The following is a 72089-nucleotide window of genomic DNA, read 5'->3' as shown; positions in this document are numbered from 1 at the left end:
AGGACTCCATCAGGATAGGTCCATGTGGCTTCTCCTCAGGAATGTCTCACAGGAAATGAGCCTTGCAAGCTGAAACAGGGAACTGGCTAAGGTAGCTGCACCCTGGTCTGACCATCAGAAAGCAAGAGACCTGAGTACTAGAAAGGCAAAGCTCACCAAGCCATTTATCTCTCCATCCTTCAAGTAATCCCACATGTATATATCAGCCAGGTGGGCACAGTGAAGCTTAACTATCTCAGCATCCTTCAATTGGTGAGTAGTATTCTGGATTTTAAAGCTTGAAAAGTAACTAATATACAACCATAGACCTCTTCATATCCAGAACAGTGAAAAATGTAAAAATAAAACAAAATACCGAAGATTTAGGGAAGCAATTAGTACAGAGGACTAAGTCCCTGACCTGAAGCACAGCCTGCACTAGCCTGAGAACAGAAGAACTACATCGTACCTAGCTACCAACTTTCCAGCCAGGAACACGATAAAAGATTCTGGTTACAATGGGAGAGGAAAATGCAAGTCAAAGATAAAATTTATTAACTGATGTCTTACTTAGTAGACTGGAAGAACCCCTGACAACCTTGAACCTGAAATCTCACCTTGAGTCCACCTTCCTGTCCAATAGTGGCCTGCACAATAAAATAAACAACAATACTTATGAGGCTTTTATTACTTACAACTATCAACTATACAAGATCAAAGGGCACCAGGTACCTGAAAGCACAGACAAGAAGGCAAAAGCAGATAATGAAGCTGGATGAATGGAATAAACCAGGGAGCCCAGGTGCATATGGTGGACATGATGACAAATGGCAAGGATTAAAATAAATTTCACAGAATAATTTGTGTATGAATTATTGAATGAGAAATATTTTCTGCATGAATTTTTAACCTTAAAGTATTTAAAAAGAATAAACATAAAATATAAAACTTTATATGATGATATTGCTGCAACAAAAACCATGAAATCATAAGTGCAGAGGAATATCTTCTAAAAATAAAAACTCAGCTAAAATGCATACAAGCATATTCATAGATATATACATATATATATATATATACACACTAGTGTCTCAGTGGTGGATTGAGCTTCTTGAGAGAGAGATGAGGCTTTCTACTCTCAAAATGGTTTACAGTATTACAAACCCAGAGAACACAGAATTGACTCGATGGTAATAAGTGAGGTCTACACCTATTAACTCTTTTAACATTAATCTATGAATAAACTCAATTCTAAGCAAAGTTCCAGCTAACTATTCTATAGAACTTGATTGGTGATCTAAAATTCTTATACCAGAGTAAAGAGCCAAGGAAAGCCTACGCAATTAGATAGTAAACCAAAGTATGTGGATACCTACTAGAAAATTCAAAGATATTTTAATGCTGTAATAATTTGAGCAGCAATATCATCATTAAAATTACTCTATGTTAGCAGCATGACGTACTATTAATGTCTCAAATAAATGTATAAAACTGGCCAAAAGAAAGTTGCAAATGTGTATTATTGCATGGTAGCTATTATAGACTGTTTTCAGCATGGACTATTTCAGAATAAGTTGTTTATGAGTAGGGAAGAAAAGCATTAAAAAATAATCTCAGATTGAGAAATGACTAGCTCAGGAGAACAGTTATTTCTAGAGAGAAAGGAAATTAAATAGAAGTGAGAAGGGCTTGAGGTTTTTGCTTCGTTTTTGCCATTATACATCTGAAAATGTCTCTTTTACCTTTTTGAGGAGAAAAAGTACATCTTCAAAAGGTGGTGAGTTTTCTCAAAGCCAGAGATCCTGTCTTATTAATCTTTGGATCCAAAGATCTGGCCCAAACTTGCAGTCTGAATGAATTAAAATGAGAAACTAGTAGGAAAGAGAGTCTCACTGCTGGGTTTGTCTGGGGAAAGGAGGGAAACCAGAAAGGAGAACTGAGTATCAATCAAAATCTTCTTGTAACAAAATCTTCTTATAACAAAAATCCAAAAATCTTCTTATAACAATGGCATCTAGTGGAAGAAGAAAATGAAGGGACATCTGGTGAGACGAAAGGTGACATAGTGGTACTTATGTGTCACTAGATTTCAATATAAAAAACAGGTCTTAAACATTATACAATAATTTGCTAAGACTTTAACAAAGCTCCAGTAATTGAAAATGGTAGGCCCATGCAAATGGCTGTTAATGGGAAGGTCTGTCTGATGTGGATGTGGACAGTCTGGTGAGATGGTCATTTATAAGAATTCAACGAGGACCACCTCTCAGGATGATGTCTTCAAAATCACTAGCACAGAATACTTAGTCGGAGTCCAAATATCGAGGTTGGTTCCAGAGAAGTAAAAGAGAGAGAGAATGATAAAAAGCAATTCTAAAGGAAACTGAATAAATAATTTTAATAGGACATGGATTCTGTTTGTGATTAGAAGTACACTCAACTAACACTTTCTTTTTTTTATTTTTTAATTAATTAATTAATTAATTTGTTTTTTAGATGTGTTTCCTTCATGGTTTGTCTCCTCAGTCATTGTCCACAGGACTCTGAGAAGCTGTAGGAATATGCAGGCGCAGGCGCAAGACCTGGCTTCATCTCCAACGTTGTGGGAAAGGACTGTACATCATGGGGCACTGGGCCCTGTGCTTCAACTAACACTTTCAGTGACAGATAGTTTTATGCTTTTTTAAGCTTTTCAAATGTTTGCTCTTTTTGCCCTAGGAATCAAATACAAATAGTATTACTTTGAAAATGAGTAAACTGAGATTTAGAAAATAAGCATACATTTACAAGTAAAGAGTAACACTAAACAATTAACCCAAGTTCTTTGACTTTAAATTCTTGGAGTGACTAGAGAATGACCAATAGAGGAAAGAGCTTGCCTAGAACTAACACATAAAATGATGCAGTGAATGAAGTTTCTGCTTTTAGGACTCCACAAATTGAAAACTTACCCTAGATAAAGAGAAAAAGCTACATTATAGTGATGGAGAGAAAAGTCCAAGTTGTTGTTAACTGGCATTGTGTTAGTATGGGATAATTAGAGAAACAAATCAAGAGAAACTCATATGTGTATAACAAAGAACTTTATATACAAGAGAAATTGAATATCGAGAAAACATCCCAGCTCAGTCCATATGTCTGATATTAGCCCATATGTCTGAAACCAATATATAAAGTCCTCTTCAGACTCACAAAATACATGCAATGAAGCTGAATGCAGTAAGATCACAGGCCCGTGGGTGGAAGTTTTGTGGATCCATTGGTGGTATAAGCATCTCAGTGCTGGCAGGGGTCTGTCTCCACATTGCTTCTCCAGCTCTAGAGTTCTGGCTGCATCAGTGTATCTGTATCAGGCTCGTTGTCAGTAATGTCTTGCAGGGAGTGATGTGTGTCCTTCCTCGTTGTCAGTAATGTCTTGCAGGGAGTGATGTGTGATTGTTTATCTCCTTAGCACCTCCAAATAAGGTCATCAAGCTGTGACCAGATGGAAAGGCTAAACTTCACCCCTTCACTCTTAAGTCTCAAATTGACAAAAGATTATGTAACTACCACAAGCATCTAGTCATTTCTGACACAAAATGACCCTTTCTATGTACAACAGAATAAATTATTGCCTGGTCTTACACCATCCTCACAATTGCTCCTATGCTTGAGTCCATTGATGCAGTCACTGTGTCAATCCATCTCATTGAGGGCCTCCCTCTTTTTCACTGCTCCCCCACTTTACCATATATGATGTCCTTCTCCAGGGACTGGTCTCTATAACATGCCCAAAGGATATAAGACAAAGCCTTGCTATCCTCCCCTCTGAGAAGAACTCTGGCCATACTTTTTCCAAGAAAAATCAGTTTGTCCTTTTAGCACTCCATGGGGTTTTCCATTTTCTTCCCCAGCACCATAATTCAAATGTATAATTTCTTCTCTGGTCTTCCTTACTCATTGTCAAACTTCCACATGCATGGGGAAATTTGAAATACCATGGGTTGGGCCTGGTGCACCTTAGACATGGCACAAGGGTTAGCATTCCTGATGTCAGATGGATCTTGGCTGAAACTTTGAATACCAGAAAGAGTTTTACTTGTCTTTTATTGACTATACCATGGCATTCCACTATGTAGATCATAACAAATTACAGATAACCTTGAGAAGAGTGGAAATTCCAGAACACTTCATTGTGTTTATGTGGAACTTGTACATTAATCAAGAGGTCATTGTGAGAACAGAATGAAGGAATAGTGCATGATTTAAGGGAAAGTGTGTCAGGGTTGTATCCTCTCTTCATACTTATTCTAGGTATAGACTGGGCAAATCATCAGAGAAGCTGGATTATATGAAGAAGAATTCAGCATCAGGATTGGGGGAAGGCTTATTAATAAGATGAAATATGCAGATGAGACCACTTTGCTTGCTGGAAGTGAAGAGGACTTGAAGAATCTGCTGATGAAGATCAAGGAAAGGATTGCAGCTTTCAGTGTGGATTAAAACTCAATGTCCAGAAGACTAAAATCCTCGCAGCTGAACCAGTAGTTAACATCAAGAAAATTAGAGAAAAGGTTGAACTTATTAAGGATTTCAGAAGGAACCTCCTAGTCCATTCCTTTCTCTTCCTCCCCCTCCCTCTCAACCCTGACAAACAGCAGTTTGTTTCTTTTGGCACAGAAACCTTTATCTTGATATCATTTTTCTTTTATAACAGTGATCTCATGCAATATTTACCCTTTTGTGATTGGCCAGCTTCACTAAGCATAATTCCCTCCAAATCCCTCCATGCCCTCAGGTGTTTCATGGTTCCATTACTATTCCTTAGCAATGTTTAGTATTCTGTGTGTGTATCTACCAAAGTTTGTCTATCTATTATATCACAGAGGGGACAATTAATTGTTTCTATCTCTTGCTTTTGTGAAATCCAACTCTGAGTAAAAGACTGAAAGTCAAAGGACCTTCATATTGTACTTTACCAGTTTCAACACAGTGCAGTTTCTGTTGGTGTCCATACCCATTTTGAACCATAGTGATCTTATAGAACAGGGTAAAACTGCCCCATAAGGTTTTCAAGGCTGTAAAACTTTACAGAAATACAGCCAAAGCTTTCTTCCTTGCAGCAGCTGCTGGGCTTGAACTGCCTATCTTGTAGTTACTGGATAAGCACTTAAACCACTTTACAATTATGACCTATATGGCATGAGAATGTCACTCACCAATAAGGGTTACAGTGAAAATTGCATAGGGAACAAGGATCAGAGGTTTTAGAATTATTTATAAATAAACATAATATTAACAGCTGCATACATGTACATCAATAGGTTATATGTGCAAGCACATATTGGCATAATACTTAGTAACTCAATCACTTCACATCTGTGTGGAAAGATATACACATCAATATATTCATGTAAGTTTGCAAACAATGTCCCAAATGAAGAACCACAGTTATGAATATAATTTGTATTTGAACTAAGATAATAAAATAAAAAAGGAAAAGAGAGTAGGAGAGAAGAAAAGAAAGAACATGAAAAAATAACAGAGCAGGAAGGAATAAACATGAATAATAGGAGTAGTTAAAATGTATCAAAATTTAGCTTTTATTCCTTTTAACACAGATTATATAAGGCTATATATAAAGAATAACAAAGATTCAATTTAAAAATTACTGGGACTAATTGTAAAATATGGTAGCATATCAGGCATACAGAATTGAGTTGGATTCTTGTGTAATAAAGATGACAATACTGAAAAATATATTCAAAGAACAATGCCATTGATAAAATTCCACAAACAGAAAATATTTACGAATAAATATTACCAGAGAAACAAAAGTCTTGTACAAAGAAAACAACAAAACACTTCTACCAAAAAAAAAAAAAGAAAAGAAAAGAAATGTACACAAATGGAAAAAGTTGCCATGTGCCCAGATGGGTAAGACTAAACACTGAGAAAATGTCAGTATATCAAAAATACTTTACAAAGTCAATGCAATTCCAGTCCAAATCACACCACTATGCTTCAAACTAACCACCAAATTTATATGAAAAATAGACCAGGAAAAATAAAGCACTATTAAAAATAAAAACAAAGTAGGAAGCCTTTCACTCCCATACTTCAAAACCTATTACATAACCACAGTAATCAAAACAATCTGTAAGTGATACAGTGATAAATATGATGACAAATGGATTTGAATTGAGAACCCAGAAATACAACCAAGTACCTAAAGACACCTAATTTTTAATAAAGGACTGAAGTACATGGAGTCGGGAAGGGGTGGTGCTGGAAAACGAATGGATCCTTACCAGCAAAAAAGTTGTAACGGGACCCAGACTACACACACACTATGTATAAATATGAACTCCAGATGGATCAAAGACTTAAATATAAACCAACAACCACAAACATTATCAATGGTAAGTTAGGGGCAAAGTTAAAGACAAGGCATAAATACACTTCGAACATAATGAAAATATCCATACTATAGAAGACAAAATAAAGGGCTGGGCCTTTTACCAATACAACATTGATGTACATCAAAAGACTTCATTAACACAGGACCCAAATAGTAGGAGCAAATATTTAGGAATGATAAACGAGATAAAGGGCTAATCTGCAAAATCCAAAGAAAACTACATTTCAAAAGGAAAATACAGATAATCCAATCAAAATGAGTAAAAGACATGAATAGACACTTTGCCAAAGATGACACCCAGGAGGCCAACAGCCATATGAGGAAATGTTCTCATTTATTAGCAATAAGAGAAATGCAAATTAAAACAACAAATGACATACCACCTCACAATGATAGGTTTATTCCAAAATTCAAGAAAACAAAATAAATGCTGGAGATATCCAGAGAGTTTTATACTTTCTTACATTGCAGTTAGGACTGTGGAATTGTTCAGCCACTGTGGAGATCAGTATGACACTTCCTTAAACACAATGCAGTACCTTTTGATCCAGCAATTTCTCTACTGGGTATGTACTCTAAAGAAATAAAGAATATAACGCACACAGACATATGTGCACATATGTTTATAGCAGCAATTTCCATAATAGCAAAAACATGGAAACAACCAAAATCTCTGACTATAGAGGAATGGATAAACAAACTGGCTCATCCTACAAGGGAATATTATGTACCAATGAAGAAGAACAATGGCAACTCTCTCAAACACCAAACTAGACATGGACAAAACTAGAGCTCATTATGTTTAGCAAACAGTCAATCTCATAAAGACAAATATTTAATAATGCCATTGTTAAAAGGAAAAACAAATAAAAAGAAACATGATTTTTACAACAAAAAATAAGACTTGAAAGACTATGAGGAGGCCAGGCATGAGGACAGGAACAGGGACAGAGGAAGGATAAAAATTTATATAGAGAGGAAGGAAAGGAGGGGTGGGGAGAGAGAGAACCATATGGGAGGTTTAATGAAATATTAGTATTGAGTTCATTTGCTGAAATGGGCTATGAAACTAGATACAATATGCAATATACATTTTTAAAAACCCAAATAAACAATTTTCTTTAAAAATGAGATTGAAGGCTCACAGCCATGAAACAAAAACAAATCAAATGAAAACCCTCCAGATTCCTTACCCCTCAGATCTAAATATTGATCTAGGTGGCTTTAATAACAGGAGGAAAAGTAAAACTGAAATGACCTGGGATCCTTTAGTTACATACAAGTTCATTTCAAATATTTGAAAAATATATGTCAAAATTTACACAGAAGTTAAGATAAAGAGCTAAATTTTCTCAGTGAAGTTTAGCAACCAATAGGAATTAAATAATTCAAAAAGAACAAATGTATTAGATACAAAAAATTCCTTTTGAATAGTTGCACAAGGCATAAAAATGACATTCTTCCTTATTAATTCTAATTAATGACTACTGCTCAGATGCCATTAACTATCTCCTCAACACATCCTCTGACTTCTAAGGATAAAATATATTTTACGATTAGTTTTTTTCCCCCACTATTCTCTTGATATCTCCAAATTTAGGTTATCAGCAGAGGACAATGGAGATCACAAACCAAAGCTTATGTTGGATCACAGACCACTTTTCCCTTTCTATAACCTCTATCATCAATAGGGAATTTCTCTCTCAAATTTTTTTCTGAGCCCTGGTGGCCTAGTGCTTGGGGGTTCAACTGTGATATGCAAGGTCAGGAGTTCAAAACCACTGGCAGCTTATCAGGAGAAATATGGGGTTTTCTACTCCTCTAAGTAGTCTCAGAAACTCACAGGGGTAATTCTACCCTGTCTCTATGCTTATGCAACTGGATGGCAGTGAGTTTGTATTTTGGGGGGTTTATGTACTACTTTGTGATGACACTCAAAATCTGGGTAATCTACACAATTATTTATTCCTCATGCAAATGACTTTTGGTTGTTAGTTTTAATGTCCAAAGTGTCAAAGAGAACAGATTTTTTTTAATTGGATGATATACAGTTCCCCTAGTGATTCAGTAAACAGGATCAATTTATTTCTTAGAAATACTCAAGGTCTTTAACATAACTCAGCATAATAATTTTAGGTTAAAGATCTAAAGTTGATATATTCAATCTAGGAAAATTATAAGTAATTGGGAGAGTAGTTAAAAAATTAAGAAATTACTTAATTGAAAAAGAATGGATATTTTCTAGGACTCTAAATGAAAATATGTATATAAAATATGTGTATAAAATTCAATGCCTGGTTTATCTTATTGATTATGATATCATTACTATTATTAATTCACCAAAAGTAATAGCTTTATTGAAAATGTATTATATGCTATCTACTTCCTATGCATAACTTGACATCCCCAGATATACATAATAAAATGGCAATGGAGATAAGATCGAATTGTGACTAATAATATTTCCCATCAGATTCCCTTATTTTACAGATAAAATGATTTGCAAGTTATGAGTGCACATATTCATAAAGTATAGAATGACAGATGGAACTGGACACATACTGTGAGAAGGGACGTAGATTAGTGGCTCATAGTCTGTAGAACAACTTTCAGGTCCTTATGTATCTCAAGGTCTCCAGATGCCAGGAAGAGAAAAAAATATCAATAGTAGTCAGTGCATCCCCAAATATTTTCTACTCACAGATCTTTCTGATCTAGAGGCTCAACGGAGCTAGAAATATTATCACACAGGCACAGCTTCTCATTCAGTCAGACATTTATTAAAAATGAAAGAACTTTCTGAAGAAGGAATGAGTCAATCTCTGTACAGTGGCGATGACCCAGTGTAGTCACTACAGAGATATTAATTCTACTTTTGCAAATGTGTGGTAACTTAGGAGGGTAATATTCAGGGTGGTTCAGGGTTCACAGGGAGAACATCTGTTAGGTTTCTTTGACCCATCTCTCACTTTCCCTTATTTGCTGAGGTCAGAAGTATCGTGGCAATTTCCTAAGTAACAGGAAACTGTCATAACCCTAGTGGGTGTGACTTTTATTATTATTATTTTATATTATATAAATAACATTTTATATATATTATAATTATTGTCGACAAGGTTTCTGTAGGTCATTCCATTCCCTACCACTCATGTTCAAAAGGGAAGCACATTCTCGAATCTCAGGGTCCTTGAATTAGTAAATTTTACTGCAGTCTATCAGGGGAGTTATTCTTGAACACTCCCTTATTAGTAGGGTATTTTCAGTGGACTTGCCCAGCTTCCCTGTTTTTCTCTAACATTCCTCCCTGAGGGGAAGGAGCCTCATCAAATTCTTCCGAAGTATCCAGTTAGGACTCCTCTAAAAGCTTCCTGCTCCAGTGGGCCCGAGGCAGGAGGTTTCTCTCCACCTCCTCTCTGGCCCTGGCCTTAGGAGGTAGGGGATCCCACCACCTACTAGACAAGCCATCGTCTGTAAAGGAAAGAGCTTGCTTGATTCAAAGGATTGGATTGAATGGGAATGAATGTATATCCATATTGAGCTTTACCATTTGGAGTTTGATTGCCTTTGTACAAGAGGAGACAAACTTTACTAGTAAATTGAATAAGCAAGGTCCAAGATTAGTGGAATAACTACAACTGTAAGGAATCCTGATAGGGGAGGAACCAGCTTATAAAACTAAAGTTTTTTTTAATAATACTCTAGGCATCATTTGGAGCAATAGCTTGATTATATTTATGCATCCATTTTGCTTGTTCATAGATGTTTGGATTCTTTGACTTCCTCTGAAATATTACTGTACATACAAAAGGAGACATTTGCAAAGGCACACGCATTTATTTGTTTTGCTCACAAAAAATTCAAAAGCCACATGATGGTCTAGAACAGTAGTTCTCAACCTGTGGGTTGTGACCCTGTTAGGGGTCGAATGGCCCTTTAAAATGGTTGCATGATTCATAACAGTAGCAAAATTACAGGTATGAAGTAGCAATGAAAACAATTTTATGTTGGAGGGGTTGCCACAACACCAGAAACTGTATTAAAGGGCCCCACATTAGGAAGGTTGAGAACCATTGGTCTAGAACTATTTGGGCTAAAGTACCTATACTCCATGCCCCTACCCGCGACCTTGCACCGAGGTGACTGTTTCTTCAAGAGACTTGGTTAAGTTGTGAAGAGTATTCTCACTACACACAAACCCTCCCATGGCACTGGTGTTCCAAGTACTGCTTTGACCCTGGGCATCATTAGGCTTGCTTGGAATGAGCATGGACCAGGTCTGAGGTGGTGCTCTTATGGAGTTGGATTTATGTAGCCCCAGTGGGAGTTCCAACTTAACCTGGGGTCCATTCTCCACAATGTACACAGCCAATGAGGCAGAAGATTGCCCATCCTTTAGTTCTTCCTCTTGGGTTACAGGGATGGAGGAGCTTGGGTAGCATTGCCCCCTCTAGCCATAGAAACCCAGTGGGAGCACATTGGCATATTTCTTTGGGGAATTTAATTTATCTGGTATGGGTGTGGCTGACAGTTACAGTGGAAATGCCATACCAAGGGCATTTTCCTTTCTCTTTGTGTTCTCAGAGGCAGCTTGCTTACTATGTGTAGCTAGAGCTGCAGCTAGGAGATATGTATTTGGGGGGGAGGGGTTCTTCTCCATTACCTCCATATCTTGATTATTGTAGATGGTAATAGTCACTTCCAAGAGCTGGGATGCAGAGGCCCTGGGTCTCAATGCCATTTTCTCTCATTGTGTATATCTGGAACTGACTGATTGATTAAATGAGGGTTCAGAACTAAGCTAAATCTTGAGTGGGGACGACTTGATTTCCTGCGAGTAAAGTGAGCTAGTGAAGGAGGAAGAGTTTCCATATGCTTGCCTGGCAGCAATAAGATTATTTCTTTCATCAGAGGTGTGACAATGAAAATATAAAAACCCAAAAGTCTATCCAGGTTATGTCAAAGGTCAAGGGAATATGTTCTAATTCTCTAATGAAGGTGGAAGGATCAACTATTTTTCCATTTTTTTTTCTTTGAAGGTCTTAAGGTCTGCCACAGAGAAAGCACATAGGCCTCCCTTCTGACACAGACATTTCTTATCATGGTAACAAGGCTGCCTGGGCATTGTACTATTGTGGATTTTAACAAGTGGGAGATATGCATTCCACCTCTGAGTAACAGGGAGCAAGGAGCACCTTTTCTGGGCTTATGAAATACCGTATATACTCGCATATAAGCAGAGTTTTTCAGCACAAAAAATGTGCTGAAAACTTGGGTTCAGCTTATACATGCGCAGTGGTACCCCAGCAAGGTGTGACATCTCGCTGCTCCCCCCCCCTCAAGGTAACGGGCGAGTGCCCATTATCTCGTGGAAGATTGCCATTTCTCTGCTGTTCATTCAAAGCCCCACTGACACTGCAGGGCTTTGAATGTTTGTTTACTCACATCTAACCAATCAGAGCCATCCTATGACGTGGACAGCTCCAATTTGCAGAAGCACCCGTAGTGATTCACTTACTGCGGCAGCTGAACTGGTAAGGATGTGACTGTGGCTGCGCTCCCCTCTGGTCTCTGTGTTACTTCACATCCTGCATCCCCCACCCACACAGACTTCCCTCCTCCTCTCAGCTAACACATCGTGGGGGGTGGGGGGACATTACCATGAAAGTTCTTTTTCAAAGTCTTGTTTTTTATCCTATTAGAAATGTATACTCTTGAACCAAAACACATCACCGGTCATATGAGGCTGGTTTCAAAATGAAGGTTGTGTCAAGAGCAGAAGAGAGAAATAACAGTATTGCAAGTAGGGAATTCTGTGTTTACAAAAAGCAAGTGAGAGAGTGGCGAAAAATGAAGGCTGACTTGGAACAAATTCCAAAAGCTAAAAAAGCTCGTTGTGGTTTAATGTCTTTTTATGGGATCCTAGAGAGTGAATTGCATAAATGGGTTATGGAGGGTCATCAAAATGGTTACTGCATAACACGCATGGGAATCCGCATACGTGCTCTACAAATGGCTAAGGATGATAAATATAAAGCACTAGGTATTGAAAAATTTGCTGCGTTAGCAGGATGGTGTACCTGCTTCATGAATAGGTTTGAGACAAAGAACAAAGATTTCCCAGAAATTGCCAGAAGACCTTGAAGAAAAAATTGTCATTTCAGTCATTTATTATAAAACAAAGAAGGATTTATAATTATGACCTGGCAGATATTGGGAATATGGATGAAACTGCCATGACTTTTGATCTTCCAAGCAACAGAACGGTGGCAAGTTTAGGAGAAAAAAAACATTTTTCTCAAAACCACAGGAAATGAAAAAAAAAAACACTTTACAGTTGTTCTATCATGTTTGGCTAATGGAACTAAGCTGCGTCCTGTCATTATTTTTAAAAGAAAGACCTTGCCTTAAAAGATCAATTTCCCACTACGAATTACTGTGCATGCGCACGTTAAAGGCTGGATGGATGAAGACAGAACAAAATAAAATGGCTGGAAGAAATTTGGAACTGATGACCAGGAGCAGCCTTAAAGAAAAAGCCATCGTTAGTTGTTTGGGATGTGTTCAGAGCCCACCTATTGGATGACATAAAAAAAATTTGCAAAATCTAGTAAAGTTACTTTAGCCGTTATTCCAGGTGGGCTTACATCTGTACTGCAGCCTCTGGATATATCTTTGAATAAACCTTTTATAGACCATGTGCGAAGGTTGTGGCATGAATGGATGTCATCTGGTCAAGCCCGACTAACAAAAGGAGAAAATCTCATGAAGCCTAAAAGAGTTAATAGCAAAGTGGATTCGAGATGCATGGGAAGACATTCCAGAAGACATGGTGGAACGTGCCTTCCAGACATGTAGTATTAGTAATGCTATGGATGGCAGTGAAGACTGTGCTTTGTATGAAAATGACATCAGTGATCTCAGTGAGGACAGCGTCTATGATGACCTCACACCAGCTGAAACTCTGCATTGGGATCCGGATGATGATGACGAATAAAGTTTTGAAGGATTTTAACTCTACATTTTAGCTTGGTTGCTGATTGAGCTCAGGGAATAGTACTCTTAAGGTATCATTGTTGATATCTTCTTTTTTTGTTGTTGAGCGTATTTTCCACTTACTGTGCTGGTTTACTAATGTTAAATGACTTGTTGTCCTTTTAGTTATGTTTTTATTTAAAATAAATATTTAAATACATTACCTCACTGATGTCTCAATTTTTAGTAATTTTATTTTCATTTGTTTTGATTATTGAAACTCACCAATAGCTTCTGCATTTTCCACACTAGGCTTACTCGAGTCAATCAGTTTTTCTGGTTTCCCAGATAATAATTAAGTACCCCGGCTTATCCTCAGGTTGGCTTATATTCGAGTATATTCGGTAGGTGTTGTTAAGTATCATCAAGAAAATTCCCTCTCAGAGGGGTCCTATGTACAACAGAACAAAACCAACCAGTCTTATGTACCCTTTCAATTGTTCTGTTGGAGCCCATTGTTGCGGTCACTGTGAATCCAAAAGTTTCCCTCTTTTACGCTGCCTCTCCACTTTACCAAGCATGATATCTTTTCCCAGCAGCTGATCTTGCCTAATCACATGCCCAAAGTACATAAGAATAAATATGGCTATCTTTGCCTCTAAGGAGCATTCTATTTGTTTTTCTCCCAGGATAGTTTTATTTCTTCTTTTGGCAGTCCATGATAATTTCAATATTCTTCACCGACAACATAATTCAAATGTATCAATACATTTATAAACATATGAGGTGATTGAAAATACCATGGTGTGCCCAATTGATGTCGTGGTTATTCATTAACTATGATCTTCCTGGTCGACAGTTTGAAACAACCAGCAGCTCCACAGAAGAGGGACTGGGCTTTCTACTCCCATAAACCGTTATAGTCACGGAAACCCATAGCCGTTAACTGTGAAGTCATAATTGACTCAGTGGTGGTGAACTTGAGTGACTCAGAGCACATAAGTCCTCAAAGTCACATCCTTGCTTTGGAACACTTTAAGGATGTCTTGTGCAGCAGATTTACCAAGTGCAATGTGTCTTATGATCTCGTGACTCCTGCTTCCATAAGCATTCATTGTGGATCCAAGCAAGACAAAACCCTTGCCATTTTCAGTCTTTTCTGTGTTTATGATGGCACCTATTTGTGCAGATGTGAGGATTTTGGTTTTCTTTACATTGAGTTGTAATCCATATCGAAGGCTTCAGTCCTTTGTCTTCATCAGCAAGTGCTTCAGTCCTACTCAAGCAAGGTTGTGTCATCTGCATATTAGAAGATTAATAAGCCTTCCTCCAATCCTGAGGCCACATACTTTATTATGTAATGCAGCTCTTTAATTAGGTCCTCAGTGTACAGTTTGAATAAGTATAGAGAGAAGATGTAACCCTGACAGACGTCTTTACTGATTGTAAACCATTCAGAATCCCCTTGTTCTAGTCACACAACTACCTCCTGGTCCATGTACAGGTTCCACTTGAGAACTAATAAGTAGTCTGAAATTCCCATTACTCCCAAGACTATCCTTAGTGTGTTATGACCCACACAGCAGAATTCACATGGACCTGTTCACTTAGAGTGACTCTCTTCGGATTTGAAAAGGCAATCGCATAGCCCCCAGCATCACAGCTACCAACAAGCCACCACAACGGAACCAATGACAGACAAGAGGTAGGTCTTTTGCATGGAATGGATCAAAACTTATTACTCCCTAATAAAGATGTGATAAGTGAATTACTTGAAAGGCTTTAAAGCCAACTTTGCCTGAATTCTTAGAGCGATAGGGACGAGAAAGGGACGTCTATGTGCTGAGAGGTCATGACCCCTCTGCTTGTTAAGAAGAGACTTCGGCCTGCTAGGGAATGACCACTCTGCCTACTAAGGGAGCAGGCATTTCTGCAGGCTAGGAAGTAACCCGGGGCCCAGAGATAACAAGACTGTGAAATGCCTCAACCTGGAGTCAGGCTGCCTGCATATCTGGAGATATCTTACCCAGAATTATAGCCTTAGAAAAATTTGACACTGCCACACCAGATTTATAGCCTGAGATAAGAATCAAGACATCCTTTTGCAGAATTTCAGTCTGAGAAAACGTAGTAAGAAGTATATGGAAGACTAAAAGATGAACTAATTAGAAATCAGCTTCTGCAGAGCTATGATTCCCCTCCCCTTTGAAAATGCCCTTTAAAAACAGGAAGCGTTTCCCTTGACAATGTCCCCTTCCTCCCTGCTCCCCTCACAGAGGGTAACCCACTTTGCTCTGGACTCTGGAGGAGAGGCGGATCTTGTCTATGCGTGAAGTGTCCTCCTCACTTCACTAAGCGGAGCTGGCTTCATCTCTTTTGAAGTTCTCCCATGCTTGAAGCAACCTTTGGCTTAAACTCTTTGCTGCAGTGTTCTTGTGGATGTATGAACTTGGCTTTATCTCTGGCTTCTCACAAATCACATGGATGTAGAACTGTCTAGTTTTCCCGTGGATGACTTCCAAACCTGGCTCTCCTCTGCAGGATTGAACGTCACACAGACCACTTAAAAGGTTTTGAAAAACAAAATAGTTTGCATAAAATGGATCTGACACCAAGATGAATCTTCACACACCCCTGAGATTCCAGTAAAAGATGTGTAAACTTCCTCCAGTGTTATTTATGATCCCACCTGGAGCTATAAAACAATCACTGGGAACCCCTATTCAGTTCAGAATTTTTTATTACTTTACATCTATACACCAAATTATCTAATAGAATCCCAATCCCCACAGCTACTCCATCCTCTTTGCAATCTCAATCAAAAATTAACCAAATGATTATTATGACTTCTTTGTTTTGTGAACTTTATCTATTTGCATGGAATATTTAGTTGAAATAATTAGTCCTGATTGGTGTCTTCCTGCATTCATATATAACATATTTATTATTTTCCTAAATAAGTTACCTTTTTATGGACTGAGTGAATTCTTCTCTACAGCATAATGCTCCACCTTAAGCCCTATAAAGACTAACCCCACAGATGTGAATGGTCATCCTGACTCCTCGCATGGTCGCTCTCCAAGAGAACTACTTTATTTCCTCCAAAGCCCTGTGTCCTGCTATCTCAGCTTTCAGCTGTTCTCTCAGGAGAAAGTTCACCGTTTCCGGTTATATAATTACCCTGTAACAGTTAAAATAGTAGCTAACTCTTAGAGTGTACTTTTGTGAGTCTGGCATTTTTCTAAGCAATATATATTAATTTTCTTAATTCTCAGAGTAGGCACATGCGATAGCAATCATTTCACAGTAGGATCACAGGATTCTGAAAAAGGTGAAATGATTAACTGAGTAATTGCCCCTCAGGGTACTTAGGTTCTTAACCACGCTTCCACCCCAAGGGCTTCTGATTAGCTTCCAGAGGGGATGCCGCAGTCTAGTCCCAGGGAGAAGAGCTGTTAATATGAGAGCAGCAAAGACGGTCAGAAACGAGCGGGCTGCAATCCTCCTTCATGAACAGAGATGAACTCTGCGCTTGGTGAGTGCGGAAGTACATGGTCTCCTACCTCTTAAACCATCCTTCCCCAGTTCCAACCCCATTTCAAATTTAAGACATCTCCATTTTCTCCAGTCAGAACCCTAGATTCTAGACCTGTGTGGTAGGGCAAGGGAAGCTGTTTTTTTTCCCCCCTAAACTTGATGACATTAAAAAACAAAAGAAAAACTTCAGAGAATGCTATGAATTCTAGAAATAGTTTTGAAATTGTATAATTTTGGGTAGTCATGTATTGCATATATTTTGTCTATATGCTTGTTTGTCATATAGGATGTCCTGGTCGCCTTTTCTTCCACACATATATTTTCTGGAGATCAGTGGGATAAAAAATGAGGTAGGAACACTATTAATAGGAAATTGATGATAAAAATCTAATAAAATGTTGCACTTTTGACTGTAATTGAGCCCTGTGAGTAGAAGGTAGAAAAAGGTAGGGAGAAAGGTGACATGAACTTGTTGCTGACATCAATTATCAAGAGCCACTCTCTGAGGTAGACACTGGTGTGTCTGGCTTCTAGACATTGGTTAAAGAGCCCTGGTGACATAGGTGTTACTAATTAAGCTTCTAACTTCAAGGCCAATAGCTCGAAACCACCAGCCACTCCTCATGAGAAAGATGGGATGTATTACTCCTGTAAAGGGTTACAGTATTGGATACTCACGTGAGCAGTTCTACCCTCTCTTTTAGAGTCACTGTGGTTAGTATCAGCTTGATGGTGGTGAGTTTGCTTCAAACAGTGGGCAATTTCTTTTGTCTCCTCCCATTCTGAAATGCTCTTGTTAAATAAATCTTATATTCAAAGAAATAAATTTTTCAGAATCTATTTCAAAGAAATCTGGATCCTGTCTACCTGGGGTCATTATAGAAGTTTTGGATAGAAAGGTGATAATAAAAAACAAAACAAAATACACAGCCAGACAGACAAACAGAAAACAAGAAAAACAGGGCAAATGAAGGTAAAAGAGATCATGGCAGGGGTAGAGAAGGTAGAGAAGAGCAGTGATAAAGGTGGAGGACAAGCCCAACTTCTCATTATCTTTCAATATTTGTCTTTTTTACATTGCATCTTTTGGGGGAAGGCAGAAAAGTTACCAGTGCAATGGGATCAAGACTACAGTCACCTAAGCTTCAGGAGGAACAGTAACTCAATCCAGAGACAGACCTGTTTAAAGAGCTTACTTCGAAGTAAGAACAGAGCACAGAGAGGACATAATAATTGGGGAACAGGAATGTCCCCAAGTTCCTCTGTCACAGGAAATTCTGGCATACGCGATCATACATTGAGATGAATGAGATCTATCCCTGAACTTTCCTAACCTAAGTTGTAGCACAAACCTTACCACAGAGTTTTTCTAAAGTAATGCCATCCTGATGCTGAACTAAATTTCATTTTGTTTTTCATGTTTCCCCTCCCACCTCCTTCTGACAAAATACAATCTTATATGTTCACTGGCATGGTAAGTTTTGTTTCTGCACACTATTCCCCATCTCTTCATTGTGCTGGCCGGATTTCAACTACTTCCTCAGACCTCAGCTTAAATAAATACCACTGCCTGAAGAAAACGTCCACAGACTCAAGAATCAATCGTTTATTTCCTTTTAGGTCCACTCATTGCATCTTGAACTTGTGCTTTGTAGCATTTAATGTAATTATAACCAGCTTAGAGAAGAAACGCTTTCAGCATACCTGATGGTTGATTTGAATATTTTTGGAAGAAAATATGTTCTCTGTGATTTGTTAGTGAAATTTCCAGAGAAGATTTTATGAGTGAGGCCAGGACTCTGGTTGCCAGGACCTACCAGGATGATTGGCACAGAGGTGGGTTGATGGTTTACAGATCCACAGGGAAAGGAAGAACTTATAATAACCCTGTGGAGCCGTGAGTTCCCTATTGCTGAGGAATTTCAAAAAAGGTTAAGTAGATGTTTCACATCAGGAGGCTGTCGAGGAAAACGTTCAGCAGTGAAGGAAGTCTGTGCGCATGTGTGAATAGATGCGTGTACCTGTGTGAGCTTTGATGGCAGGAAGTGGGTTGAAATGTACTTTTGAAAGTCCTTCCCACCTTGCACACCTGAGATTCTATTGTTATTCTTACTGTGGCCCACAAAGTGACCCCTAGACACATCCAATCTAGGGAGGTAGTTTTCCCATTGGCTTTCCTTACCAGAAAAGTTTTCTTTAAGAATCTGCTTATGATTTCAATTGTGTTGCTGCATTATTTTTAAGGGTGGCTGGGTCATTAAGAAGCCCCAATGTATAAAAGTGGTGTCTTTGAAAACCATGAGTGAAGATACTGTGGATATCATGAGATGAGAATATTTTGGAAAGTCTCTAAGTCATACACAAACCCACCCACATAGTTTCCTTCCTACTATTTCCTCATCCCAAATATTCCTGCAAATGTGGGTTTGTACCACGGAGCACCTCTGTCCATTCACAGACTCGAGGCTATATGAACAAAGAAAGGGTTTATTACACAGGAGGTCAACTCCATCGCAGACTATATTGATTGTGTCCTGCTTGAAATCAGAATATATAGAGAATATTCAATTTTTGCTTTGGAATTTACACTGGAGAGTCATAAAAAGATGTTTTATGCTAACTCGAGTTTTAAGATAATTAGGAGGAACAGTTCTTGAACAAGAAAAGACAGAACAATAAGTTTCTTTTAATCTTAGTTTCAGATGTCTCTGTTGACTAACCAGATAAGAAAAATTAGCTTTTTGATCACTAAAATGCAGGCAAATATACTTAGAAGCTGGTCCTTCCTGGAGCCATCCACAGCCAAGCACTTTACCTCTGAGTAATGTAGCAAGCTGTGAAAATATTCCAAGAGAATTTATGCGGGTGTCAAGGAAGAGATGGTGCAAATTACACTAATTACATTTAGTAAAGATGATTAGACAAACTACATTAGGCAAAGTAACTTGGGTTACAAAACTTTTGCATATAGTTTTGCCAATTGCTTCCCAGCTTTTTTTTTTCTCAAATCTCACAAGAGTGAAACTCAGTTTGGTCCAAGCTCAGTTTGTTTGTTTGTTTTTCCCTAATTCAATTCTGTTACCCAAAAAATTTCTGTTCACATCTTCTTGGTATTAGTCTGTATCATAGGCTGCTATTTCCTATATAGTTGTCTCCTCAACAACTTTCTAGGCACAATCACCTCTACATCTTTTGCATAGCTGATATACCAGTCTAGAGCTTCCCTACGAGGGAGACTATAATCTCCATCTGATTGCAAATTCCCGATAACAGTCACCTGTGAGGTTTTAGACACCACTCACCCCACATTGGACTTTTGGTCACCTCTGTGTGTGAGCTTAGTTGTCCTCCTCCTGCTCCTCTTCTGCTGCCTTTGCTTCCTCCTCCTCTTTCTCCTCTCGCTCCATTTTCTTCTTACTTTTCCTCAGTGTCCAATGGCCTTTTTCTGTAATCATATTGACCAGCTTGTCCCTAATTTTCAAGGTTCCACTAGTGCCATGTGATGAAATTTCAACATGAAGAACTGCAATAGCTCTGTGAGGCTTTTGCCTACAACATTCATTCTGGTTGGCATGCCAGGGCTAGAAGCAGAGCACATCTGGATCTCCATCCCCTTCTGCCTGATGTACATCATCATCTTACTGGGGAATGGCACCATTCTTCACGTCATCAGGACAGACAGTTCCCTACACCAACCCATGTACCTCTTTCTTGCCCTATTGGCACTGGCTGAACTTGGTGTCTCTGCATGCACCCTGCCTACCGTGCTAGGCATCTTCCTGTTTGGCAGCACTGAAATTGGTTTTGATGCATGCCTTCTTCAGATGTTCTCCATTCATTCCTTCTCCATCATGGAATCAGCTGTGTTACTAGCCATGTCGGTAGACCGCTTTGTTGCCATCTACAGCCCACTGCGCTATACCGCCATCCTGACTTTGCCCCGCATTATTGGCACAGGAGTTATCATTGGGCTGAAAAGTGTTATACTCATGGCCCCACTGCCATTGCTCTTACGGCGCCTGCCTTTCTGTGGCCATAATGCCCTCTCTCATTCTTATTGCCTCCACCCCAATCTTATTCACCTCCCCTGTGGGGACATTTCTGTCAACAATATATATGGACTGTTTGTAGTTACCTCCACTTTTGGGCTGGATTCGCTGCTCATTGTGATTTCCTATGGGCTCATACTCCACACTGTACTGGGCATTGCTACCGGCGAAGGGCGGAGGAAGGCACTTCACACATGTGGCTCCCACGTCTGTGCTGTGCTTGCTTATTACGTACCTATGATTGGCTTATCCATGGTGCACCGCTTCGGGCACCATGTATCCCCTCTGCTGCAAGCCATGATGGCCAATGCCTATCTTTTCTTCCCACCTGTTGTTAACCCCATTGTCTACAGCGTTAAAACCAAAGAGATCCGCCGTGGCATTTTCCGATTGCTTTCCGGGAAGAGGGTCAGAATGTAGCCAGAGACCCAAGTTCAAAGACATTTTTAATTTTTCTAAAATTAAAAGTGGCACAAGGAAGCGAACCAAGAAGGAAAAGGAGAAAGGGATGGTCTAGACCATCCATACTGTGACACCAAGCCTGGAGGACAACCCTGCGTGGAGCTGCGAAGGCACAGAGAAGACTGTAGGGCTGACAACAGCTCAAGACATGATGTCCCCTTACTGGAGTATACCGTGGCAGAAGACAATACTGGGAGCACACGGCGGGGGAGTTTGTCCAGTCTGAACCGCTCTCCCAACCCCTCCACACCACTGTCCGGGGGAAAACCAAGAACAGAACAGAGCAGAACAGCAATGGACACAAAGTAAAGACACCAGGCCCCTGAAGAGTCCCACAAATAGACCCCAGGTTAGGAGGGGGAGCTCCCAGAATTCCCCCAGGACCAGTAGGGAGACAGTCCTAAAGATCAGCAGACAGACCCACAGACAGACCTGGAACTATGTATTTTTTTTTCTTTTTTTAAACTGTTTTGTTTGTTTGTTTGATCTCTGTTATTGTTGGGCTGACTATTGTATAAGATAGGCATGAGAAGCAAGCTCGAACACAAAGCAAAGGGACCAATGGTCCTGGAGGGACTGAAGGGAGAAGGAGCTGGGGGAAGGGAGCAATGAGCAAACAACTCCATAGACAGGGAACAACTAGGGAATTAAAGTCAACAGAACTTAAAGAGCACAGAGATCCTGGGGGTGTTGGAGCAATAGTAATCTACCTGAGAGGAATTTCCAAGAGGCGGAAATAGGGCAAACATGATAGTGGAGCAGGAGGAAGGTGAAAGGAAACAGGAACAATCTAGGAAACAGAGATACCGATAGGGGTATAAGCATAGGTGTGCACATATGTTAATACATTAATTCATAAAAATAGAGGTATTGGCCCATGGACATATATTTATACAGCAATACACTGAGGTTGTGGACGGACTTTTGGACTCTGCTCATGTTCTCCCCTGACTCAAGAACACTTTATTTTAACAAACTGACATTCTATGATGTTCACCCTCCCATCACAATTGCTGAAGACAAAATGGACGCATAAGCAAACGTGGTGAAGAAAGAAAATGGTACAGGGCTATCAAAAGATACAGCATCTGGTGTCTTAAAGGCTTGAAGTGAAATAAGCAGCCATCTAACAGAGAAGCAACAAGCCCACATGGAAGAAGTACAGCAGCCTGTGTGATCATGAGATGTCACCAGGAGCAGGTAACAAACATCAGAAGACACCAAACTAACAAACAAACAGACAAATAAGAAAAACATATTGTTATAATGAGGGGGGGTTGGAGCAGAGACCCAAAGCCCATCTGTAGACAATGGGACATCGCCTCACAGAGGGGTCACAGGGAAGGGATGAGTCAAGCAGGTTGCAGTAAAGCACCGATGAAACAACCCTCCTCTGGTTCTTGAGACTTCCTCACCCCCCCATTATCATGACCCTAGTACTGCTTTCCACTGTGGGCTAGGCTGGAGCATGTGCACAGGTACAGATAAGACATAAGAGCTCATGACACATGGAATCCAGGAACAGGAATGGGAGTAGCAATACCAGCAGGGCAGGGGGAAAGTGGGGAGAGGAGAGGGAGGGGGAACTGATTGCAATTATTGACACATAACCACACACACACCTCCACCCCTGGGGAACGAAAAACAGAAACTATGGGGGAAGGGAGATTGTGGTCGGGTAAGATATGAAAATAATAATTTATCTAGTGGCTGCAAAGGTGGTAGTGGGGGAGGAAGGGAGGGAAAAAAGAGAAGCTGACACCAAAGGCTCAATAGAAAATAAATGTCTAGAAAATGATAATGGCAACAATGTACAAATGTGCTTGATACAATTGATGTATGGATTGTTACAGGAGATATATGAGCCCTCAATAAAACGTTTAAAAATTAAAAAATAAAATAAACAGTGTTGGAAAAACTGGCTACCAACCTGAAAAAAAAGAATCATCATCCATATCTCAAATCATATGCAAATCGAACTCAAAATGGACCAAAAGACGAAATATTAAACCTAAAAACTTTAAATTCCTGGAAGAAAACATACAGAGAAAACTATAGGTCCATAACTGAGAAAAAAATCAAGAATATATCATTTTACTAATATCTAGGGACTTAAGGACCAGAACAGAAAAAGATGCCGTATTGCTTCTAACAGAGACTGGCTGAACAAGAAAGTTTCCACAAGGGAGGTTGTTCTAGGAGATTTTTTTATAGTTTAAATAAGGTGAACTACCAAAACCATTCACATGTAGTGAATACCCAAAACCCCAAAACTTATCCATATTCCAAAACTGTAGTCTGTGTCATACTAGTAGTATGAGTACTCAGTGCTGTTTAGATGAAGGGAGCATTCCCACTTTCTTCTGGCTGTGCTGGGGAGCCCTGACTATCTGCAGGGGGAAGGTACGATCAACGTGGGCTCAAGAATATACAGAAAATGTTTGCAAAGCTCAAGTGCAGCCATTTTGGAGGGCTAACAAGTGCCCCTATACTGCATGAGGACGCCCTAGGACTAGCCCTTAGGGTCCTACTTTGTCTTCCACATTCTCATTCAGACCTAGGCACTGGGGAGTTGCAACCGGAGACTGCAACAGTAGTGGATTCTATGACAAGTGACTACTCCAAGGAGAAGAAATCTCAAGATAGAGAAGAGCACAGTATGTCGTCTGAGGAGTAAATAATTAAACCAGTTGGAAAACTAGAACATTGGTTGGTGGAGTGAACCATGAGCTTGAAAGGGAGATAAAGGGCCAACCCCTGAGTCCAGACCGGTTCCAGCAATTCAGTAGGCATGATCAGGTGCTGGTATTGCCTGGGGAAATTTTTCATGGTAGGCTGATGGCTGAAGCTGTTGGCAATTCTCAATTCTGGTTGATAATTTACATCAGCAATCATTGTAGCCCAGCTGGTAATAAAGACCATTACTTAAAACACTAGGGGCAAAAAGATAGAGAAGTAAGATACACTAAACCCAGGTAAATCATGACACACAGCGGTAGGAGACATGCTTCCAATGACCCTAGGCTAGGGCTGCCCCTCACACTTGGAAAACAACATGCATTATCCCAGTGGGTACTCTGGAGAAGGAAGGCCCATGTAATTCAAATTCCAGACCACAATACATGCCAAGCTTAAAACCGGGGTCCCTTTAGGGGTTGTCTTCTCACAGGGATGAGTCATGTAACCACAGTGATGCCTGTTACCCTAACTCTCCCCCTCTCCACAAGGGGTCAAAATATCAAACCACTGAGGACTGGTTTGTCATGTGCAGAGGAAAGAGACATCAGTCCTCCCAGGGGACTCTGTCCTGAAGCAACTGCAGCAGGAAACTGTTGGAGGCTTTAGTCAGAGGCAGGGAATATTCCTCACCTTTGATAAATAAATATGTGGATTTCATGATCTTTTGTAGCCATTGGAGTAATAATTTAAAAGCATTGGGTTGTGTTTGACCTTGAAATGAGTTGCTGTAATCAATGCAGGGCCTCTGACAGCCGCTCCTGTCTGATGAAGTAGGGTCCTTAGTCACTGTGAACATCTTTTAGGATGCCGTAGGTGGAACACATGGATGCTGGATCCTTGGGTCACACACTCTAGTGTTCGCACATACTGGGGCATAACAGCAGCTGTCAAACATAGGGAAGGTCCCTGTGTAACCCACTTGCCACTGTTTGATGGGCGTCTCTGTGTGGAGAATTTTGCCTAGCTGCCAGCGGATAGGCCTGCACCTTTATACTGAGTAGCTAGAGTAATCACTAGAAAATTTTGGTGACTGACTTTCTATAGAGTACCATTTATTTTATGATAGCCCCAAAGATCTGGTGTCCTTTAAACACTATTTTCAAGAGCTACTCTGCCCACTCTTTGATGAGGACATTTCTAGTGAAGGAGTGGCCTACGGGCCACTTCTTGAAACATGACAACTTCCATGCCTTGTACCCAAGCTCAGATGTCTTTTTATAAATGCACTCCCAGCAGGATCTGCTGGCCCACAAGCTACTCTTGTTTTTACCATTATACTAACCGCAATGTGAGCCCTGTGCAGTGGACAGGGTTATGGGGCAGCGTTCACGCATGAGCACCATCCCATTGGCCCTGTCCTCCCATCCATTGAGCCCATATTGGCTGTCCTGTGGTCCCCTCCATGGAGCCATATGTCATCTGCAGCTGGCTGGATAGCTACTGCTGCCCACTGCACAGGGCTGCTTTGGCCTGAGCCATCTGCATACAGTTCTCCTTGGCAACACTGCATTTTGTGGACTGTCTGCCTCCTTGATGACATCTGTTGCTGGCTAAAGGACCTAGTACAGCTAGGTCACTGCTCAGGACTAGCTGACGGGGTGCTTCTCCGTGTCAGCGGGACTCCTTTGGGGATGTCTTCAACCAACTCCAAACGATTGTACAGAGCACAGAACTGGTTTTCTGTCGGGCTGGGCCTGTCTCTGTGCCCTTGCACAGTTGAGAACAACAACCCAGGCAGAATATGCCATCTTTGGGCCAGTTGCCAAAGTCTCAGAATGATCCCTCAGGGTAGTGGACACCATCTGAATTACACTCCGGCTGCTGCTACAATCTGTCCGAAGAGGAGCCCCGGTGGCAGTGGTGAAGTGTTGGCCTGCTACCTGCAAGGTCAGCAGTTTGAAGCAGCAGCCACTCTTCATGAGAAAGGCGGGATTTTCTACTGCAGTAGAGTTTCTGTCATAGACACCCACAGTGGAGTTCTACTCTGCCCTGGAGAGTCCCTGTGAGTCAGAATCAGCTTGCTGGCAAGGAATCGAGTTTACAGTCCTGAGAGTCTTACACGCGGTACTGTCACTCACAAAGCAGTGGTATGGAGGCCTTTTCTGTCTTTCGAGCTGAATTCCATATCGCTCCTTTCCGTACCAGCCAGTATACAGGGTGTCTTGTCTGTACTAGGTGGGGAATGAAGGGTTGCCCATATTCCAGTAATCCAAGGAATGTCTACATGTCCTTTACCTTAGTGGGGTGGGGGAGTCTTTGACCTTAGTAATCTAGCCTCAGGAACCACTTTTTCTTTCTCAACCACACAACACTCGAGATATTCACCCGTCTATGGGGCGAGAGCGTGTGGGAAAGGGGCAACTTGAGCAGGCTGTGCTCATGTCCAGACCAGTGACCTTTCAGCTCCCTGGCTCTTCAGCAGCGTCAGACATCCTGCCCCTTGGCAGGTCCTGGGGAGCCACACCTGGTAGTCAGGGTCAGCCCATTCCACCCCTAGTCACCATGACAAACTGGACCTGTACTGGAGGATCCTCTGTTTCCTCTCCCCACTGTTCTCCTGTGGCTGCAGAGCACCCCAGGGGAACCCTGTCCTCGGAGTGCCACACCCTCCTCATGAGGACTTCCACACCAATTGCCACCCTTACACCTCCTCTAGGTGGCCTGGACGGGGCGCAGTTAGCACTTCTTGGAAAGCTACCTTCATTTCCAGTTCTGCTTTCAACTCCTCCAGCCCCTGGGCCTTCTTGTGTGCAGCCACCTCAATGTCGGAGGAGGCCTGGGCAACTTGTAAAAAAAGACTAGGTTACCTTGGCAACTAGCACCGCATTATTTTTCTTAGTCTCACTATTTCTACTCCTCTCAGAAAAATCGTAACAGTTCTTGTGCTGCTTCCCTGTCCCGTGTCCGTCACCAGGTTTCTAACAGCTTCCCTAAGAGACCAAACATTGCTGCCAAAAGCTATTGGACACTTTTTGAGTTCAATCTCCCATCCAGTTTTTGAGGCCTCTGAGTTTCTGACCTCCTGGCTGGTTCACCAATTGCTTGGACTCAACCCCACGATGGAGGGACTCTATATGTAGGTGCTGAGAGATTGAAAACTTGACCAAGAAACAATCTGAGAGACAATTTTACTTACAATGGGGAGCTTATTGGTCTAGGACATAGTATTACTTCCAGTGGCAACCAGAGGGACAAGAAACTTTCCATTAAGAATTGTTCTGGGAAATCCTTTTATAATTCAAATGAGGTTGGCTATTATAATCTTTCACATCATGATGCTAACCCACTTGAAACTTGAGTCTCAGGGTTAGGTACAAGGGGATGAAGCAGGAAGCATTCACATTCCTTCTGGCTGAGCTATGGCTCTCTAGCTACCTGTTGGGGGAGGGTTTCATCCAGAGGAGCTCAAGAACACATGAAAAGGGCCTGCTTAATTCAAGAGAGGCCTTTTTTGAAGCATTAACACATGTCCCTACCAAAAGCCAAACCTGAAACAGACGGACGTCTAGAGAAGTGAGCCTGATAATTGTTGCCTTTTGGGGTGTCTATAAGGCTTTTTCAATACAAAAACAAAAGCTGATAAAGTTAAAATAGCTTATAGTAGTTTACCAGTGCTATAAAACTGGAGTCTAACAACTGAAATCCAGCAAGAAACTGCCTGGAATCCACCAGTAGTTAAGATGACCTCAAAATTTGGCTGAATTTCAGAGAGTTTATAACTTGAAGTAAAGAAATCAGAAGTAGACCAGTATCAAAATTTTTATTTTCGATCTCGCTTTCTTTTTGTAGGCAAATTTACTCCCCAGTTTCAGAACATTCTGAGAATTAAAGTGATCAGCCATCTCAATTTTTGTATGAATTTTGCAGTTTTAACTAAAAAAGTTGCATAGCCTGGTAAAACCAAATTGATGGTGGTCCTTTTAATCAGAAGTTAATACTTCTAGTAGGAAGATATCAACCAACAGATCTAATTATCATAATAATTTACATTCATTAAAAATATAACATAGCATGCAACATAAAGAACAGAACAAAATCAAGAGAAAAATTAGCAAAGGAAAATAGTTAGAGCCTCAGAACTTCCATATATTGGTCTCATTAAATACAGGCATTAAAATAATTATTTAAATAAAATTGAAGAAAATAAAGAATAATATGTGAACATATATAAATCAGTATTGATTGTAAGATAAATAAGATATATATGCTGAAAAGAAAGATTGGAAGAAGTAAATAGAATTAGATAAGTTGTTAGCATCTACATTGTACAGGAAGCAGTAAAAAGCTAATGATATTTACATTTGATAAGTTAAAGAAATATATTCTAATTTCTATGACCACTAAAAATTTGGTAAATTAGTTTTAATCTATAATTTAAAACATGTTTTAAAAACCCTGGTGCCATTGTTGATAAAATATTAAAATAAAGCATAATAAGTAATATAAATTTAAGCAGGAACTTTGCAAAAAGGATAAGATAGAAATTTAAATATGGTAAATAAATTTAAATAAATGTATATGATTAAATGTATTAAAAGTCAAATAATATATTTTAAATATCATTCACAACTACCTAACTAATACATTTGGGATTTAATAAATAATCTTGTTGACAGATAGCCTTCCTGGCTTACCTACCAGTGGGAATCAAGGTCTCAAGATGGCTTTTCATGGAATCCTGATGAGACCTGTATGAACTCCCCACCCTCCAGTTTAGAGATCTGCAAAGGCTTATAACACACATGCTCCTGAGCCCAGAAGAGAAAAGAAAGACCATAAATATTCACGATCACAACAGACAAGAGAAACCATCGGTAAGATTTCTGTGTGAATGATCCGTGACGAGGGTGAAAGGATGAAAACTAGCAAACGTAGACAGGTCACTACACACAGGATGCCCTCCAGACCCAGAGTTGTCCGTGTGTGCACTGTTTGTAGTGCCTTCCACCTGGTGCCTCTCTTCTACTTTCACTCAATCTCTGGGTAATTTTTAATATTGTAAACATACAATCCACGGTCTCAGATGACATTGAGCAATGATAATAAAAGGAACGACTAGAAAGAAGGGACTGACCTTGAGGTATAATGGTAAAAGAGGAGCAATAGTGCAAGAGATGACCATGAATTAGAGAATTCTTTTTAACAAGGGGAAATGTTTTCAGACAAAGGAGAATTAAGAAGGAGAAGTTGACTAGAAAGAGTCCCCCAAAAGATGACTTAAAATTTGGTAAATTACGTTTTAACCTAGAGTGACAAAATAAAAAGCCATCATACTTCTGGTTTAGACTTCAAGTCTTTGTGATTTGTTGAAAGGCAGGTTTAGACAGCTAAGAACTGAAGAGGAAAAACATGAAAGCAAAAAAATATTTAGAAGGTTAACCCTTACTGAGTCTTGTACAGGAGCTGAGTTCGGTGTGAGCAATCTTGCCTGTGACAGACTCATGAAGAGCAACACTGGGGTTCTGGACGTATCCATAGTTATCCTCCACCCGCTCCAGCTCGGGAAGTTTATGTCCATAGACTTTAGTTTAAATGTGTGACAGGTAGACATTTGGAGCAACAGCAGCATGTCTAATGGTTTGGTTCTCTTTCAGCAAAGACTCTGAATTTGGAGCCTCAATCTTTTGTCATGCCCCAGATAAGAAATGCTACCCAAGAGCCCTTCTTCTTCATCCTCACAGGTATCCCCGGCTTTGAGTCCTATCATAGATGGATCTCCATTCCCTTTTGCTGCTTCTACACCATCTCTATCATAGGCAACAGTATCATCCTTACTGTCATTCGTACAGAACCATCTCTCCACCAGCCCATGTACCTATTTCTCTCCATGCTGGCTCTGACTGACTTGGGTCTCACCCTCACCACCCTACCCACTGTCATGCAGATTTTATGGTTCAATGCCAGGGAAATCAGCTTTGAAGCATGCTTTGCACAAGTATTTTTCATTCATACATTCTCATTCATGGAATCAACTGTCCTGCTGGCCATGTCCTTTGACCGCTACGTGGCCATCTGTCGGCCCCTGCATTATGCCTCCATCCTCACCAATGAGGTCATTGGCAAGATTGGAGTAGCCATCATTTGTCGCTGTGTCCTGGCTGTTCTTCCCTCCCTTTTCCTGCTCAAGCGCCTGCCCTTCTGCCGCTCACACCTTCTCTCTCACTCCTACTGCCTCCACCAGGATATGATTCGTCTGGTCTGTGCTGATATCCGAGTCAACAGCTGGTATGGATTTGCTCTGGTGTTGCTCATTATAGTGATGGACCCATTACTCATTGTGTTATCGTACGCAATTATCCTAAGAAGTGTCCTAGGTATTGCCTCTATGATTGAGAGACTCCGTGCTTTCAATAACTGCCTGTCCCACATTCTGGCTGTTTTGGTCCTCTATGTCCCTATGATTGGAGTATCTATGACTCATCGCTTTGCTAAGCATACTTCTCCACTGGTCCACGTGATCATGGCTAATATCTACCTGCTGGCACCTCCTGTGATGAATCCAATCATTTACAGTGTTAAAACAAAGCAGATCCGCCAGGGAATTATCCACCTCATTTCCCAAAGAAACATGCACTTGAGATGAAAGAATATATTTTGTAATTAATCAGGAGTAAGTGTCATAGGCTTAAGTAAAAAATATCATATAAATTGGATAATGGAGAGTATAAAATAAACAAATTATTTTATTTCATGAAATGTTCAGATAATTTCAAGTACTAAATCTTAGCTTGAGTTTTTCAACACATTCTCCTTCCCAAATAGTTTAACATGTACATTCATTTAAACTCATTTATTTATGAAAAATTTAACATGTAAAAATGAAACAAGAAATTTAAAAGTTCCAAATTACTATGTTTTAGTGATAAGGTAAAACCAAGTGAGTTTGGATCAGTTAATATGACACTTTTAGCCATAATTCCTTATGTAATATACTGTAATTCTGGATTTTATGTGTCTGTAACTTTTATATACCGATTTTGGAGGGCATCCTCTCCTATTTTAATTGACAGGAATAGGATGGAATTAAGATATCACTTTACTATAGGGGATGAACCAAGCCATATCCTCTGTTTTCTTGTGGGCATCTTAAAAAAAAAACCCATCTTAGTAGAGGGTGTGACTTAAGACATCATACTCTGTTTTCCTTTGATGGGACATACTTACTGGTATCACAGTACAGTTCTACCATATATTACCTCACCTGGACAGCCATACCTCTATTTCCCGACTGTGCTGTGGTAGAAGCAAGAAAATCTGCTGTAAGACTTTTGGACATCTTTAAATTCTGGCTCAAGAACCAAAATTTGGCTAACATTCAGCCTGACATTCAGATTTGGGGCTGAAGAGCATCCACCACCATGTGAGACATTTCCTTAAAGTTCTGCAAGTTTCTGTGGAATGTTGGAGGGAATTACAGAATCTAGGAACATGAAGGAGTTAGGGGTGCGATTGAAGCAGAATGTCATCTCAAAAGAGTTGTCTTTTGGGACATTTTTAACCTCCAATTTCTTGGAGATAGTTTGGAATTAATTCTTCTAAAAGTTAATACTATTATCACACCAAAGCTTTCCTAAAATAATGTGGTATTCTATCTTTAAATGCTATACTGAGATAATAGCAGAAATAAAAGATAGATTAAAAAAATTAAACTATTGCAATTTATCTAAATATTCAACTCTACTAGGAATTAAAGTGTCCATGAAAAACAGGAAACCTCTCAAAGGGAAGACTTGACCCAGCGGCTACCACAATGGGGTCAAGCACAACAACAACTGTGGGGTGGCCCAACCCTGAGCAGTGTTTCTGTCTGTTCTCTATAAGAAAATTTACACTGGCACCAAAAATGACAGGTATATGAACAAAACTCGGTTTTGTTTTGTACTGTTTCTGATATGTGAAAAACAGGCAGTATCATTCTAAAATTTTAACATAAGAAAAAATGGAATTCTAGATGTGGACTGGGAGAAAGATGAGGTTTTCTACTCCTATAAAGAGTTTCCAGTTCAGAAACCCACCACGGGCAGTTCTACCCTGTCCTGTAGGGTCACTCTGAGCTGGAAGCAACTTGGTAGCAGTGAGAGAGATGGATAAATACGAGTGACTTCTGCAGAAAAAAAAAACCAAACTATTCTAAAGCTAAGTAGATGTCTGAGACTGAATAATTCTATGTAGGCAAAAGTGAGATAACCCTTAATGTGAATCATTGTCATAATAGCAGAGACAAAATATTCAAACATATCAATAATCATAAAGACAGCAGAAATTTGGCAATGACTCATTCTGCTGTGTGTAAACTTATCATAGCTCAGATTTCACACTTGACAGTAGCAATCAAAAATTTATATATTTATATAAATTTTGTGTTCATTTGTGTAAGTTTTTGAATATGTGCATATGTACACACACCATGTTCTTCACAAATATGCAATAAGCATGCTGTTTTCTCTTTCATTTATATTGGGCACTTTACAATTTCAAATCCATGAAAAAATTTTAAGAGAACTATTAACAAATAATTGTCACTTCTCATTATTCTATTTCACCACCATTTCTTATTAGTTTGCATTATTGCACCAACAATCTAGCATCAATTAATAGAAATGAGCTGCATACATGGGTTATAATTTTCTAAAAGCTACATTAAAAAGTAAAGTTAAATAGTGAAAATAAGATTTATAATATATTTAATTAACCTATTACATCTGAAATGACATCATTTTAATATATGTCTAGATATAGCATATCATAATCAATTACCTATATTAATTCAACCCAAAATAAGAACAGTTGCAAACATCAATTAATAATTGAAACTTGACATGCACAAAGGATGAATCTGGGAAAATTAGAAGTTATCAAAAGTGAAACGGAACACATAAAGGTCAATATACTGGGCATTAGGGAGCTGAAATGGACTGGGACTATTTTCAATTGGAAAAACCTAGGAATCACGATGCCAGGAGTGACACAGTCACGAGGAATGGTGTTGCATTCATCATCAAAAAGGACATTCTAAGATGTATCTTTAAGTACAATGTTGTCTCGTTTCGATTATCTCTATATCCCATTTAAGGAAATTCAATAAATAGAGCTATTATTTAAATTTTTGCATCAACTACAAAAATCTTGTATTGAAGAAATTAAGAAATTCTACCAGTTTCCTCGGTCTGAAATTGATCAAACATGCAATAAAGATACATGGATAATTATTGGAAATTGGAATGTAAAGGTTGGAAACAAAGAGGAAGGAACATATAATCTTGGTGATAGAAACAAAGCTGGAGATAGTGTGATAGAATTTTGCAAAACCAAGAACTTGTTGATAGCAAATAGTTTTTTTCCCCCAACAACACTATACACATGGACTTTTTTAGATGGAGTACACCGAAATAAAATTGAGTACATTTGTGGGGAAAGACAATGGTGAAGTCCAATATCAACAGGACTGATTGCAGAACAGACAAGCAATTGTTCATATAAATTCAGGTTGAAACTGAAGAAATGGAAAACAAGGCTACTAGAGCCAAAATACAACCCTGAGTCTCTCCCACCTGAATTTCAAGAACATCTGAAGAACAGATTTGATGCATTGAGCACTAATGACACAAGGACTGAGGAGATGTGGGAGGATATCAAGGACATCATTCATGAAGTAAGTAAAGACAAGAAAGAAAGAAAATACCAAAGAGGATGTCAGAAGAGACTGAAACGTGTTCTTAATCATAGAGTAGCTAAGGTAAATGAAAGAAATGATAGCATTAAAAAGCTGAATAGAAAATGTTCATTTATTTTGTATGGAAGTGTAACATTGGTTTTTGAGAATCAAATAAAATATTTGGAAGTAGTCAATGAGAGACCCGAATTCTTTATGCTTCAAACCAAAACGAAACTCTGCTGTGTTAGTCTGGGTAGACTAGAGAAACAAATCCATGGACACACATAAGTGTATAAGAAAGAGATTTACATACAAGAGCAATTGAACATTGAGAAAATATCCCAGCCCAGTCCAGATTAAGTCCATAAGTCTGATATTAGCCCATATGTGCGATGCAATCTACAAAGTCCTCTTCAGACTCATGAAACACATGCAATGAAGCCACATGCAGGACCATCACAAACCAGTGGGTAAAAAGTCTTTGGATCCAGTGGCTTAAGCAACTCAGTGCTGGCAGGGGTCTCTATGATGGCTTCTCCGGCTTCAGAGGTCTGGTTGCATCAGGGTAGGTCTATGTAGCTTCTACAACTTAGAGCACAATGGTAGTTCTATGTGTCTTGTCAGCTGCAATGTCTCCCAGAGAGTGGCAGAGAGAAGTGTCTCCAGCCTCCAAGGAGGAAGTACCAGATTTCCCAGAATTCTCAGGAGAAGGACATGCCTACAAAGAGGCCTCATTGGCTATGATCTGATTGACAAGCTAGACTCCACCCCTACACTCTTAATCCTCAAACTGACAAATGATTATGCAGCTACCACATCTGCTATCCAGTCGATATTGACTCATACTGACCCTATAGGACAGGGTAGAACTTCCCCTGTGGGTTTCTGTTACCGTGTCTGTTTACTTAAGTAGCAAGCCCCATCTTTCTCCCTTGGAGCAGCTAGTAGTTTTGAACTGCCAACCTTGCATCAGGACTCCCTCCATTATATTTCGAACTCTGAAAATGGTGATTGATTTTCCCAGATTGTTTTCAATGAGTAAAATAAAACACTTTCTATTTTTTTTTTTTACTTTTTAAAAGATCATTTTATTGGCGGCTCTTTTAACAATCCATACATCAACTGTATCAAGCGTATTTGTACATATTGCCATTATTATTTTCTAAATATTTCCTTTCTATTTGAACCCTTGGTATCAGCCCCTCTTTTTACCCTCCCTATCCCTTCCCACCCTCCTGATCATTAAATAAATTATTATTATTTTCCTATCTTACACCAACAGCTTCCCCTACGGTTTCTTTCCCGGTCTTCTCCCTACGTTCCCCCTACCCTCCTGGTATTGTTACTCCCATTTCTGTTCCTGGGGCGGTTATCTGACCTGGATGCCATGTGTCCTGATCTCTTATTTGTACCTATGTACATGCTCTGTCCCAGCCCACAGTGAAAGACAGTACTGGGGTCACGATAGTTGGGGGTGAGGAAGCCTCCAGGACCAAAGGGGTTTCGTGTGTTTCATCAGTGCTATACTTCACCCTGGTTGACTCATCCCTTCCTTGTGACCCTTCTCTAAGGGAATGTTGCATTGTCTACAGATGACTTTGGGGTCTCAGTTCCAATGCCTCTCATTTTCAGCAATGTTTTTTGTTTTGTTTTGTGTTTGTTTGTTTGGGGTCTTCTTATATCTTTTGCCTGATCCTGTCCACACTTCATGATTGCACAGGCTAGTGTGCTTCCTCCATGTAGGCTTGCTGCTTCTCTGCTAGATGACTTCTTGTTTAACTTCAAGCCTGTAAGACCCCAGATGTTTTATCTTTTGATGGCCAGGCACCATCAGCTTCCTTCACTACATTGTCGGAGACAGCTGACGAGTTGAACAGTCCTGAAAGGAGGAGTTAGGATTAAGGAAAAAAAGAGAGACAGAAAGTATTGGGAGGGCAACAGTCTGATGGACTAAAGCACCCGAGTTTATTTTACACACTCCTTATGTCCATGCAGAAACAACCCGGGGTTAATGATCTCATTGTTAAGCAAGCACATTTGATACTCATAACAACTCTATCTTCTGCCAAGCCAGACATCCTTGAGAAAATTAAACCACCTGTTTTTCCCAGACCTTGCATCCTTTCTTGTCCTTGACAGTCTGTTCAAAACGTAAAGTCACAGAAGAAATCAGCAAACACTGACACATAGGTCATGAGACTTCTCAGCCATTTCAAGGCTGAGTCTTAATGGCCGTCAACACTACATTTGCTTGTGTACCCATTTTATCTTCAGTGATCATGCAGGGAGGGTGAGTATCACAGACTGCCAGGTTGTCAGAACAAAGTGTTCTTGCATTGAGGGAGGGCTTGAGCAGAGGCTCAAAGTCCATTCATTTCTTCAATGTATTGCCATATAACTTTATGTACATACCCCAATATCTCTAATTTTATGAATTAATATATTTACATAAGTGCACACCTATGTTTATGACTCTATCCATAGCTTTACTTCCTAGATCTTTCCTATTTTCTTTAACGTTTTCCTTTCCCACCATCACACTCACCCTTTTTCTACTTTTTAGTAATTTCTCTCAGCTAGACTGTGTTTGCTCCAACACCCCCAAGATCTCTATATCCTCCTCGGTGTTGATTTTAATTCCCTAGTTGTTCCCCAATCTATGGCGTTGTTTGCTCACCACTCGTTTCCCTGGCTTCCTCCTACCCTCAAGTCCTTCCAGAACCATCAGTTCTGTTTTTTCTTCTTGGGTTTGCTTCCCATGCCTATCTTACATAAGTAGGCAAACCAACAATAAAATAGACAATTTTAAAGTAAACAAAATATTGAATAAGAAAGAAATAGAAAAATATATGTATATATACATAAAGAAAAATAATAATAACTAGCAAAAAATCCCAAAAAAGCATAGATAATTCCAGAACTGTCCACTGTCCTTTATGATTATATCCCCACTGGTCCTGGAGGTCCCTCCTGGCCTGAAGTCTGTTTTGGAGGCTCCTCAAGGGCATTGTGGCTTTGCTTTAATCCCATTGCTGATTTGTTTTGTTCACTTCTTGGTTTGTCCCACTGTGGGGGCTTCAGACTGTGCTTACTCCCCTCTATGTGTCCTCAGTATTGTCCTCTGTCTCCAGTGAGAGTCATCATGTCTAGAACTGTTGTTGGCCCTCTGGTCCTCTCTGTCCCTTAGCAGCTCTGTGCAGAGACATCGTCCTTAGGGCTTGGTGTGATGATATGGGGTCCAGAACTTCAATTTTTCTTTTTCCTTCTTGGTTTGCTTCCATGTGGGAGTGGCAGACAAAGCTCTCTCCCCAACCTGTAGCTTTAGTGCTACCTTCTGTAGCACATACTTCTAAGGAGGGGGTGAGCTTGCTCTGATTGGGGTTTCCCTGTAGCCTACTCTGTTTATGTATTGCTCCATAAACTCTCACTCCCAATTCTGTGGAGATATAACCAATACTCTTCCCTTGGGTAGGTTAGTGCCCTCTTTCCCAGTGCCATCTCCCATACCCTTTTTTTTCTCTTTCCTCCCTCTCCCTTCCCCCCTTTCCCCTTCTTTATGTTGGAATGACTTGTACATCCTCAGGTGTGGCCTGCCTCACAGTCCACTGCCTATGCCTCAACCTGTATAGTGTGAGATAAGTGGATTTTCTTCTATACCTACTGTGCTGATTATATTTACCTCAGTGCACTCATGTTGTACTTGTCCTTTTGTGCTTGACTATCTTCGTAAAACACTTCTTAAACCTGAGCTCAGCATGTGTAGTTTATAACTATGCAGATATAACAAAATACCTGTACACTGTCTAAAACACAATTTGATACTTATACAGTAACTACATCTTAGAATCAATCTTCACTTTCTTACAGGTTTGACTGCTATGATACCATTCCCTCCTTTGGATTTGGATTATATTATTTGCAATTTTTGAATCTCACTGGCTTCTTCCATGTGAACTTTCTTGACTCCTCACTTAGTCAGCTGCTTGTCTGAAGACAAACCTTTGTGACTCTAGACACTATTATTTCTGATAGCTAGCTACATCTAATTTCTTGGACACATTTTTCTACAGCACCCATGTCTTCAGTGATCTCTTCATGAGGGTGAGCATCAAACATGGCCATGTAATAAAAACTAATTGTTATTAGATGAGGGCTAGGATTAAAAGGGAGCCCCAAATCCACATATATTATGTATGTCTCTGATTCACCTTTTGACATCATTTTCATGTATGCTAGAGAACATTATCAATCATCTCCTTGGGTCACAGGGAATTCTACTGATAGTGGTATAGAATTTAGCCAGTGTTCTAGAATTTGAAGCACAATTGAGAAAAGGAAATTATACAAGTATATGCTGGCTATGACCACAATACACAAATTGTTGATATGTACCAATTAAATTCTTAAGTGGCTGGACATTAGTTACAAAAACAAAACTTCAATAAAATTCATTGACAGTAGCAGAACCATGCCGACCAGATTAATATGTCATAAGAGAACCACAAAAGAAAACAATATTCACTGCCATTGACTCTCGGCTGACCATAGCGACCCCTGTTGGTTTCTAAGTCCGTAACTGTATACTGGAGTGGAAAGTCCCATCTTTCTCTCCAGGAGTGGCTGGTGGTTTTGAACTGCTGACCATAACCAAACTCATAACCACTACACTACAAAGAGGGTATTAAAATAGTAAGTCCATGGCATTCACAGCTCACCACTCCTTCATTATTCTCCAGGCAAGAGAACTGAACTGAAGTTCAATGTCTGTGAGTTCTATATGCTTAAGATAAAAGTCATCTGCTTCTTCTCACACTAGCTGTTTCAGCCTTAAGTCCAAGTAAGTACGTGATTCCTAAAATCTGCTACAGATGAGTTTGAGGTGAAGCCTAGTTCACCAAGTGGGGTTTCCACATAGAATCCTTCCATACTTACTTAATTTGGGGATACAGCATGAAAAATAGATCTCAAGACTTAAAATATATATGTATATTTTGAAGGATTCAATGAAAGGGATATATTTAGGGAGTTAATAAGCTACCACAAGTCAGAATCAGTAAAAAAGTAAGTGTAGAGTCATTGGTCCACAGCAGCACCTCTCCTAGGCCAGCAACCAAGAATCTTTCTGGTCCTCAGTCTTGGCCTCTGCCTCTGTGAACCAAGAAGCCCAGAAACCACAAGACAAGAAGCCCTGGTCTCCAAGTCCCATAATCTGCCGCCAAGTGAGAAAAAAGATGCCCCATAGTCTCGATACTGCTCCTTTGAGTCTGTGTGCTACAGACTTGGGGATTCTGACCTGAAAGATGCTCTTTTGATGGCCCCGGGATTTCTTTCTCTGTTCTCATCCAAGACGTCTCATCTTTACAGCCAGGGGGGTGGTATCAAAAACTGACCAATTCCCTCTATTAACATTACACCCACCCTATTTTCAGAGTTCCACCCAGTCTTATGGTGGAAATTCAAAGAAGTGGTTAGAAGAATCATATTAAATGTTACTCAACCACAACTGGAAAGTGTTTTGCTCTGTTGTGCTGTCACTATGTGTTAGAACACACTCCACAGCACCCAAGATGGCAATATTATTAAGATCAAAAAACATTAATTCAATTAACTCATTTTGACAAATAGTTTTGTGTTTATAGCAATCTTGAAAACAAACTCTTTCGAGGTAACTTAAGTTGGGTATTATACTGTATATTTTCATTTAAGAAGAAGTGATTTTTGTCTTGAAGTGAAACTAGTAGTTCCAGGTACATAGAACAATCCTAGAATGGAGGCAGAAAATCACTACAGACCAATTTTGGGGTGGTTTTTGTTGTTGTTGGCTTTGTATTTTTTGCTTAAAACAGATTTTTAGGTGTATTAAGTGGGAATTTGTTTCAGATAATCAATTTTGTATTCAACAACTTAAACTAGTTGTCAAACCTCCCAATAGCTTATTCTGCCTCCATTTTTTCTCTCCTCTCTCTTCTAGCATGCTTCCTTCTCTTCCCCCGCTAACCCTCTCAGTTATTGCTTCCCTTTCCCTCACACTCTGGCAGCCATCACGGTCTGTCCCTTTGGGTGTGAAAACTTTGTCTTTATTGTTTTCTAAGTGGTCTCATATAATATTTGTCCCTTTGTGATTGATTAATTTCTGTAAGGATCATTTTCTCTACACTCATGTATGTCGTAAGGTGCTTCACAGTTTCTTAATTATTCTTTAGTTATGAACAGTATTCCGCTGTGTGCAAGTACTAAAGTTAATTTATCTATTCTTCCCCTGGTGGACATTTAGGTCATTTCCATCTTCTTGCTATTGTGAACAGTGCTGTGATGAACATGGGTGTGTCTATCTGTTTGTACTGTGGTTCTGATGTTTTTAGGGTATATGCTAAGCAATTGATTTCTGAGCCGTGTGGTACTACTATTACCCATGGTTTGAGAAAATGCTATGTCACTTTCTGCAATGGTTGCAGTTTGACAATCCGCAAGCAATATATGAAGGTGTCAATCTAGCCATAACCTCTCCAGAATTTGTTATGTTCTATATTTTTGAACTTTGCTATCGATGCTGGTGGAAGGTGCTATCTCCTTGCTGTTTTGATTTGCATACTCTTTTAAGTATTTAGACGTACCCAGTGTCTTATTTTTAGAAGATCCTAGTTATCTATTTTGTGTTCTGCTGTGTGTGTGTGTGTGTGTGTGTGTGTGTTGTTTGGTAGTAAGTTAATACCATTTTAGGGCCTCTGAGTTTGTCCCTATTTTCTCATTGATAACCTTATAATTCCATGATTTACATTTAGGCCTTTAATCCATCTTTAGTAGTACTATTTTGCATATGGTATAAGGTATGGGTCCTGTTTCATTCTTCGGCAGTGGAACTCCAATTTTGCCAGCATCTTTGTTGATTTTCCTAGCATTTACACTTAATTGAATGTATTTTTTCTTTGTTGAGGATCAATTGTCCGTAGGTGACTAGATTTTTGTCTGGGTTCTCTATTCTATTCCATTGGTATATTTATCCATAAATTGTACTAGTATGCAGGTATTTTCACAGTACTATGTAATAGGCTTTAAAGTTGTGAAGTGAGAGACATTCTCCTTTGTTTTTCTTGAATAGTGTTTTGCTTTTTCCTGGGTTTCTTTCCTCTACATATAAAGTTGATTATGTTCCCAAGAGCATCCTCAATCTCTCCGCCCAATACCTGGAGGCTAGCCTTCCCTCCCCTCACCTCTACAGACAAGTACCTATGTTTCCCTAAAACTTGACCAATCCCTCTCCCCATTTTTTGAGCTGCCCTTACTATCAGTAAACCTCATCCCTCTTACAGGGCTGCCTCTCTCCCTGGGAGATCTCACCCCAGATCCACCTGACTACCATTCAGCAGACAATGAGATTGAAGATTCTTTGGGGAACATTAAGTGTGGAAGGTCCTTACTTATGTGCAGCGTTGGGGTAGGTAAAATTGATCTAGATTATCTAGGGGTGTCCTGGCGACCCAGACCGGGTATTGTAGAGCACTGGGACATTGAACCTTGAATAATCGGGGCACACAGCTTGATCCAGAAGCTGCATCAGTGAGACCACCTTACAGGAACTCCACTGGATGAACTAGGAGCCACCTTAGACACATTTGTAGCCTGAGGACTTAAGTCTGAGGAAACAGAAGACGGCTGAACCAACAGCAATATACTGTTGGTTGGCAGAAAAACAACACTGTGCTACATCAATGCCCTACAGGCTGTATTAAGAGATGTATTATTCCGGAAATCCTGAGATGGCTATTCTTTCATATTTTGTTTATGCTTATCTATTAGGGTATATCTCAGAGGTGTGACACAGTTGTGGTCACCCTCTCAAAGCTGTCATTTGTTCTTTATTTCAGTAAACGAAGCTAAGGGATGTTGAGCCTATAAGGTAAGAAAACATAACAAGGGGGAAGGGTGATAGAGAGAGGTGGGGAGTATAAGAAAGAGATGATGTCAAGAAGCCCAGGCAGGAAAAGTATGTTTGGAGACTGATTATAGAAGAAATTATACAAATGGGTTTGACATGATTGAACTATGGGATAAGATGACATATGTATTCGTTCCCAAGTTTCAGCAAATTATATACATATAAAAGCATATTCAGAAGTGAATTCTGGTCTCACACTGAATTCTGGCTCCAATTTAAGAACAATTAGTTCTTACATCATAGTGGTCCAGCTCAATACTCACCTTTATGAAATGATCACTGAAGATAAGGGTGCTACAGCAAAATGTGGCAAAGAAAGAAAGTAGGTGGTGTCGTCTATCAATAGGAAAAGTGTCTGGGGTTTTAAAGGCTTGTATTCAAACAAGAAGCCATCAAGTGAGGAGTCAATTAAGTCCACACAGAAGAAGCACACCAGCTTGTGTGATACAACGATGTTAAGTACAAAATACGAATATGGTGAAGAGAAAAGTATCAGAACTAAATTTATGAGCACACAATTTGTAGAAGGCTATAAAGGATAGTGAAATCCAAATCTTACCTACACAGTAGCTAGACAGATAAAGTGGCTGGCAGATTGTCTCTAGCCAAAGGCAAAAGTCCCGAACAGCCTTGCTTCTCAGACAAAAACCATTGTAATCTTCATTATATTGGATTGAACTCGATACTTGTTCAGTTGACCTCGCCATAGACATGACCTGAATTTGTTCTGTGTGCAAGCATCCCTTAGATGCTCCATGACAGAAATTTCTTCCCTGGGTACTTGAATTTTTATGGGGGTTTTCTCCCTCTCATACATAATTTTTATTTTTGTCCTCATACTATTATGGTCTTACCCTTATCACCAGAGGTAGTTAGTTTATTGTGCCAAGCAGGAGAGATGAATGGCTCGGTGAGCCATGCCTTTCTAGTTCTTGGGTCTCTTGCTTTCTGATGGTCGGACCAGGGTGCAGCTGCATTAGCTAGTTCCCTGCTTCAGCTTGCAAGGCTCACTTCTTGCAAGACATCCCCAAGGAGAAGCCACATGGACCTACCCAGATGCAGCTGTGGGTGCTGGATCTGGGTGTGTGGAGGTGTTACATGTTCACTGACTCGGCTTTCCTCCTGCAGTCAACATCATTGCATGCGTTTTGTGAGATTGAGGAGGTCTTTGTGGATTGGTGTTGACATATGGGTTAATATTGGACTTGTGGGCTTGGGAAGCACTAGGTTGGGGTGATTTTTGATGTGCACTTAACCTTTATATAAAATTCTCTCTTATACATGAGTTTCTGTGGATTTGTTTCTCTAAAGTACCCAGACTATCACACCACCTTAGTATGATTTAGTTTCCATTGTCATCTGTTGAGTTTCCCAGATGTGAAGCACTGGAGTGGAGGTACAATAATAATGGTGTATAAATGGATACAAGGTATTATAGGGAATGCAAGGGTGGGGAATGGGCGACAGGAAAGGAGAAGGGATTTGGGGAGTAAATAATGAAGGTGGGAGGGAGCACTAGAACTAATTGATCGTGATTGCACAACTAATTTTAAAGGCAATTTAATCGTGGGGGGGGGAGGTGCTGTAAGATAGATGTGGTGCTGATAGTACAATTCCCCTTGATATGATTCAATGATTGAAATATTTAATTGTAATGCTATGTAAATTGTGTGCCAAAAAGTGTTGGAAAAAATAAAGTTGGTTATTAGTTTTTTCATTTCTTTAATGAATAATCTGGATTGGAATTGTATTTATCTATTACTTTAGACAGTATTAGCATTTCTAACAATTTTGTCTTTCTATCTGTAAACATGGAACATTCTTCCATTTATGTAGGTCTCATTTGGTTTCTTGTAGTAATATTCTGTAGTTTTCTTTCTACAGTCTTTGGTTTCTCGGTTTAGGTTTATTCCTAAGAGTTTCATGTTTTGTGTGACTATAGTAAAAGGTATTGTTTTGTTAATATCAAAACAACAGAAATCAGAGCTGCCTTCCTCAGTATACAGAAATGTGACTGACCTTGTACCCTAACATATTTCTGAAACTTTCAATTATTCCCAACGTTTTCTTCTTGGGTGTTTAGTATTTTTTACATATACAATAATATCATCATCAAAGTCATAGATCCAACCCTATAGACCTTTAAATCTCTCTATCTATCTACCATCTATAATTAGCCATGTTTTTCCCAAACTTCTGAAGTTCTGTCTGCAACAATGAAGATTTGACCTGCCACCTATCATGATTTTGTGATTATATCCTTTATAATTTATCACACATAATTAACTCAGTGGCCATAAATCAGTAGATTCTCTTCAATTTCTACACTGTGTTCATGTTGTTTCCCTCATCCTTGATGATTATGCTTGTGTTGTCTTTATGCTGTTTACAAATAATAAAGGGTCTCCATAAAATATGCTTGAATCTGGGTTTTTTTTTCTCCCAGCACATTTCATAAGTAAATTTAATATATAATGTGTTATTTAAACAAGGACACCTTTGAAAGTAAAAGGAAAATGATTAGGGCAAAGACTGTACAGATGTGCTTTATACAATTGATGTATGTATATTTTTGAACTGTGAAAAGAATTGTATCAGCCCCAATAAATTGTTAAAAAAAAAAAAAACCAAACCAAAAAAAAAAAAAGAAAGTAAAAGGAAATACTATTGATAATGATGCTAAGAAAAACAGATATGAATCAAGACAATATGGGGACACAGCAAGTATGCTTACCTTATTCATATGAATATTCTTGGATAATATTTCTTTACTTGGATATATTCTTAATCATGTTCTAAACTCTGTGGTAGTTAGATATGATGGGCCAGGATTCTCCCATGATATGATGTAACACAATGTGGTGAACTTCATGATGGGAATTCTGTGAAGCAGTCAAGGAGTTGGAAGAATGAGCCTCCTTATTCTGGCCATAGCCTTGATACCACTGAAGAAGGTTTCTTTAACAATATGGCCTGCTCAGTAAAAATTGGTAGTGTAAGGAAGTTAGCTCACTTCTGCTGGATTTGGATTCTGCCTCTGGTTCTCTGACCTTCTGTTATATCATCTGCCTATCCCAGGAGCAATCAACAGACTGCAGACATTGGGTTCATTTAGCCAATCATGGATTCATTCAGCTCAGCATTCACTAGCCCTTGGTCTTCCTCTTCCCGATTCCTGTTTGTCAGCCCTAGTAGCTATAGGTGTCACGAGAAGCCTGCAGACTGGAAGCCTTGTACCAGACGGGATTTAGCCACTTCTACAACTGTGTGAGCCATTTCTAGGGATAAATCTCTTTATATAAACATAAACATACAAATGTCACTGCTTTTGCTTCCCTAGAGGATCTAGCCTAGCACAACCATAGAATAAAAGATGTTTTATTTCCATGCAAATATTTTAAAACTTGAATTTTTACTATTAACTTACAATTGGTTCAAATTTTTGCTAGATATTTTAAAAGAAAAGAGAACTTCATAGTCCATGCCCTTAACGATAATATCAGTTTAGGAAAGAAAGTTACAAAATTGTGCACACAGACACACAAACACACTGATAAAATGTGAGATAGAATAGCTTATAAATAACTCTTATAATTTAAGTCTGTGGCAAGGCATCCAATTTTCCCCCTATTCCTCTTACAATTGCCTACTGTGGAGTATTTCTCATAGCAGAAGCACCATCAGGATTTTTCTATTGAATGAAAATCCTTGTCCATTTGGAGTAACTCAGAGCAATTCTCTCTTACGTCTAAACAAGTTTATGATTCCCTGTCTGATTGGCCGAGTCTTAACACTGTAGATTATGGGATTGAGTACAGGAGGCACAAAGAGGTAGATACTAGACATGAGTGTGTGTACCATGGGTGAGGCATGCTTGGCAGCACGATGCATCACTGACACGCCAATCATAGGCACATAATACACAAGTACTGCACAGATATGTGACACACATGTGTTGAGGGCTTTCCTCCTTCCTTCACCAGAGGCAATACCCAGTACAGTATATAGGATCAGCACATATGAGACCACAATGAGCAGTGAGTCAAGCCCAAAAGTAGCCAGGACAATAGCCAACCCCAAGATGCTATTGAGCTTAGTATGGCACAGGGCAGCTGAATCAGGTCAGAGTGGAGGCAATAGGAATGGGAGAGGATATTTGTATGACAATAGGGCAGTTGCCTCAAAAGGATCGGAAGTGGAGCCATAAGGGCCACACTCTTCAGTGTAATGCCCAAACCTATGGAAATGATACGGGGTAGGGTCAGGATTGCTGTGTACCTCAGTGGACTATAGATGGCCACAAAGCGGTCATAACTCATGGCCAATAGGACACCTGACTCCATGCAGGAGAAGGTATGAATGAAGAACATTTGGGCCAAGCAGCCATCAAAGTCAACCTGGCGGGCATCAAACCACAGGATGCCCATGACAGTTGGTAGTGTAGATATAGAGACACCCACTTCAGTGATGGCCAACATGGAGAGGAACAGATACATGGGTTCGTGTAGGGCATGGTCTGCTTGCACTGCTGCCATGATTAAGCTGTTGCCCACAATGGCTATGCTGTACATGATGAAGAAGGGGATAGAGAGCCAGCCATGCTGAGCTTCCAGGCCAGGAATGCCAGTCAGGAAAACAGGTAAGAGATCTAGACTTGCATTTCCCTTGGCTCCCATGTCATCAATAGCAGAGGCCCGTCTTCACCTGCCATTTGAAAGCAAAAATTGATGTTAGCTCTCACCAGTAGCATCTTCTGCCTTCCCAGATCCTCACCACACACACAATGTGTGAGACACTCTATTCTTTCATCTACCCATCTGTATTCAGAATCCTAAAATTCTGCATGTATAGAAAGAAGATACTTGAGACTGACTAATCTTTATGGAAGACAGCATGACTTAAGAAAATAAGATTAGGAACTTTGGTATAAATCAAATCTAGATCAAAATCCAAGCCCAGATAGTTACTAGAGATGTGATACAGGTAGCTTCTGTGTATTTTGATTTTTGTCACTGTTTTTACATGAAAATTAAAATTAATAATAAATATATTCTTTGGATATAATAAATAAATGAGATAATTAAAACTATACGTGCAGTGTTTTAGGGATCTGCTAATGGATTCCAAAGACCTAAGTATGAATTTCAATTGACAGCTTATTCTATGTGTTTCTAAAAGCAGGTCACTTAACATTCACAAGGACAAGTTTCCTCATATGTACATTGCAAATAAAAATGCATTTGTCTCAAAAACTATTGTAAAAAAGAATGCATGATTGATGAAGCACTTCATACATATAAACGAGTTCATAGGAAGATGCTAAGACCCAGAGAGGTAAAGTGAATGTACCCAAGGTTTAATAGGCAATTTTGCAGGGCCTGGGTAATAGTTTAACTCCATTGACTCCTCATGCAGTGAATTTTGTGGTCATCTCTGTGTAGAGGACAATAAACTCCAGTCTTATTTAGGGAAGAGTCATCAGAAAGGAGCGAGTTCTATCTGGTGACACTGTCAGGAAAGGGTTGGACAAAGTGGCTGGTTGAAACCCACCAAGGTTTTTATGAGAGGAAGTTGAAACTACCAGCTCCCTTAGAGGGTTACAGCCTAGAAGCCCCTTCTAGATTAGCTAGAATCTGAATTGATTCAATTGCAGTGAGTTTTTTTGTTTGTTTTCTTGCTTGCTTATTATGAGTCTAAGAAGAAAGGGGCACTTGGTGAAGTGGTATTCTTCGTGAAATAGAGAAAAGGATAAATATGAACATAGGCAATGAAGGATACTGTCATTCTAGGTAAAGCATCCTGATATACATGTGACCTTTGAAATTAAAAGCACTAACCAGAGAATTTATTGAATAAATATGTAGGTGACTTCAAAAATACCAGATTTAATCTAGAATCCACAGAGAAATAAAAGCCACAGAGTTAAATTACTGTATACACTAGTGCTGAAACAATCACAGAGAAATAACTAAATCCCAATCAACATGAAAAAAAACTAACAGTGATGTGGGAATTTGCATTCATAATTTGGTATAAATGCTGAGTTATTTCTAATGATCAGATAACTCTTTCATTCAGCAGTTGTGAATATGATTTATTAATTCTGTGGTTATCCACTATTGATTTTAAATGCTGTGTGGATGTAGAGTTTAAAAAATGCTCTGATCTAGTTAATGGACATTGGAAGGAAGGATTTTCCAGCTAAGGAGATAGCAAAATTGACGGCTACGGAGGGGAGTGCGCAATGACTCTGAGCATGGGGCTCAGAGCCTGTGTTCTCTTACTCTCTTCACTCCCAGTTCTTTCTTCACGAAGCAGCTCTATTGAACCTCCACAAATTATATCTCTGTACTTTCCTCAAAAATGACCAATTTGGAAGACATTAAACTCACCAAAGTTAGTCAATCTCATAAAAACAAACACTGTTTGAGATGATTAATACTAAAGAAAAAAATCAAGAGAAACGGTTTCCACAGCAAAAGAAATGGACTTTGACGGGTATGAGGAGACTGGGGGCAGGAGGGAAAGAAAGGGCTTGGCGGAGTGTAAATTAATTAATTTCATTTCCCCTCTCCAAGTGCTATGAAGCATATGCCCATAACTCCCTGAAGCTGTCTAGTATAAAACCTTCCCAGCTATATCTGACTATCCTGTTCAAAATCCTGCTTCTTGGCTGTTTCATAGTCTTCTCAATGAATGATCAAGTTGCTGGCATTGACTACAGTCTGGTACATGACCCCCAGATAACCTCAATCCTTGAATGTACCTATAAAAACATATTAACGATTTCCTTGATCGGTGAAATATGTTTCCCGGTTTCTTGCTGAGTAATTTAGCTTGAATCTACTCTGTATGTAGATTAGCAATTATCTTGTAGGACACGTTGCATTTAGATAAATATTATTCTTTTTGGAGAGAATCTTTTTGAAAATGGGATTTGGAAATGTGGGGGGTTTATATTATTATTTGTTTCACTTTTGTTTTTGTCTTAAATTTCTCCATCCTAGGATGAACAAATCAACACATGTAGGCAAAAACAGGCACTGGGAGACAGAGGCACAATGAGAGAGACTGAGAGAATCACACAGAGACACAGACAGAATTATTGTAGATATAAACACATTTGTAGGACTTAGGAAAGTAAGACTTAGAAACACACTTAACAGACATAAAAAGATTCAAACTCACCCCCAAAATCTCAGAAAAGTGGTGGCTGAATGGCCTAGTATGGACAGTTACTTCAGAATGAGCCTTCTGCAGGCAGAGAGCCAAACCAAGGGCTAGCCTTTATGTCTCTGAGTGAGAATTCTCAAAGGCCAGGTCCACATCTGAACTGATTGGTCTGAGTTGAGTGTTGTGGGAAGAGAAGGGAGTTTACCTTGGATCTAGGAAGGGAGGGGAGTGGGGAGAGGAAACTTCCCTGGAGATACTGTTGATTCCCCAGGGAGAAAATGAAATTCCACCTATTTCCCTGTGGTGAAGAGGAGAGAGACACATTTCTCCAAGATCCATATCAGCACAGTGTATCCAAATTATCAGCCCGAAGGCTGAAACTCTGAGTCCAGATTTCATAACTCAATCCAAGGCAATCCCTAAACCCTAGAGCCCAGTCTGAAAACCAATGAATTCAGATATAAGAGCACAGAGTTTAGAAGTTGAATCTTCCCCAGATTTTAAGAATAAAGTATAAAACTATGGCTACCATCATACTAGACAAGGTTCAACCACTTTGTTCTAGTGCATTCTACTGAGTTCTCACTATTTCTCCACTAACTTTTCACTAAGTTTCGGGTGAAGAGAGTGTATTCTCCAGGACAGATAAATCAAATCCTAAAGGATCTTGCTATTCAAACTCATACAAGCTCAGGTTTGAGTCTTGCCTTTTCCATGTATAACGACCTTTCAACCTGGAATTTATGAGAGGGATGAGAGAATTACATGAAAACGCAGAAGAGGTGAGACATTTTAGCACTTGGGGGTTTTACTTATTTTAATATGAATCCAACATCAAAGGATAGTTATAATGATCATAAATTCTGTTGTAGGTCTTAATTTCCATTTCACCAAGCCGGTTCTTTTCCTAAACCCCTTTCTCTCATCTCTTCTTTGCTTCACTTTCAAATAGAGTGGGGTGTATTGCATGAGGAAATAGTTGGAGAACTCTCTCCCTGGTCTATTAAATGTAAGCTGAGCCAGAGCAGGAAAAGGAGGTTAGAAAATGTTTCCCATTCCCTTTGTGGACTTTTGAGATAAAATGGTATGCCTGAGAGGTTACCTTCGAGAACTCTCGCTGCTCTTCTTCAATATTGTAGAGTTGCGAGGGTGTGAAATAATAATTTGGGAGCCAGAAGATGACATATGGGAGAATAGGGATAGAAACCTAGTGAGTAAGGTCACATAATCATGAGGCATAAGGACATATGATGAGTGATCTTTGAGAAGTCATAGAGTGAAGTCACTCAAGTTATGTATCACCTCTGGACTTCTTCCCTGATACTTCTTCTGATACAGACATTATGTGAAGGAAAAATAAAACAGTAGATACAAAAGGGCTTGTGACAGTTAATATTACACATAAATAATATTTTGGATTAATTTATTATAACCATTTGCTGTCAAGTGTACACTGACTCATGTCAGTCCCATATGTTTCGAAGCAGAATTGTGTGACCAACATATAACACCCCCACCCCCTGCCAGGGGAACGAACAACAGAAATGTGGGTGAAGGAAGAAGATATGAAAATAATTTATAATTTATCAAGGGGTCTCAAGGGTGGGAGGGTGGGGGAGGGAGGGAGGGAAAAAAGAGGAGCTGATACCAAGGACTCAAGTACAAAGAAAATGTTTTGAGAATGATGATGCCAACATCTGCACAATGTGCTTGATAAAATTGATGCATGGATTATTATAAAAGCTATAAGGGCCCCAATAAAAGGATTTATAGATATAAACATAAAAGTAGAATTGTTCGCGCTCTAGGTTTTCACTTTTAGAAGTAGATTGCCGGGCTGTTTATCATAGGAACTTCCCAGTGGATTAAAATCATCCTCTTTTCAGTTAGTTTCCAGGGCTTAAGCCTTTGTGCCACTCAATAGCTAACTCTGTTATTATGCAGAATGACCTAGTAATCACCCAAGGCATATTTGGCTATCATAGTAGCTAGTTGAAGCTGATTTAAGGGGGCACCTGATCTTTGCATTCACATAGGCACTCACATTCAGAAAAGTCCTGCACTTGACTTAATGCTTGCTAGCTTCATCTTGAAACTCTTGGTAATTTTAATGTGCTTTTTATTTTGCACGAAAGCTTATAAGTTAGACAGCCAATCCTGGATCTACTCTATTGCACACTCGTATGATATTTTTTATACTCATTGGAGATAGACCTTGTGCTTGGTCAAATAAAGGGTCAATGGAAGAGGGCATGTTTCTGTGGGACAGATCAGCAGAGTGAGAGCAGAGAAAGCATTGATTATTAGGGATGACTCAGCATCGGCAATGCTTTCTTCTGTTCTATATAAAGTTGATAGAACTTAGAGCCAAGTCAGCAGAATATTACAAGATATTTTTATGTGATCATTATATGCCTTTCCCCCTCAGTCTTTGCATGTAACAATGATCTCCCATGCTCTAAACTCTCAGACTACTTTTCTCAATTGACACACACTGCCTTAGAAAGTCAGAGTATCAGTTCCCCCTTTCCACTCCACCCTCCCTCCACCTTCCCAGTATGACCACTCTCACCACTGACCCTAAAGGGATCATCTGCCCCGGATTCCCTGTGTTTCCAGTTCCTATCTGTACCAGTGTATATCCTCGGGTCTCGCCAGATTTGTAAGGTGGAATTGGGATCATGGCACTGGGGAGAGGGGGGAGGGGAGGAAGCATTTAAGAACTAGAAGAAAGTTGTATGTTTCATCGTTGCTATACTACACCCTGACTGGCTCATCTCCCCACAAGCCTTTTGTAAGGGGATTTCCAGTTGCCAAAGATGTGTCTTGGGTCTGCACTCTGCACTCCCCCTCATTCACAATGATATGATTTTTTGTTCTGATGATGCCTGATACCTGATCCCTTCGACACCTCGTGATCACACAGGCTGGTGTACTTCTTCCATGTTGGCTTTGTTGCTCTTGAGCTACATGGCCACTTGTTTACCTTCAATCCTTTCAGACCCCAGACTATATCTTTTGATAACTGGGCACCATCAGCTTTCTTGACCACATTTGCTTATGCACACATTTGTCTTCAGGGATTGTGTCGGGAAGGTGAGCATCATGGAATACCAGTTTAATAGAAGAAAGGATTCTTGCATTGAGGGAGTACTTGAGTGGAGGCCCAATGTCCATCTACTATCTTAATACGAAACCTATACATATATGCACATAGATCTATTTCCCCATCCTCACATATAAATTTATTTACATATATACATGCCTTTATTTAGACTTCAATAAGTGCCCTTTGCCTCCTAGATCTTTCCTCTATTTCCTTTTACTTTAGACCTGTCCCACTATCAGGTTCAACCTTCATTTGAGTTTAAGTAATTCCTCTCGGTTACATTACCCTTGGTCACACTTTACCAGGCCTCCTACACCATCCTCACCACCAATTTGGATCATTTGTTGTTCCCTTGTTCCTAGGTTTGTTAACACTATTTCCTTTCCTCCCATCTCCACCTCCCTCTTGTCCCCCCGGAACTGTTGGTCCCATTGTTTTCTCCTCTAGATTGTTTATCCAGCCTATCCAGATTACAAGGATCTACAAATAACCTCCTCCCTGGGGGACAGAAAACAGAAAAGTGGGTGAAGGGAGACATCAGACAGTGCAAGATATGAAAAAACAATAATTTAAAAATTATCAAGGGTTCATGAGGGAAGGGGTAGCGGAGAGGAAGAGGGGGAAAGAGGAGCTGATGCCAGGGGCTTAAGTGGAGAGCAAATGTTTTGAGAATGACTAGGGCAATGAATATAGAAATGTGCTTTACACAATTGAGGTATGTATGGATTGTGATAAGAGTTGTATAAGCCCCAAATAAAATAATTTAATAAATAAATAAATAAGTAAAAGAACAAAGCAAAACTTAAAAAAAAAGGAGTATCTGTAACCCTCGCTGTAACTTTCACATACGCTCACTGGATCCCCCATCTCCCTGTGACAACGGATTTCTTTTTCCTTCGGAGATCTATTTGCCCAGAGCACAGACCCCAAATTGGAGTTGGTCTGAAAATTTTGGTGCCAGTTAGATTGCAGTGACAAGGCGTGGAAATTGGAAGAAAAAAGATGATAATTTCCTCATGGGGGCATTCAAGACCTGAGCTCTTTAAAGGTCTTGTTAAAGCACAGCTGATTCCATAGATTTTGTGCTGAGTCTAGTATCACGTCTTCCTTGGGAACTAGCAGATGCGCTTAGGCTATATTGCTCGTCGGCGAGAAGGATGGCGAGAGTTCATTGCACATGCTGTCAGGAAGAGACATCATGCTTGGCAAAGTAGAGGACCAGCTAAAAGAGGCAGAGCCTCCACAGGATGGGCTGACACCGTGGCTGTGACGGTGGCCTCACACATCAGAACAGCGCTGAGGACGCTGCTGGCCCCGGCAGTGTTTCCTTCTGTTATGCGCAGGGTCACTCTGAGTTGAAGTCAACTCCATGGCATCTTACAATTATTGCTTGGATCATGCTGGGCGTTATAATGATTCTTCTTGGGCAGTTTATTCCACCAAGGTTATAACCCACCCTTATCCTTACCTGCTTTCTAATCCCTTCCATCCTTGAATGACAATATCAGAGGCACCCATTAAAAAGAATCTATCCACCCATTAAAAAGAATCTATCCTGCTTTCCCCAAAGTAAAAGGGTGCTCTTTCCACCTGATTTCCCAAGTCATCATATCATTTGGTGTGATTCTATTGTTATCATTTCCTTCACTCTGAGTGCCAGTGAAATTACTTACATTCAATTTATTTTTCCTGCAAGACCTGGAGTATTCCATAGAAGCCAAGCAAACATTTTCCAGGACAGTTGTTGCTTTTTCAAATAGTTTTCTCTTGGCATGCTGATTTTCTAGTTTGAGAGTTTTGAAACGTGTAAGCTATGTAGCGAATCCTCTCCCTGGTACGGAGTTGGCTCATTGATGTTTATTATAATCATTGGAAATGAACATAATAAAACTTAACAGCATGAGCTAGCACAATTATGTTCATATGACCCAAAACAAACTAATTGCCATAAGTAAACCCTCGCCCACAATGCATGTTCGATAAATATTTGGGTCATTGCATTGAATAAAATTTTTTTTATTAGTCCCATGTTCACAATGACCAGGATTCTCACCCCCCCTTTTCTTGTCATTTCTAAAGTTTGCACACAAGTTCAAGTACTTTTTTTTTCTTCACAGGAACTCTGGGAGTTGTTAACCTTTCTCAGTTCTGGGATTTCTGGAAAATCTTGAGAATCCCCTTACGAATCTCCTTTGTCTTCACACTGTAGATGATAGGGTTGAGCATAGGAGGTACAAACAGGTAGACGTTGGACATCATCACGTGGACGACAGGTGGAGCACTTTTCCAAAAGCGGTGGATCATGGAGACGGCAATAATGGGCACATAAAAGGCCAACACTGCACAAATATGTGACATGCAGGTATTAAGCGCCTTGAATCTCTGCTCCCGAGATGCAATGGCTAGCACAGATTTTAGTATCAGTGCGTAGGAGAGCAAGATGAAAGTTGAGTCTACTCCATAGGTGAAAATGACCACAAAGAGTCCATAGATATTGTTTACATGTATGTCTCCGCATGCCACTTTCATGAGATCTGGATGGAGGCAGTATGAATGATGCAAGACATTGCCCTTGCAGAAGGGCAGTCGTTTCACCAGAAAGGGAAAAGGAAAGAGGGTTATAAAGCTCTTGGCCAGAATACCCAGGCCCATGGCCAAGATACGGCCATTGGTGAGCACTGTGGAATAGTGTAGTGGGTCACAGATAGCCACAAACCGATCAAAGCTCATGGCCAGCAGTATGCCTGACTCCATGAAAGAAAAGGTGTGGATAAAAAACATCTGGACCAGGCAGGCATCAAAACCCACATGGTGGTAGTTGAAGCAGAAGGTGGCGAGCACAGTAGGAAGTGTACAGAAGGAGACTCCCAGGTCATTGAGAGAGAGCATAGAGAGGAAGTAGTACATGGGCTGGTGCAGACTAGGCTCCCGAAACACCAGTGCAAGAATGCTGAGGTTGCCTGCGATGGAGGTCAGGTAGAGGATGCAGAAAATCAGCGAAACCCATGCTTGGCCTGTCTGCATCCCAGGAATGCCTGTGAGCTGGAGCGTGGCTGGCTGGAAAGGAGTACCATTGAAGCCCCACATGGTAGACACGGGAGTAAATACAGATTGGGTATGAGCCCGAGAGTGTGTGTTGGGGGCGGTCTTCACTTTTTTTCTTTGAGATAGCCTGTCTCCAACACAAAAGGCCAGAGAATGAAAGTGGAGCTCTTTAAGAATTGCAACTACGTTTTACTGATCTCTGTCCTGCCAATAGCCAGTGTACCGTTTCACCCATCATGAAATTCCATGAAGGTTTGGAGATAGTGAATACCCATAACTTGGCAAGGAAAATACAGAAGCAAACAGTATCTAAGTGTCCTGAACCTCACCTTAAGCTGCAGCATCCTGGTAATTCTACATCTCACCCAGAAGCATTACTCTTGGGTGTGGGCAAAAAATAGAAACTCGTCTAGTCAGCAAAGATAAAACACTCCCCTTTTGGGAATCTCTTTGTTGATGGTACAGGTGGAACTTCTATAGTTGCAAAATTACAGCACCAAGAACTTTTATCCAAACTCCACCCCGGGTCCCTAATTCCATGGTCATCTCTGAACTTTTCATCACCTCATCCTCAGAAATCTTTCATTCCTTAATTTTTTTCACTCTCTGACCATTACCTTTTCTCCTCATCTTATTCTTACGCACTTGTTCTCATATTTCTGTACAGTTCTCTATTGTTCCCTCTTCCACGTGTCTGTTCGCTCTTCCTTTCCCACTTTCTTGCCTTAACTTACTTCCCACCAACACCAATTACTCTTCACCTTCTCTGTACTTCTCTTTCACATCCACATTGATAATCATTGATAATGCTTCAAATCAAAATGGGTGTGCAGCTGAAAAAATGACAGCAACAACAAAGAATCAAGTATTTAAAGGGAGATACTGATTACTTGCTACTAGCTAAAACCCCCTTTATTCATTTTAATATCCCTCTGATATCTCAGGAGATGATCGTGGGTGGTGCAGTGGTTAAGCAACCAGCTGTTAACCAAAAGGTCGATGGTTGGAACCATTCAACTGCTGGAGGGGAAGAATGTGGCAATCTGTTTTGATTGTGATGAGAGCTCCGGAAACGAGATAGGGTTCTTCTATCCTGTCCTATAGGGCCACTGTGATTTTCAGTCCACTCAGTGACAATGAGTGATACGAGAGGGCTTCAAAACGGTCATGGATAAGTTTCATCTTTTAATTCCATGTGTCCCATACAACTTTTGAAGTCCCATCACATCTGAGAAAGACTTGTTACTTTTCTCCAAAGGCACAAGCTACACTTTCAACATTTTTTTCTTGCCTCCCCTCTCCGAGACCTTTTTCATTAGCTCACTATATTCTATTTTCCCTCTCTCCCTTTCGTGTGCTTTTCCTTAAGCCAATTAGCATGTGTATTATTAAAATAGAACAGCACAGCAGCCCCCAAACTTTCATCTAATACCACTTTACTTACCTGCTATTCTCTATCTTCTTAAAACACTCTTTCCATACGCCACAGGGATGTTTGCAATTTACCTGTTTATGTGTCTGCTTCTTCAGTGACTGCACTTCCAGTTTGCAGTTCAAATGACTGACGCGGACCGTCCCTATTCCTTCCCTGTCAAAACTGATTGATCAGGGGTCATCAGTGACCTCTTTGCCTGTAAATCTAATGAGTGCATTTGCATCTCCTAATCTATTTGCCCTTCCTGCCACTGTTAACACTATTGGTCACTCGCCTTTTCAAGAGGGGCCACGTTTTTCAGACACCACTCCCCCCTGATTCTCTGCCTCCTGCAGCTCCTTCCTCTCTATTTCCTTTACTGATTCATTTTTCTGCTTCTTCCCATAAATAGTTTTGGCTTATCTTCAAGTAAAATAAACAACAGCCAGACAGTATTGCCTGGTAGATATAAAAATTTCTCCCATGCTTTTATTCTCCTGAATACATACTTATTATAAACACGAGCAAACATGCATGCTTCCTTGCAAACACACACACACACACACACACATTGTCCCACAAGCATGCCGGCAATAACAGGCCCATAGTCATAATCCCACCAATTACATTCCCATGACATACTCAAAAACTGTCAGACAAGCCGATTGAAAATCACATTGTTGAATTATTTCAGGTCATTTTCTTCTGATTATTTTCTCTAGCTGCATATGCCAGATATAATGAATAGACATTAATTAATATTGTAGGGTATATAAAAGATAAAATCTGTGTCTAATGGACCAGGCTCAGTCTGGGGTTTGTATTTAGGACTTTTATTTGAATGAGACCCTGCCATAAGTATCTGTGATACTGGCCATCGGCCCATGTTTGCAGGAGAGGTCGGAGCGTTGGATGCTGTTTCTTTTTGCAGTGAGAGTGTTGACATTTTAAATAAGGTCTATATTAAAGAGCCCAGTCTACAGGAGAGGGTACTCACAGGATGGAAGGTGTTTCTTCTCCCTGTCACTGCATATACTGTGCTGTGAGTCTAGCCAGCAGTATGGCGTGAGATCCTTCTGACTCCTAGTTTATAAATTCTACAGGGTCTCAAGGTTGCTGCTACATGGTTGGGGAAGGAGGAGTGGAAATGAGGAGGAGGATGACAAGGAGTAATGAGCAGGTTCTCAGGAGAAGAATTATTCTCAGGAGAATTCTGTTCGTGGTCCCATCATCCCCGATGTTATCATCCATATGAACTATTATGTTAATCCTTCTTTGATTTGGAATGCATGTTCCCTTCATACATGTGCTCCCACTTACACAGTCATAGCTATCCTGACACCTTCACAAGTTGCATATCTGCATACAGTTTCACACAAATCTAGTTTTTGAAGTGGCCTAAGGGACAAGCTATGTGGTACTTCAAACATAAATTTTGCATTCTTTCATTAATTACAAAATCTATTATAATATTTTTAAATAAGATAATTCACATAATTGAAGCCTTTCAAGTACACTCTCATGTCCCCTTATCTAGAAGCTCATCTTTAGAACACATTAATAAATCAAGAAAGTGTACAGCCAGTCTACTCATGGATTTACCCATATGGTTTAAGTATATTGCATATGTTTGTACTAATTAATACATGACAGCATTCATATAAACATGGGAGTGTTTGCAAGCATGTATTTTATTCCACAATTGTGAGGGGCCTAGAATATGTAAACTTAGTTCAGTTCAACTAATATTAAAGAAACAAATATAAGAATAACACATATTTTTGAGCAGCTACTGTGTTTCAGGTATCACTGACGTTATATCAGTGAATAAAGATAAAAAACCTATCCTTGTATAAAAAGGTAACTATCTTCAAAATGGATCCACCAAACTATCCAGACAAATATGTCTCCAGACTTTAGCTAGAAATATGTTGTAAATATATTTCACTGTAAAATAGAAGCATTTGTCAAGACACATCTAATCCCCATGTAATATTTGTATATTATATTTACAAGAGAAAAACTAAAACTCTGACTCCAATTATTGATTGAAATATTTGGAGGGAAGTGTATTGATGTCTACAACTTACTCTGAAAGGCACTCTAAAGATAAGATAGGCTCTTCCCAGCCAGTGCCCAGCGATGGACATCTCCCAGGCACGAGTGGCACAAGACCGGGGTCAAGAGAAATGCCTAGCACAAGAAGTGGAAGTGTGAGCTGGGACACCCTGCTGTCAAAACTGAGAGTGCTCCCTCCCCCTGTGCCAAATGCACACCGCTGGTGGGAGAGGAGGCGGCAAGTACAGCGCTCTGAGGCTGGCGGTGGGAAACTTATCTTGGGGCTCTGAGTGCTATGCTTAAAAAGCAGGGATCAAGGATGTTTTCCACAATGCATCCAACACTGAGTTGTTCTGCACCAAGATGACATTGAGGAATGGCATCATGCTCACGAGTCCCGTTATGCTCTTCTCCTGGGCTGGAAGAAGGGAGCTAAACTGCCTCCTGGAGAGGATGAGATATAGTGATGACTACATAACCCCACTCAAAGGGAACACGTAACCAAATGGTAGGTGAATGGGTACATTAGATGGTGTAAGATACAGCAATGTATATATAATATATATTTATATAGATAAATATATATTTGGGCTGTTATTTGCCTGGTTTGCAGTTGGGAACCACCAGCAGCTCCTTGGGGAAAAGACTGGGCTTTCTACTCCCCTAAAGAATTACAGTCTTGGAAATCCACAGTGGGTCACTATGAGTGAGCATTGACTCCATGGTGGTGAGCTTGGTTTGAGTTTTGAGTAATATAAAATTCAAATACTATAATCTAACTAATGGATACTGGGACAGGGTTAGAGATAGAGCATTGTGATTGGTTCCCCATATCTCCCCTCACGTTCCTTTTACCCTCCTGGTATAGCTACTGTCAATATTTGTCCTGAGGGTTTATCTGTCCTGGATTCCCTGTGTTTCTAGCTCTTGTCTGTACCCATGGACATGCTTGGGTCTAGCCAGAATTTTAAGGTATATTTGTCATCATGATAGTGGGGAGGAAAAAGCATTAAAGATCTAGAGGAAAGTTGTATGTTTCATAGGTGCTACACTGCACCCTGACTGCCTCATCTCCTCACCACGTCCCTCCTGTAAGGGGATGTCCAGTTCCCCACAGATGGGCTTGTCCACTCTGCACTCCCCTTAATTCACAATGATATGAATTTTTGCTCTGGGTCTTTGATGCCTGATACCTGATCCTATAGAAACCTCATGCTCACACAAGCTGCTGTGCTTCTTCCATGTGGGCTTTGTTGCTTCTCGGACAGATGACCATGTGTTTATCTTCAAGCCTTTAAGATTCCAGATGCTATATCTTTTGATGGCCAAGCACCATCAGCTTTCTTCACCACATTTGTTTAAGTCAAACTGTTATAAAAATAAGGCCACCTGTTGTTTGCACCTCAAAATACTTTGGAGATGTTAATTAGCATCTAAAGATGCCTCTTTAGCACCTCAATCTCTGAATCTGGTTTTACCAAAATTGGCAAATGTGTTTGTTGAAGACCTCAGCTGACATACATTACATGGTTTATGATGTATTGTTTTAGAGCTTCAATAATCATAAGCATTTAAACAGAGATGACAGGAAATTTTCAGACATATAAATAAGGAACATAATAATTTCATAAAAAGAACAGGCTCATATGCTCATTCATTTATTGAGCACATAATGGCATATATTTTAGATTGTGTAAATATGACACTAAGAAAATCACTCAAAAACAATGCTGATGGCACTTGTATTCTAGAAAGGGTACCCTAAGATGCAAAAGAGATCACTCTCTCAAATATAATTGAAGGGGGAACATTTATTAAGTTTTAAAAAGGAAATTCAAAACAGAGACATCATCAGGTTGAGGGGAACCATTATCTCAAGGTGGTGATGGTGTGAAAGGTGTTGCAGAGATTCAGAAGCATAAAATGGACATGGTAGACAGGTACTGAACAAATTCTGTTTTTATTCTGCATTATCTAAGAAAATAGAGTAGAAACTAAGCTTCACTTTAAAAGCACGTACGGCTTGAACTTCCCCTTTGAATGCCCTCCCAGATGATATAGACTGAATAATTTAGTGCTGAATTATGGTTAGGTCTAACTAGTATTGTTATTGCATTGTTAACTCTGCCTTAAGATGAGAGGATCATCCTTGATAAAAACTAAAAGCACATAAACCCAGATTCTAAGGAGGTACCATTAGACAGTTGTTTTCTTTCAGAACATAAATTTGTGCCAGGATGTAGACTCTTTGATGCATACTGTACTCCCAGATTAGAAAGCCATTATACTCCAAAGAGAGAAACATTACATAATGAATGTTCTTACACCTAGAGAAAATGCCGATTGTCCTCCAAGATGGGAAAGCAATTAGACTCTGGGAGAGATTGTGACATAACAAATGGCCTGGTACCCAAAGAAGTGTCAAAATAGCAACTGTAGATGTATACTGGCATGGGTATTGAAAACGGAACCCTGTGATCTTCTTAATTGCTTGAAGTCATTTGTATTTTCATTAAGCAAGAGGTGTCATCTGCACATCACAGGTTAATAAGAGTCTTCCTACAATGCTAACACCACATTCTTTTTTATATAATCCAGTTCCTGGGATTATTTGCTCAGCATACAGATTGATAAAGTATACAATCCTAACACAAAACTTTCCTTCTTATTCTGTGTGAATGACTCTTCCAAGTCTGGTAAAAATATACTTTATTTTAAATGAAGGGGAGAACAGATGAGAGAGGGAGAAAATATTTCATGAATAAGCAAAACTAACCATGAATAACCTTTAAATGTGTAATAAGTTAAGATATCTAAGACTTTAAATATCAAATAGGCCCCCAAACATTATGGCAGCAGATTGGAGAACCAATTGATCATGAATATTCTTTCCCTCCATCTCTCTTCTCCCTAAAGACTGTGTCAGAACCCAGAGTTAGCAAGTGAAGGTGCAAGAGGGAAAATGGTTATAATTCTGAATGCTAAAGGTTTTATTATTCCATGATGCGGGACATTCTAATTACCCAACAGAAGATGCTTTGTTATGTGAACATGGCTGGCAAAGTTAGAGAAGAGTTTTTCATTCAAATATTAAAAAAAATAACTCCACCTCAATACATTCCAGCAGAGAAAAAAGAAACAAGAAAGTTACTTTCTGATTATGCTTCATTTGTTGGTTGGTCAGTGTGAAACTCAGCCTGAGTTCTCTCTGAGGGCAATCGAGTTCTCTCTTTTAGTGTCTGCCTGTCCTTCACTGCTAGGTTTTTGCACTGAAAGAGGATCATTCTGGAGGAGTGCTGTGTGTTTTATTAGAACTCAAGTTTTAAGCTAAAAGAACTCTTGTTTTATTCTCAGTAGTTACTGAGAACCTCTGGAGACGAAATCCTCCCTGAAGAATTTTCAGCTACAAATTCAGTGCGCATGTCTTCTCTCTATCCCCTGGGCTTAGAGTGAGATACAAAAGTGACTGTGCAGGGATTTGTTTGAGCAGCTACAGAAAAGGATCTCTTGCATCCATGTGATTTCTGGTGAGTTCCAAAACCCTGTCGGGGTGAATCAGCTCCTTGCAGCCTGCTCCAAGGAAGGGTTACGGTAGACAAGAGGAGAGAATTGTTTAGGGTGCAACTGATTGCGGGATATGGCTCGAGTGAATAAAGCAAGTGGAAAGAACCCTGATTTAGGATTATTTTTCTGGTGCTATCACTAACCAATTACTTATCTCTGGTGATTCACTACATAACTTCAGCACATTTACCAGAGTTGATCTCCCTTAAATAGCATGCTTCAAACACAAGGATTTCTTCAAATTCAAAAAGAGAGACAAGTAAAAGAGAGAGAGAAAGTATCAGGATATAGAAAAGGTTCAGAAATCTAATTGTCAACTAGTCACAACCACTCCCATGGCTCAAACTTAATAACCTGCACTTATTTTGCTTTCTTCTGTATGTATTTTAGGATGACAGAAATGCACAGGTACCCAAGAAATGACAGGAGTAAGAGAAATCTTTCAGACATAACTTTTCAAAGAGCCATGGATACTAATCGCTTCTAGCCTGTTGCGAAATGCCTTCAGCTATCGTTTTACTTTACCACACTTATTTGGCTACTGCCCCATTTCAGGGGGGAAAAATCAGTGTCCCAGTGACCATGGAGAACTGTTGTACGATCTAAAATAAAGTGTGCAGACGTGCCTTTGCAGTACCCTGGCTCATTCCAGCACCCCCAAGGGGTGATACCGAAACACGTAGCTTAAGAAAGCCTGTGTTCCAGGAGCAGAGGAAACTGAGTTCAGCCATGGAGATGGCTTACCTGTCACACCATCCTCTCCACATAAGTCTCCACTTTTAACTACGCACTCTCTTTTTCAGTGATACTCAGAACTCTGCATCCAGAAATGCATAGATCTAGTTTCCTCTTTGCTTACCTCTACATTCCCAATCCTACCCCAGTCATGCCTTAACAATGTCAATAAGAAGCTAAGGTGTCTTACAGAGCTCCGTTAAAATTGAGGCTTTATTATCAACTCACTATGAATGAGGAGGAAAGCGGAACCCACTGGGCCTCAGTTTTCAAATCTGCTGCAGGTTAGATGAATAACAGATGCAAAGTTTCTTGCAGTGTGTCTGGCACATAGAAGACACTCAGTAAGTATTCACAACAGTTTTCTGTATTTTTTCACTTCAAAACAAATAATACATAATGTTACTTGTCTGGATATGGGGACAGGTAGGATTCCACAATTTTTTTTGTCACTCCATCGTTCAGTCATATCAAACAGAATTGTACAGTTGCTATCACAATCAGTTTCCACACATTGCTTTTCTACGTGGGCTCATTGACATCATCTCCTTTTCACTGACCCACAGCACCACTGTATCCCCCTCTCCCTGCAATCTTTGTTCTACTTGGTGTCACTATAAATCCATCAATCCTGGGTTTCATATACCAAAAAAGGGAAAAGCAGATAACAACTTCAAAAGGGTCACCTCCGATGACATAACATCTCTGAGATACCCTAATATAAATAAACAAATCAAACAACACAAAAGTACATCAAATTTTGGATACCACATCCAGTCGAGCCCACATCATAGAGGGGTTTACTGAGAAAGTTTTAACTGTTCAAGTCAGATTCGTGCCTTTGGTCTTCAATACTTGGGTCTCTCCCAAGCACTCTTTAGTGACCCTTCCCTCCACCCCTCAGGGCTAGATAGGGGAGTTCTCTGGGGACTTCATTCCTGTGTTGTTCCACAAATGAATCTTGGGTTCCCACTGTCATCCATCGCCTTCAGCACATCGGATTCTCAGAATGTCGACTCTGATACTGATCCCTCCTTTGACTTCACATCATATTCATTACAGTCCTTCGGTGACTGATGATGGTTTGCTTCTTCCCCTTACTTAACACCTCACTTCGATGGCTGCTTCTTGGGAGACAGCCTTTATGATCCCGGATGCTATTTTATCTGACAGCTGGGCATTCTTCACCACACTTCGCTCTACCACCCATATCTTCTGTGTTCCCTTCCCGAGGGCAAGTATTGAGCTCAGACATGATGTAAGAACTAATCGTCCTTAAATTGGAACTAGGATTTAATGCAAACCCAAAATCCATTTCTGGATATATGCCTTTTCCTTTAATTTCTTTGTTAAAATTTTTGTTGGTACTTGGGAGTTAATACATTTGTCCTATCGTAACATAGTTCAATCACATCAAGCATAATTTTATGATCAGTGGGGAGATAAAAGGGAGACAATGTATAGGAGTCCCAGAAGGAAACATATTCAGAGACTGATTGTGGAAGTAAATGTTCAATTCTGATTCCATACCTTTCTGACCTCATCACTGAGCCTCCATTCCACAAATACTAAACACTACAATCTTCGGATCCAGTACAACTTTAGCTCAACCTGGGACAGAAGCTTGCTTTTCATACTCATTTCTTCTTCCTTCTATTTCTTTTCCCTTGACTTCATCTCCATTCTGCCTTTAAGCTTTTGACCCCCTTTTGTGAGACTCTCTGCTAAGCACGGAAACAAAGACAGGTTGACCAATTCTGGATCACAGACTCATCATCCTGGAAGGAAGGGAGGGAGGGAGGGAGGCAGACTCAGGCCAAGCTCTAAAGCCAGAAGAGGTGTGGGGTTAGTGAAACAAATCCAATAACAATCAGGTGTAAGAAAGAGTTTCATGAAGCAATTACATATCAAGAAAACAGGCCACTCCAGTCCATGTCAAGTCCACAGTCTGACTCTAGTCCATAAGCCCTTGCTCTGACTCATCCAGCCACATGCAGGGCTGTAAGAGTGCAGGGAGGTCACAGGCCAGGGCGTGCACAGTTGTGGAGACATGGCAGGATTCCAGCAGCTTTAAGAGTGGCCGGCAAACCTGAAGGTAAAGAGAGAGAACGGGAGGTTCCCTGGGCCCTCCTCATGAGAAGACCATGCCCAGAAGGGGCACCATCAAACGGTGACCCTATTGACAGGTTGAATATAACCCTACACTTTCATGTCTTCACATGGACATGAAATTATGTAACTACCAAAGTATATTCAATATAACACCAAAGGGTAACCACTGACCTGCTTGGTATCATAGAAGGACCTTAGTTCTGCATTGCCCGAAGAAATCAAGATTTGACCCGAGTGTGATAACACTACATTGTACATCATTCCAACCTAGGTACGGCCTCCAGATGCCTAAGACTCTCATGGCCCCTTCCTCCTTCACATCGAGAAGTCAGAACTCTGAAGATGAGCTTTGACGTTGCTGTGTTAGGGTTTAGAGAGGAAGAAGAAAGAGAAAATATTGTTGTGTCACTATTTCTAAGGTGCCTACTTCGAAATGGGCACCTTAAAGTCCAAAATACATCTGCCAGGTGAAAATATGGAGCTTTTTGGGCATGATATTTATCCACCATGAGATACTGAGCATGAAAGAACTAAATGCATCCAAATAACAGGTTATAATTAATATCATCATTTTGACTGAACTGACTGTATGTTAGCTTCCAAAATGTGAGTAAATAATGTGAGTGCGACATAGAAAATACTGTGATTGAATACAGTCACGCGGATGGAAGAAAAGCCAAAGTGGGTGAGTTGGACAATAGTGATGGGTGTGCGTGAGTCTATGAGTGTGTGTCTAGGTGAGTTCCAGGAGTGTTCAAATTAGCATGCAGACCTGAATGTGAAGCATATATACATATTACCTTGTGTTAATGTGGACTGCAGTGATGGACACGAGTGGACACGTGCATATCATAAGCTCAAGAGGGAATATATGAAGGAATGTCTACAGGATGGTAAGAGTATGAGAAAGAAATAAAGCGACTGGGCAATTTTTGTGTAAGGTGTCAATGGCAATTGCAAAGGTGAATGAATGTGTGCATATGAATAATGGATGTTTTGTGAGTAGTATGATTGTGTAAGTGTGTGAAAGGTAATATGTGGAGTCCAAAGATGTGAAAGTTTGCATATTGAGTAATTCCCTCCCAGTGGAAAGTATACAGATAGGAAATTTGGGAGAGAATTCACATTTTCTCCAAAAATATAAATAGCTTTGTGTATTAGTTTTCACAGTTATATGGTATATTTGTTGCATGTGTGTCTATGTAGCAACTCTAGAAATTTAAAAATTATATCCAGTAAAGAGAAAAAGTGATATCCAGGGCAGTCATTCATCTCCATACCCCAATCCAACTACTATTCCCAGTCCTGACCAAATACACACCATCATTCAAACTCGTTTTCAGAAATGGTTCCAGTAATTGAGGACATTTGAATTTAATGATATATCAAGGAAATAATCAAATTTATATTAATCCATTTATAATACAAATATCTGAATCCCTGTAATATCAACCCACAAATTTTAATGAACATATTTCTGTTGAATGATAACGCTCTAAAATACATTTTAAATGTGCATAATACTATTAATACTTTTTCCTTTAATTAATCAATATATTGGAAGTTTCTGGCCATGGTTTCCTTCTTTCACAATACAAAGGGGGAATATTAAGGCAGCTTGTGGCCTAACAATCATACAATATGGAAAAGAATTTGGCCTGCATTTTCCTAAAACAAGGGCGTTCATGAATGTATTCTTCCCAAATGTGTAGATGTTATCTGCTGTGTCTCTGATTCCCTGGTTTCTTCTCCTCCAGTAAGCACAAGTCACCAAATTCTTCAAGTTTCCAAGTTTTGGGAAAATTTTAAACACAACTCCGAAGTTTCCAAGCCAAGTCAAGTGGTCTGACATTGAAAAGTAACCTGGCTTTCTCCTCCCATGGGCTTGTTCAATGTTACTCACCCTGCTTCCTTCTTCCTCACTGGCCTGCCTGGTCTAGAGAGCTTTAACTCCTGGCTGGCGGGACCCCTCTGTGCCATGTACACTGTGGTCCTTGGGGGCAACACAATGATCCTGCATGCTGTTCGAGTAGAGCCCAGCCTCCATCAACCCATGTACTATTTCCTGTCTTTGCTGTCCTTTAGTGATGTGGCCATGTCAATGGCTACACTACCCACTGTTCTGAGAACCTTCTGCCTCGATGCCCGTAGCATTCCTTTTGATGCGTGCCTAATTCAGATGTTTTTCATACATTCGTTCTCCATGATGGAGTCTGGAATTCTCCTGGCCATGAGCTTTGATCGCTATGTAGCCATCTGCCACCCCTTGCACTATGCCACGGTGCTCACCAACGAAATCATTGCTGGAATGGGCTGTGCTGTGACTGTCCGGAGTTTTATCACCCTCTTCCCGCTTCCCTTTCTCATCAAAAGGCTGCCAATCTGCAAATCCAATGTTCTTTCCCATTCCTACTGCTTGCATCCAGACATGATGAAGCTGGCCTGTGCTGACATCACCATCAATAGCATTTATGGGCTCTTTGTGCTCATATCCACTTTTGGCATGGACCTGCTTTTTATATTCCTCTCCTATGTGCTTATTTTGCGCTCTGTTATGGCCATTGCTTCCAGTGAAGAACGTCTCAAAGCTCTCAATACCTGTGTGTCACACATTTTAGCGGTACTTGCATTTTATGTGCCAATGATTGGGGTATCCATTGTGCACCGATTTGGGAAGCATGCCCCACGCTACATCCATGTCCTCATGTCAAATGTCTACCTCTTTGTGCCTCCTGTACTCAACCCTCTCATTTATAGTGTCAAAACAAAGGAGATCCGCCGTGCCATCGTCCGCATGTGTCAGCGCATGAAAATGTGACTTTCACATTTGACTGTAGGGCCTGCTGTTCACCGTGACCATGGGCCATTGTTAGTGGAATCATCGTCATTCCCATGATCACCATCTATAAAATAGATAAATATTGGAGAAACAGTAAAAGCCAGGGAATGGTACTAAAAACCTAAGAAAACAAGAAATTCAAATGAGTGGTACTTTCAATACACCCCAATGGCACCTATAGAAAGATACACAGTGGACGTTATTAAGTGATTAGGAAAAGTTATACACAAAAAGTCTAGTCTGAGCTAATTGTCATTTACTGAATATATAAATGTCACCAATATAAAAATCATTAATGTGTTGAGTGCTTAAATGTCTCAGGTTCTTTTCCAAATTACGTCTGTATTTAGTAGTTGATTGAATGAATATAACAAGCTTGAAACACACAGAATTGAGTAAACTTTCCAGGGCTACCATGAGATCTGGATCAGATTCAATGCTGGCATAGCTCATCTTTCCACATAACAACTTAAAATACTATCTCACTTTCTCATTGGTGTAGCTCTCAGTTTTACTATTGTTGCTCTTGTTTTTATGAGCATTGTCATACTCAGATCCCCGTAAGCTGCTGTAAATTGACATAATAAAATTATGACACTCTCTCAGAGATCTTCATAAAATGTATGAAAACACATATGACCCAAAAAAAACTGATCGATATAAAATCTAAAGGAAGATATTGATTCCTCTCTGCTTCTTCTACTTGTCCCCAGATCAATGATCCATCTTCCCTAAAGAAGCCGTGTTCAGTATCTTCTAGCCATACGCTCTTTTCTTTCTCACTCTCAATGTACAGAGGTCATAATTTCCCTTTCTCCTCCTCTCCTGACAACTTAATTTTCCCTCACACAGTGACATCATAAAAAAACGTCTGGAATTATGTTCTCTTAGCAAAATAGGCTACATTTATTAGGATGTTTCTTTTGAGGAACTTATTGGGTGATGGCAAAACCCAGTGGGAGAAAGTTAATATTGACTAGGGATACTGGCAGTATTTGGAATCTAATGTCAATAAATACCCAAATAATCAAAATATCAATACATCGTAAAAAGACATAATACATATGCCACTAGTCCAAAAACTGATTTGCTAGCATAATCCACTCTGAACTCTTGTGGACAATAAGAAAAATGTCTAGTGGTCTGGAAAGAGGGCTGCTAGGAGTCAGGTTCGACTCAACGGCAGTGAGTTTGAGAGAGTAGAGTCTACGCTGTCATTTTAATGACTTGTTTTTGAACTTCTCATGCCTATTTCCATTGACACCTCACGATCACACAGGCTGCTGTGCTTCTTCCATGTGGGCTTTGTTGCTTCCCTGCTAGATGGCTGCTTATTTAACTTCCATCTTGTAAGACTCCAGATGCTATAAAAAGAAATTCTTTTAATCAAACGTTTTACTTCAAAATTTGATAGTGTAACAAATCAGAGAATTTTTTTAAAGCAGAAAAGTATGAGCTTCCTAAAAGAGCCTCGGGCTCCTCTCCACTTGTATTCCTCCTTCCCAGTCATTCAACAAGAACCCCAGAAACACATGGCATAAGGGATCAGCTGCGAAGGGAAAGGTCAACAGGTTGAACGCACCAAGTGTTTCATGGGGAAAGACAAAGCAATCTGCTGCCACGGAGATCCCGCCTTGCAAACTTATGGGGAGTTTGACACCATGAGAAAATGCTGCAGATAGTCCTCTGCATGGGAAAACAATTGGACTCTGAGAAACATTGTGATTAGACAAATGTGCTGGTGATCAAAGTAGTAGAAAAGTCTAGGCTGTTTGAAAAGAGACAAGGCAGTCTGGGAGATTTTCCCTCATTGACCCCCCAGATCTGTTAGTAGATGCATAACCCCCCTCCTTCACACCCCTGCCTCTGTGATTGATGGAAGTGGCCTGTCGTTGAACATTTAACGTGGGTGCATTTTGAGCTTCATGGCAAAAGCCTGGAGGAATACAAGGAGGCTTCGAACAATTGGTAAGGATTTGTCATTGTCGGGGGCCATCTAGTCAGTTCTGACCCATAGTTCCTTCTGCACAAGAAAGTAAAAGACTGCCCCGTCCTACACCATTATCATGGTTTTCTTCCTTCGCTTCACCTCATTGTGGCAGCCACAGAATCAATCCATCCCTCTCTTCCTGCCCCTCTTTTTTGCCAAACATGATGTCCTTTTCCAGGAATGGGTCTCTCGTGACATCATGTGTAACATATGTAAGACAGAAGTCTTGTCATCCTTAACAGGAAGGAGCACTCTAGGCATACTGCTTCCTCGACAGACTGGTTTGTTCTTTCAGCAATCCATGGAACACTCGATATTCTTGTCCAGCACCATATGCAAATGCATCAGCTCTTCTTAAGTCTTCTTATTCAATGTCCAAAGTCCACACTCATAGGAGGTAATGGAAAATACCATGCCATGGTCAGGTGCACCTTCATCCTCCTTGCTCGTCCATACCCTAAAAAAACCTTTGATCTCTGGACTGCTGCTTCCATAAACACTGACTGAATCCCTGCAAGTCAAAATCCTCGATAACTTCAACCTTTGTGCCATTGATCATGGCGTTAACTGTTGGTCTAGTTGTGAGAAGTTTGGTCTCATTTACATCAGTTGTCATCAATCCTGAAGATTGAAATTCTTGATCTTCATCATCAAGTACCTCAAGGCCTCTCTTTCAGCAAGCAAGTTTGTGTCATCTGAAGATTGTAGATTGTTAATAAACCTTCCTGCAGTTCTGAGGCCACATTTGCCTTCATATAAGCCAGTTTCTCTCTGTTCTCAGCATACAGATTGGATCATACGGTGAGAACATATAACTAATGCGCACCTTTCCTGATTTTAAATCACGCAGGATTCCCTTGTTCCATTCACACAACTGCCTCGTGATTCATGTAAAATTTCCACAAGGACACAATGAAGTGTCCTAGAATTCCCATTCTTCTCAAGGTTCTCCATAGTTTATTATGATGCTCACAGTCAACTCCCCGGGCATAATCAATAAAACGCACATAAACGTCTCCGTTGCTTTCAGCAAATCCATCTGACATCAGCAAGGATGTCCCTTGCCCCATTTCCTCTTCTGAATCCAGTCTGAACTTCTGGCAGCTCCCTGTCAATGTACTGCAGCAGCTGTTGTTGGATGAACTTAAGGAAAATTTACTTTCACGTCATATCAGTGACATTGTTTACTAATTGAGCATTTTGTTGGGTCACCTTTCTTTGGAATGGGCACATGAATCTCTTCCAGTTAGTTGGCCAAGTGCCTGTCTTCCAAATGTCCTGGTAGAGACAAGTGAGTGCTTTTGATCCTCCATCAGTTTGCTGAAACATTTCAATTTGCATTCATTCCATTAATTCCTGGAGCCTTTTTTTTTTTTTTTTGCCTAAACCTTTCAGAGAAGTTTGAACTTCTTCCTTTAGCCCCTCTAGTCCTTGCTTATATGTTGCCCCCTGAAATGGTGGAATGTTGACTAGTTCTTTTTGTACAGTGACTGCGCATTCTTTCCACCTTCTTTGGATGCATTTTGGAACATTCAATATTTCATCCATAGAATAGTTCAGTAATGCAACTTGAAGCTTCAATTTTTTTCTCAAGTTCTTTCCATTTTAGATATGCTCAGCATGTTCGTCCCTATTGTTTTGCTAATTCTACGTCTTTGCACATTTCATTATAATATTTGGCTTTGTTTTCTGGAGCTGCCCTTTGAAATTTTTATTCCGCTCTTGGAATTCATCCTTTCTTCCCTTGCTTTAGCTTCTCCATGATTATAAGCAAGTTTCAGAGTCTCTTCTGACATTCACTTTGATTTTTTTTCCCTCCTCTCTTTTTAATAACCTGTAGCTTTCTCCATGGATGGTGTTCTTAATGTCCTTCCACAGCTCATCAGGCCCTCTGTTCTTCGTGTTCAATGTCTTACACTTGTGCTTGAGATGTTCTCAAATTCCAGGACATATTTTGGCTCTTGTGGACTTGTTTCGTTTATCTTCATCCTTATTCTAGATTTACATGTTAGAAATTGACGGTCTCTTCCATAGTCAGCCCCTGGTCTGGTTTTAGCTGCTGATACCGAGCTTCTCCAGCATCTCTTCCCATAGATTCAGCCAATTTGATTTCTGTGTATCCCACCCAGAGAAAGATTGCTACAAGTCAGAATCACCTCAATGGCAGTGGGTTTATGGACCAGGCCTCTGGCCAGGGCTAACTGTCAACCTCAATAACTAAATACCAAATTTTTTAAAAGCCCAGCCTTACATCAGTGAAATGGTTCCATATACAATCAGCTTTGATAGATGCATTGCTGGTGCGGCAACAGTTCAATTGG

The 72089-nt window shown here is 40.0% G+C and overlaps 4 protein-coding genes and 2 pseudogenes across 4 annotated transcripts; 3 read left to right on the top strand and 3 right to left on the bottom strand.

The window, feature by feature from the left end:
• Positions 1-2475: 2475 nt before the first annotated feature.
• On the bottom strand, positions 2476-2643 carry LOC142447540 (small nucleolar RNA SNORA73 family; annotated as a pseudogene).
• Positions 2644-20322: 17679 nt separating this feature from the next.
• LOC142446804 (olfactory receptor 51J1-like) lies at positions 20323-21357 on the top strand. The gene is given in 1 exon segment (XM_075548542.1): positions 20323-21357. A coding segment is annotated over 1 exon segment (1035 nt).
• An 8410-nt stretch (positions 21358-29767) lies between these two features.
• Positions 29768-30721, top strand: LOC142446803 (olfactory receptor 51Q1-like). Its single transcript, XM_075548541.1, has one exon. The coding sequence runs from the start codon at positions 29768-29770 to the stop codon at positions 30719-30721; it is 954 nt and encodes a 317-aa protein (XP_075404656.1).
• Positions 30722-45455: 14734 nt separating this feature from the next.
• LOC142446802 (olfactory receptor 51I2-like) lies at positions 45456-46405 on the bottom strand (annotated as a pseudogene).
• A 7748-nt stretch (positions 46406-54153) lies between these two features.
• Positions 54154-55098, bottom strand: LOC142446801 (olfactory receptor 51I1). Its single transcript, XM_075548540.1, has one exon. It carries the CDS (start codon positions 55096-55098, stop codon positions 54154-54156), a length of 945 nt encoding a protein of 314 aa, XP_075404655.1.
• An 11720-nt stretch (positions 55099-66818) lies between these two features.
• LOC142446800 (olfactory receptor 51I2) lies at positions 66819-67757 on the top strand. The gene has a single exon (XM_075548539.1). It carries the CDS (start codon positions 66819-66821, stop codon positions 67755-67757), a length of 939 nt encoding a protein of 312 aa, XP_075404654.1.
• The last annotated feature ends 4332 nt before the right edge of the window (positions 67758-72089 follow it).

The sequence above is a fragment of the Tenrec ecaudatus genome, chromosome 4 (assembly GCF_050624435.1).
Source record: "Tenrec ecaudatus isolate mTenEca1 chromosome 4, mTenEca1.hap1, whole genome shotgun sequence".
Lineage (NCBI taxonomy): Eukaryota > Metazoa > Chordata > Mammalia > Afrosoricida > Tenrecidae > Tenrec > Tenrec ecaudatus.
Note: the sequence above shows the minus strand (reverse complement) of the source record. Positions and strands in the feature narration are given on the sequence as shown.

Bases quoted from the DNA above. Each gene is read 5' to 3' on its own strand.
- LOC142446803 (XM_075548541.1), top strand. From the start codon at position 29,768: ATGCCCCAGATAAGAAATGCTACCCAAGAGCCCTTCTTCTTCATCCTC.
- LOC142446801 (XM_075548540.1), bottom strand. From the start codon at position 55,098: ATGTGGGGCTTCAATGGTACTCCTTTCCAGCCAGCCACGCTCCAGCTC.
- LOC142446800 (XM_075548539.1), top strand. From the start codon at position 66,819: ATGGGCTTGTTCAATGTTACTCACCCTGCTTCCTTCTTCCTCACTGGC.